Raw genomic sequence first — 70,814 nt, forward strand, 5'->3', positions numbered from 1 at the left:
TGGTTTTACTCTCTATAGGAGAAAGGAAATGGATAAGGACAGGTGGTCTTCTGTGAATCCATTCTTCGACTGATGCATTCCTTTGAAATGCTGCTCTTTGGGGATGAGAAAGGGGAATTATTTATTTGAAAAAAAAATATTATTCAAATTAATGTAGTGTGCATCAAGAGGATAACTTTTTGAACTACAATAAATGTAAGTCTGTAAGCATGTGGATGTGAGTGTTCATATTTAATCTGCATGAAATTAACTCACTAACTAGATAAGTATTGGGAATGAGCAGATAACATTAATTGAAAGAATCACATATTGCACTGAAGTTATTCCACCTCACATCCTTTAAATTCTGGTTTATAAACAAGTGACCACTCAGTTACCAAGTCTACCACAGTGCAAGATCTGACTCTATTTTGAACAACAACAACAGTTGTTGTTCAACAACAACAGTTGTTGTTCAACAACAACAACAATAACAACAACAGCTGCTAGAGAGCACTGCTTTATGCTAAATGTTCATAATTTCTTGCCCTGTTGATCACAGTGTCTGACATTATTTCCAGTACATATCAGAGTAAAAAATTAATTTTTGGATTTAAAATTTTCCAGATATTTTAGTCACACTCTCTTCTTAGATGTTTTCAGTAAAATAGAAAACTATCAAAAAACTGAAAAAAAACCCCACACAAGCTACGAAATACATACTTCAGGCAGAACTTGCCTCATCATGATTTAGCTCACAGTAAATCTTTTTGCTGGATTTGGCAAATAGTCCACTCTTTGGAGCTTGATCATTCAACTCCAGCCCCAACAGCCACCTTCTAATAAAAAGACTGTATTTGGCACCTCAAATTTGCCAATGACTGATGAAGTTTGTCTTTGAACGAGACTTGTCATATTTGAGAACTCGAGAACTCTTAAGATATAACGTCCAAATAATCTTAAAACCATTAAATTTATGTAGCCAGCAGCATTAACATTAGCTTTCTGTCACTGATTTTCCTTATTTTTATCAAAGCCTTGTTTGTGAGCTCCATGGTTTCATCCCACTTGTTTTTCTCAGGACTTGTGTATGTCACCAAGTTCTCAGTATACTGCAAGATTGACTTCAAAAACCTACGAGAAATAAATCCAAAGTAGAAAAACTCATTAAAGGATTTAGAAAGAAGAAGAAATCAAGAAAAATAACTCAATGCTTTACTTAAAGCTGCACCTGTCTCCAAATTTAAAAATCTCACTCAGGTTGATCAACACATTAAGGTTCCTTCTACTTCTGGAAAATAACCACTCATGTATTCTCACAGTAAGAAGTGATGATTTTCAGAACTGCAATTAAACACTGCAATAGAAGGATTGCAGTGATAGTATGTGTGACAGACTTTTCCCCAAGCAGCTTCCTTTTCTTTCTCAGTCAAACGTTTCACAATGCCTATGGCACACAAACAGCTGTGAATTGACACACAAGGATTACAATTACTAAGATAATAAATATAGCTTTTATGTATTAATATTTTTGAGTGTGTGATAGTTCTCTATCTATACTGAGGAGGAGTATAATAAAATTAAATATTAGAATCACTGGATGATATATTTTCAACTAAGTTATTTCAGTTCTTGAGTTAACATTGTCTGAGATACAATGATCACTGTAACAATAGAAAGAAGGACAACAATGTACTAAAAGTCATGCTGTTCCTTTGTATTTTTTTCTCTACAGGATTCATATTACAGATCAAAAAGGAATGTGTACAGTTTCCTGTTTTCATAAAGTAAATCTTATATACTCACTTTAGATACTGCTGATAATCAAAAGGATTCTTCTTAGAAACCAAATGGATGTTGACTAGTTCCAAAGTAATCAGCACTAAGATGAGACGTAACATTGGAGACAAAAGCTTAATGCTGGAAATAAGCACAGTTTAAAAAAATAAACAAAATAAACCCAAATTGAATAGAAACAAATAATTTAACAAATTCTTCAGACTTCTGGATCCATCCTAAGTAGCCGGATATCACATGGGGGCAGGGAGGGCAAAATATGAACTATGAAAACTAAATGAAGACTACAGATTATGAAACATCAAAAAGAGGGAACAAAAAGAGAAATACATACAGTTAAGATTCCAAAGGGAGCCTCACCAACGCCCATTACTCCATGAATAATGTCAGTTATCAGCTTAAGCTATGTTTCTTAAATAAGATGGCTAACATTTTTAGTAACATACCCTGGCCATGAATATATTTACAATTTTGCCAGTTTTTAAAGTAGATTCATAAATCCCCGAAACCCACTTCTGAATAGGAAAAAAATTAAGGAAATATTACACAGCCTCTCTTCTTTCTATAATGATGTTGACCCAGGTGTAACGATAAAAAGCAATAGGAATTACGTAGGTAAAGTCTTGAAATCAGTTTAACATATTGCATTCTGATAAAACTTGAATGCATTTATAGGCTTAAAAATAAAAAGCTAGCAACTAAAAGATATGATCTAACATTTAAATGATACTTTTGTGTGAAAGCTTGTAATTTACAGTGAAGCAGGCTAGCAATGTTAAAAATACCTATTGAATTATTCTCCAATTTGACTGAATATTACTACTTAACAGAAATCTCTGTTGACACTTAACAGCGAAATGGTTAATAAGATCACTGTTGACTTTAAATTTCTAAGACAAACCACCGAAAGCTAGCAACAGCAGCACACAGCCACTGACTCATAAACCTAACCACAAAGTAAAGCCATCAGCCAACCTGTTCAGCATTCGCAGATAGTTATGCCTCTGGCGAGAACGTAGAGTCTTGTTCATCCACTGTTTGTACCTCAACTCTGTGCTGGCAATAACTTGTTTAGACACTTGATGGCACTGTGTGCTTATTTTACGAAGTACCACCAGGATTTCCAGAACAGGTCGTGGAGAATAAAGTGTGCAAACATGCATAGCACAAACTTCAGCCAGCAACCTTCAAAACAAGAAGGAATTGTTAATTTCAATCTTTTGTTACCGGGTTTCAACATGAAACACATTTCATACTCGACGTGGCTTGATTCATAACGTTTTAACTCAGAAAGCCTGGAAATAGATTACTCTTGCCTCATGACTCATAGAAAAGCAAGGATTTATGTAGTAGGTGTAGCAATTGTGTTCTCTATCACTTTACTGAATATAAATGCAAAACTGCTGGGGATCAATATGTTTCCCATTTGAGATCGAAGAAATACCACTACAATAAACAGAACTGCCTGGCTGAAATGATACACTGAACACATCAAAATCACAGAAGGGTTGTGGTTGAAACCTCCCACCATAGTTCAATTCATAATGAATTAACATCCACCATAATAAAACTCATTTAACAAATGGCATTAATTAGTACTACCATCAGTGTGTGGTCTTTCTTCTGGGCATAATAAGCAGCAGACTTAACATTTCATAAAAGGCAGGTGGCGAGGCCATTGTTTAAATCAACACCATGCCAGATTACGCTTTGGTAAAGCACTCAAGTTTATCTTTCTGCTGCCATATTCTAATCTGCTAACCTAATGTGCCACATATCATTTTAAATACTCTATTCTTACAGAAGTGTTTCTTAATCTCCCTCAAGGCCAAATTTCTGAGACAGCAGAAGATCAGTGAGTAAAAGTGATCAAGGCAGAAAACTCTAAAAATGGTTTAACACTTTAGTAATTGTGCTTCTTTTTCAGAAATGAGAAAAGTGCAGATTGACAGACAAGAAACAGAAGGTACACATGCTACACAAGAAAAGCAACAGGTGAAATAATCTTTGCACTATCCTGCCCACACTTCATGGATCTGATTAGGAGAGTTTAGTTTCAACATATTCATTCAGTCCTGGGACTCTTAAGACGGCTACTAGAGTGCCAATTAAAAGTCAAATTGTTTTGATCATTATTCCAAGTCAGATATAGTTGGAACAAACATACCTCCAAGTCTGACAACAAGAATAACAAGGGATCTTCTATTTTAGACTCTCAATGCTAAAGCATGTAAGAATAGATTACGTAGCAGCTTATTACTATCTTAAATGCCACACACAGCTGTCACACCAAGCATATTACAATGAATTTCTGATGCTGTCTTAGGACACAAAACAGATTAAACCCAACTTAATCTAGCCAGTACATAAATATTTTAAGTATTTTGATTCTCCAGTCTGAAAGAAAAATGTTTATTTTTTTCATTCTAATTCACAAGTAAAATCTCTACTGTAATAATGTCCCAAATCTAAAATGTCTCATCTTCATTTTGAAGAGAATGTTCAACTGTACTCTCAAGATTTTTAGATTAAATCAGCAGGAATATTAGAAAAGTGCATGCAACATTTCAGGCATTGTTCTAAAAACAGGGAAATGAGTAAATTAAGTTTGAGAGTTACTGTGTTGGGCTGCATGTAGAAGCTCACAGCAGGAACTGATAGAACTTCAAACTCACCTCTCTGTTAGGACACTATTGACTGGGTCATCTGAACTGTAGCAATTCTGGGGCATATATTGCTGCAACTGAGATATAATTTCAGATATCATCAAAATTAAAGTACTGGCTTCAGAATTTCCTTCCAATCTTAAAGACAAAATAAAAAAATAGGATTTAAGACTATACAGCTGTGTAGTACTTATTATTTCTCAAATGGCATAGACCAAGATGGAGATTTTTTGGGTAGCAGTATATTCAATGTCAACTCTCATTCTCTGATACTACAGTTCTTTTCTCTCCAGCCTATAAACATTATTTTCTCTCTCTAACTAAGTCCAACCTCTTCTCAGTCTCAGAGGTCTTCTGAATCCCTCCTAATCCTGTTCATTCATCAAAATCAAGCAGCATATTGTGTGCCAAACGCACTTTTACCTCTCAGCTCTCTCAACAAGTACAATTTCCTCCAGTTATATTATTAATACCTTTCTTTTTCATGGTGAGCCATCTTTTTGTTTTTGTTGTGATAGATTCAAGGTCTAGTTTAACTTCCTAACAGCCTTTTCAGAAACAGAATATGGAGTCACTAACATCTTTGTATGTTTCAGATGTCTTCTCATTCCCTTCAAGTCAGCACAGTTTATAGTTTTTGTACTATCTACACTGATGTGTACAGCATGTATTAAGCTAAAAGAAAAAAGGAGTCTTCTCACAGCCCCTCTGCTGTCTATCATCTTCCTAGCAAATTATTAAAACAAACATTTTACCATCTAAAATCCCATTATTCATAATTATTTTGAGAACTATATTTTTTTATAGGATATACGTACCCTTTCATTGTCCCAATGTATTCCTCAGGCACTGCTGGCAACTCAGGCCATAAGTGAATGCTCTTCATGCATTCCAGCACCTCAAAAATGTATAATGAAAAATGGTATATGAAGTGTAGCCTTTGGCAGACAGAACAACATATTCTGCTTTTCTTGGTGGTTAGTTTAGAAAGAAACTGCAACAGGTAGCAAGTTACTTGTTCAGTATTCACAACTGCAAGCCAATATAAACTGTTAAGGATTATGGTAGTGCAAAAAGTCTTGATGTACTCTTTCATGCTAAAACATCTGAGCAAACTAATAAACTGAATAAACTATTCTATCTCCCTTTTTAAATATAAAAAATTAACTAATGTGACTTTTATAACAAACAGTTTGAATGCTGTCGAAAATGGAAAGTACTAAGGATGTCTACTGCAATCTCAAATCAACAGAGGAACATCTTCAAGCAGTTCAATAATTCATAAACTGACTAGCAGAGAAGTACCACAACATTTAAAAGCAGATTTTGCTGCAATTAAAGAATCTTCATCAGCTGGCTTTCATACAGTAAAAACCTTAGTTATAGCCCAATCCAAGATTCCTAGAGACACAATCAAAAAGTGTTCCTGACACAAGAAAGCACAAGAAGATTAAGAAAACTACAGAACAACAATCATTCCGGTAAAAATAAAGCTATTCAGTGATCTACAGCACAAACAGCACCAACTGCATCAAGAGGAGTGCGCTTAATTAAGTTGCATTTTAGCAAATGTAAATTGCCATAAATTTCAAAAGATAAAGCTAAAAAGATAATTAAAAAATATGAAAGATTTTAACTTTTAGGACAATCAAAGCATAGAGACAACTAGATCAATTTTAAGGATTCACAATTTTAAGGACAGAAATTCTTTCACAGTTACAAGTACATACCTGTTTCTTGAGCTGGGAAATTGGATGAAATCGAGAACGGTAGCAACTTGCACAGTTCATCAGTGGTTTTATAACCAGGTGTTCCTGATTTACAAAATCACAGACAATATACAACAGTTTCTTTAAACTGTTCTAATCATATGCAGACCTAGACTTATACTTAATTTTATGCAAACCACCTAGAGTACTGAAGTCAGTAAAGACTTCTAAATGTATGAGGGCTGAAAGCAGTACTCAGCACAGCTGAGAGTTTAAAGTTTTTTTTATTGACATTTTAACTATGAAACCTGATGGCAGCTGAGAGGAAAGCAACCAAGTGTTCCCTTACCGCAGCAGCATGCAATGTATCTTGAGAAACTGAAGAGAACTGCAACTAATAAACAATTTATCTCACAGGTTGCTGCATGATATTGAAATAAATAATCCCAAGTACTAACAGGAAATTGGGAGAAGTAAGTATAATAATTGATAATGTTGAGAAACATATTGCCAGACAAAAAGTGTTCACTAGTTCACAGTATAGTTCATTACACAAATCACACTTCCACCAGTGATCCACCATGATTTATAGTGCTTCAGAGAGAAAGAAAATCTCAAATTATTATATAGTTTAGTGACTAAGCTACAGTTGTTCTACATACCTTCCTGATAATTCATCAGATAAACACAGTAAGTACTGATACAAGTTGATAAATAAAATTAACTGGAATCACTGTAATATGTGGATTGAACCTGTCAATAAGGGATGGTTAAACAAATAACTCAAGGTACAGTAAAGAAGGGCAATCTTTTGGAAAACTTTCTCTACTTCTTTCACTACAAAACTAGAAAAAACATAATTTCACAATTTTTTACTTGCAGGAATACTTCCATTTCCACAAAAAGCTGCTGTTTAGAAAGATTCAGTTGTAAAACTCTCAAATCAGATTTGGCATCCAAAACAACTGAATTTTTTTTTTTTCTGAGAGTCTACTATTGATCCGTACCTTAAAAGCAAACATGTCCTCATCTGAGAACCTGCAGAGAAGAGTAATTGCAAATGCAACTATCTGATTAGCTACTTCTTTGGGAAATGCTTTTAGATCGATCTCTCCATGGCTTAAACGATCTCTTATACGTGGACCCTCCTGGTGGTTCAAGAAATCCCAAAGAAATTCCTGTGGAAATATACACCAAGTGTATAGAATTTATTCTATGTGTATTCCCATACAACAGAACATATTCAGTGCGTAGAATACCTCTGAAAGATAGGAATGTTATCACGCCTATAGGAAAGGGTCAGAAAAAACAATGCAAACCATGCTTGCAGCAAAAAAACAAAAAGGGGGAACTCCTCCATCTTTGTAGCTTTGGAGGAAATTCAAGACTAACAATGCTGCTCTGTGAGAGGTAACAACAGATTTCATTTGGCTTTGTGTTCCAAATTCTCCAGTCCCACTGCCTCTGGCAACACGACAATAAACTCAGGTCTTCCCGACAGTCTCAAAAGGCCTCTAAATTCAACACTCCTAGTCTTCATATTCACTATCTGTTTGGGTGGCAAGATGTGCTCTGGTAGGTTTGAAGCTATGTTTTTGTGCCATCTGCCCAGGTAGTGTAAGATGTGCTCCAAAGCAATCTGAAATAAGTTGTCACTTTTTCTATATGAGGCATCAGTTTCTCTTCTGCTCCATTCAGTTGGTCTTCAGAAGTCTAAAGAGAAATATCCCTGAGACGTCTGTATTTCAGAAAAAAAGATAGTCTTATATCCTAACCAAATGTATCTTGTTAGCTACTATTCTGTAACCTTCACAATGAAAAAGGTAACAAGCTTCTGCTTCTAAGCTGCTGTGGATAAGATACATGAAATAAAGGAGTATTAGGCATGATCATAAATGTATTGCTAAATTTAAAAACAAACAAAACACCAAGAAGAAAGAAAGAAAGAAAGAAAGAAAGAAAGAAAGAAAGAAAGAAAGAAAGAAAGAAAGAAAGAAAGAAAGAAAGAAAGAAAGAAAGAAAGAAAGAAAGAAAGAAAGAAAGAAAGAAAGAAAGAAAGAAAGAAAGAAAGAAAGAAAGAAAGAAAGAAAGAAAGAAAGAAAGAAAGAAAGAAAGAAAGAAAGAAAGAAAGAAAGAAAGAAAGAAAGAAAGAAAGAAAGAAAGAAAGAAAGAAAGAAAGAAAGAAAGAAAGAAAGAAAGAAAGAAAGAAAGAAAGAAAGAAAGAAAGAAAGAAAGAAACAAACAAACAAACAAACAAACAAACAAACAAACAAAACTTTCAAGCCACTTGCCATGGCAGGTTCCTCAAGAACTGCAGGAAGTTGGTTGACTTCTTCATTGTCCAAATTCCTTGCTAGCATCTAGGAAAAAAGTAATTTAAATAGAAACTTATTATTGAAAGCCAAAAAATCAAAGAAAAAACACCAATTAAAGTAATTAATTTTTCTAATTTTAAGCAATTACTTCTGCCATTCAAGAATCAAGATGCCTAATTATTACTGACAGACCATTTGAAACAATTCAAGAGAGCTGTAAAATTGAGGATTTGTGCTTGCAAGGATTATTTGCATTTATTTTGAATAACTGAACCTAGGAAAAAATACTGAATATTTGTCTCTGTGAGATGGAGCATTTCAAGATAAAAATATTTAGAAGAAATTCAAGTCTTGAAAATTGTATTAATTTTTACAATTTCTGAGAGATTCCAAATTTAAAATGTTTACTGTCCATGATCTTTTTTTTTGAAAAAAAAAATAGAAATAATGTCTTATCCAACACAAGAAAATATTTTCTGGTCTCTAGTAATGGAAAACATGCATATGCCTAAATTCTGACACTGATCTATATTAAAAAAAAAAAGGACACGTACCTCATCAAAAGTGGTGTAGAGAGCAGAAGACTAGAACAAAAGACAATATTATTTTATTTTCAAACAAAAACAATTAACTAGACATGTATACTGAACTTGTATATATATATTCATTTGCATGAGATTCCAGAGGTGCATGAATAGCAAAAAGAACCTCTTAACAATGAAAAAAGTAACTGTTGGATTTTCTGCCAAGTTTTTTAAAATAAATATAACATGATCTACCTTCCACCCTAAACTACTGTTTCTGAATACTAACTTTCAAGTACTTTTTATTGGCAGATATCTTTACAGAAAAAATAAGAGACATTCATGAAACTTACTGGAAATTTGTATATAACGTTCCACAATTAATTGAATGGTGGTTTTTTTTTAAATTATGTAAACGTTCAGACACTATGCTTCTAGAATAACTATTTCGCACATATTTTTAGCACTAAATCATAATTGACTTTAGACAGGAGTTTTACCTCGGCTGTTAGCATTCGATTTGGACATTTATTAGTTGTAGTGAAAAGCAATCTAAGTCCAACTTCCAGCTGAGGAAGTAAGAGAATCACACAGTCAGCATACCTGAAAAAGCAACAGAAATACCCAGAGGTGTGGGCGATCAGCTGTGGGCCACGGGTGGCCTTGATTTTGAAAAACTACAGCTGTGCCCTTGACAGCTAGAGACAAACATGTTTGTGGAAAAGAAGGTACAAGAGATACAGATGTGTGTTGACATTCTTGTAAGAAAACGTAAAAAACATGTAACCTATCACAAAATAAGATAGAACGCGTGAACAGATGCTGTTAACCACTGGGAAGGAAGTGTAGGGTGTGTGGGCAGGAGAAAAGGTGTAAGAATGCTATGTAACCAAAAATAAATGGCTGATACTTGTGACTATCATGGTGTGTCAGTCGTGTCTCTGCCGCACAGAGGGGATTCCCCGTTATAAATATAGTCCAAATAGAAATTAGAGCCATCTCAGAGTTACATTCTCAGACCAAACAACCCAGACCAAAATTCCTTTGCAATGCACTTTGTAAACAAAAAATAAATTACTACCTGTGCCGAAAAGAAACTGACCACTGAACTCAAACCAGGTCAGAGAGGTGCATAACTCACAAAAAGGTGGTACATGGGAAAGGAAAACAAAATTATGAGATTTTAATTTTTTTTTTTCAACTCAACCTGTTAATAACTGAAGATGTATTTCCACTTGCTTTATAAAACTCTCCTTTTTGGCTACATCTGCAACAGTTCTGTTTAGGTTTCAAAATACAGTTTATAGTCCTAGCTGGCACAATAATAAAGTAGTAAGACCACAAGCTTTCTGAGAGACTAACATAACAATGCATAACTCTATGTTGTGAAGCAATAGATTTAGCAAAAATCTTTGTAATCTACAAATACAACTATTGTTCTAGAAATATAGATTACTTTTATCTTCCATAAAAATAATAATAAAAAAAATTAAATCTGCTCTTACCTGCTTTGCTTGAAAGCTGTTAAAGCAGCCATCCAAAATGGTAGCATTGTTTTTAATACAAAACTGGACAATTTTACTAGCTCTTCAGCTACGGAAAGTGCTTCATTATTAAGATCTGCAAGTTAGAAAACCAGCATTAATAAACTACATTCAATCTACAATTTACTAATTAATTCTTAATATATCATTGAGAATAAAAGAATATTTCAGTATTTGTAAAGTGACCCAATTTATTTTAAATATGCAAGTACAATGGGAGTATTATTTAAGGTAAGAAATTGAGTGTATTAGATGGCATTTTTAATGATAATATAAAATTACAGAGTAAAACCAGATAAAACATTGTGGCTACTTTTTACTGAGACTAAAAGACTACACAGCAACTGGACCCAGCTTCTGTTGGGTTGTTCTCTACCTCACTCCTCCTCACTGTTCTTCACTTACTTCAAATACTTTAAGAAAGTGTAATACATATTAACCATTATTTATTTCAGTAAGAATCAGTACAGTAGTATGAACACTTGAACATAAGCACATTGTTCCTGCTTTATCAATTACCTGTGATCATATTTAGCATAATAAATTAACACTTCATACTTCAGTGATACCATATAATGACACTAACACATTATAAATACCTTATCCAAGATAGAGCTTAAAAGGCAAATGCAACTAGATTGCTGTAGCTGTTTTTTTTAAGGAAATCAACACCTACAGGATTGATTCTACATGATGACTGGAATGTTATCAGCTTGCTTTGGTTCCCAAAAGCCCCGTTTCTGTTCCACAAACAGATGTTCCGCTGACAAACCAATTACACAGCACAAACTGATCATTAACATCAATGATGTCAATATTTCCCATGTGCTATTGTTGCTTGAAAAAATAGTAGGAATAAACCAAATAAGGTCTGTAGCCAGGAAGATGGGACAATTTTAATCTGACACTTCAAGTCCTTCACTGAAACAAGCATCAGTGTACTGCAGATGTGCCACCATTCTTTACTCTGTTTCAGCACTACTTTCCCATCAAGATGCAGGGTATTTCTGCTGGGACACTTGCAGCTGGAACCCACTGATTCTGGAAATAATTAGATTTTGTAAAGGCAAACTAGATGACTGTTACATAAAATTAACTCGTCATCAAAAAACCTTAACGTACAGCTGAAGTTTTTTAAAAGCAGTAACATTACATGTTTCAATGTATTACAACTATTTTAGAATGCAATATTTTTATTCAGTGGTTGGTGGAACTGCCTGCATCTTAGAAAGTTGTCCTACAAGCACAATTGATTCATTTAATGACAGTGTACACAGGTATCTTAGCTAAGATTCAGCATTAGAACTGTGGAAAATGCATTGTTTTCAACACTACTTTTGGGCAATGAAACAATAACAAATATAGCATCATTTGCCAATGGGTCAATACTTGCCTGGAAATACCTCAAGCTCCTCTAAGCTACTGAAGATCACATATGGTCGATGTACTAAAATGAATTTAGTTTGCAGAAGATATATCTGTAACAACTGACCCAATCCTGCAGTTAAAAAAAGCAGCATAGCACAATATCTAGGGAGAATACCAGAGAATATATTAGAAAAGCTTACACAACTAAATCTTTCACAAGAATCAGCATTTGTGGGCTGGGGACAAAGCATTTTGTTTCTATTTCAAAGAACAAGCAAAATCTATCCTCCCCATGTCCTTTGAGCAAGCGCACTTAATAATTAATTGCATTCACAAGCATGAATAAACAATGTAGAATTAGTGAAAGACCACTGGTCCTAAAACTGACAGCTTTATAATGGCTGAAGTATTCTATGGAACTCCCTTTCCAAAAGAAGTAGCAGCAAAAGGGGAAAACTGTCAGGATACTGCTAGAGGCCCTTGGACAGTTTTTTTAAAATATTTTTTTTCAAGAAGAGCAGTAAGTTTGACTGACAGCTTTTGAAGTAGCCTTAAGTCTGACCAATAAGAAAATTAGATTCTTTTTGTTAACTTACTTTGCAGGAATTTCTTGTGGGGATGCAAACCCATGCCACAAAACATTACGAAGATTCAGACCACTGGGAGATCCAATGAATACCTTCAGTACATTCATCTAATTAATAAACAAAGTAGTTAATGTACGAAGAACTTTATTATTACTTTGTATCCTTCCCTGACAGAAAATTTCAGAAGTTCTTGAGAAACTACAATGTCTGCTGTCAAGATGACTGGCAGCAGCTTGTCACAGCAACAGCAATTCATCATTTGGAATTTTCAGAGTTCTCTGAAAGGAAACCTTTCAGCTTACTTGCACATGCTGTAGAATATAATGTGGTTCTTGTAATATAAATCCACAACAATTTAACACAAATTAACACAAAATACAAAATTTGCCATAAATGCTGTATTCCCAGATCACTATCAAACAAAAATGGAAACTTTGCTTTTATTATTTAAACATAAGAAATTAACTATTCCACATGCCATCAAAAAATCAAGAAATAATCCTTATGACACTATTAGCCTGGCTGACAATACAAGTTTCTGCAGTTCATACTCTAACAATTTATGTTTGTAGAACTGTATGAGAAAAACCACCCACTGTTTATACAAGAACATAACCGTGATCAGAAATTTTTTTAATTTTTTTTTTTTTGGACAGAGGGATGAACAAATAAGGTTCCTCTATTTTGAAAAAGTCTGGGTGGTAAACATTATAAAGCATCTTACTACGGTGGTGGTGAAGGGGAACACACTTTAACAGAAACAGCCAGTGCAGGATGTGTATCTTCAAGCAGTGCAACTCAGAAAGAGGCAGACAACTCTACAGCTTGCTCACTGCCTTGACAGATATGTGGAATTATATGTATGTAAGTTTTTCATGTAAAAAACAAGTAAGAACTTCTGATCTTGCCTCAAAAAATATTTCTGTTGACAATACTCATTATTTTTGCCATATATCCCCCAGACTGTAACATACAGAAAATGAAAGTTTTTCCAATATATTACACAGAATTTGCAAACTCTTCTTCAGGGCTAGCAAAGGCTATGCCTGGAAACCTGCCATTTGGCAAGAAGCAAACCAGCTCAGTATTTATTACTTGTTTCAAAACTATGCACTTACTACGGCTTGTCCAAAGACAAGTGCAAGCTGCTCAGAAGCAATCAAGTCTCTTAGAAGGAAAGGGCAATCTCTACCAATCAGTAAATACACCTATTAAAAAAAGAAAAACATATAAGTAATTCAGTATGCTTATTTGTATTTCAAAAATACATCCTGACTATTTCACCTAGTAACCATTTCATTTTAGTACAAACACTAGTGAAACAAAACCCATCAAATCCTTAAAAAGGCTTTAAATTCTGCAATTGCATGACAAATTAAAATTTATGGAAAAAATCAGTAATGAGTGTATATCCTACTTAAGGCTCCTATAATTAGGCTTTTCATAGTGTCTATACACATACTGCTCTTCCCTTAAAATAAAAAAAACAAAAACAACACCAAAAAAACCCCAAACAAACAAAAAAAACCAACACCAAAAAACATAAAGCACAACAATAACATGTAATCAAGGGACTAAACTCTACCCAGGACACCATACTTCTGTCATTAAAGGAAGGAGATTTGTGGTTTCTCTTCTGATTCTGGCTGTCCCTTAAACTAGATTTTATCCTAGTTGGGCAACTTCAGCATCATTAGTCTCTTAAACAGCACTTAAAACAGCTGCTGGTCCCTGCTCCCTAACCTGAATGCTCATAAATAGTGGTGGCATCTGTTTATGTGGTCATGCAGTGAAGCAGATCAAGGGCCTAATCCAGATGAAAAATAAAAAAGGAACTAGATAAAATAGTGGAATGGTAACTGGACCAGTTCATCAATCTAGCTTGCTACTAGGCCTTCAAATATTTGCACTCACATAACGTATGCGATACCAGCAAAGAAGGCAGATGGCTGTCAAGGTTACTTCATGATACAAGATTCTGAATACCAGTTAGAATTCCTACATCTAAATCATATAATGTATGCACCCCTTGCCTCAAGCTGGTCACAGAACTCTTGCACTTTTTAAAACTAACAAGAGTCCATACCTTTACTAACTACTACAGGGTAAAGGAAAAAGTGAATGTATTAACAAGATAAATGTTCAGGACTACAAGATGGATCCCAGACTTATACAGCTGATCAGTAGGTCTAGAATTTGTTAGCTGGCACAAAACTGATGATACAGCATTTAAACAGATGTATACTCTGCAAACTGAGATCTGAAGAAATAAGTTATCTAGCAGCCTATTTCTACCTGCATGCTTCTACCTCACGAAGTTTACTAAAATCTCCCATCTTCAGTGGAAGGCATGCTGCTCCCTGATTCAGTTAAATAAATCAGAGTAACAAAGACCTACTATATATACTCCAAATAAGCAAACTTTGCTCTTTTTTAATGAAATGTGTTAGTAACGCCACTCACACAAGCAACTCTTCCAGCATGGGTGAAGGAGCCGCAGAAGATGTTTCCATTAGTACAACTGGATCCCGAAAAGAAGATCTGTCTAAGTGAAAATGCAGGTGGGCTATTTGTGTACTACTACAGTGCAGAGTAATCTCAGTTCTTAAGCGTGCAATTAAATCCAAGAGCTCATTCCCAACTTCTAAAACCATATCTGCAACAGAATCCTCAAGCTGGTACTTACATCACCCAAGGCTCGCTCCAAGCATGATGTTAGTTTCATTAAGCCAAGAGCAACTTCCGTAGTCTGTGAATATCGTAGAACATCAAATATTTCAATAAATAACTGTATGGTGGGGGGGGGGGGGGAGGAAGAGGAATAATGTTGTGTTAAATATTCAGAAGAAAAAATCAAACTGTAAAAAGCACATATAAATCTAAATATTCCTCTGTGATAGCTGCTATGCAAATGTAGAATGAAAACCATACCAAGGAGATAAAACTGAAGATGCCTGGAAAGAAGCACCTCTTGTATTTTTAGTTGCAATGTATCTAGTGTCTCACATCTATAAAACTATCAACAATAACTTTACACAGTAGAACTTGATATTAAGCACAGATAATTAGAAAAGCAAAATCCTATCATCTTAGAACAGGCCCAAAGCACCTCATGTTCTCTTTGTGATAAACCCTAATTACATACTCAGGAAAGTTAGAAGCAGCTACATATCACAGGACAATTAGTTACAAATTCTAAGCATCTTGGTTCATTAATCTCCCTTGTATGTTCTTATATTAAACATCCACAAAAGGTTCACATACCAAAACACAAATGTCAACAGACATTTCCATACCTCTGTGTAGTTTGTCCAGTGGAACCATAATGCATACTGAACTACAAACTGATCCTTGGTCAGAGATTTGAAGTGCAAATTAACAGATTCACATACAGGTCCTAATGATCGTATGCTTTTGATATAGTCCACGCTTTGATCTTAAATTGAAAAACAGAAGGTGATTAGAGTGTGAAACTCCCCAAAGGCCAAATATTTTTCAACTCACAAAAAGTAAAACCTGCTATAGCTTGTGTACATATTTAACAGAGAATTTTATCCAGATTATTTTAGCACAACTAATACACTACAATTTAGTGTCCAAAAGGCCACACAAATAAGACACAGAAAAGAAAACGTGAAGTGTGAAACCAGGTAAGATCTACAAGTAAGAAACCCCACCCATCTTAATGCAATAAAATAAGGAAGTAGATTATTATGTTCTGGTTCTGCTGAAATGGGAAGAAGCTACTGGAGTTCACATAATCAACCTGGAAGACAGTGCAGCCTCAGAGGGATCAGTCAAGTTGCAGCACTTACACCCTTTAAAGAATGCAGATAGCTATGGTATCTTAGAGAGTGCTATTACTGCTCCTCTTTGGTGGGACGCTTCTACAGGAAAATAAATTCTTCTGATTTACTGAAATATATTGCTTGAGGTAGAAACATCTACATTTTTTGCCACCTTTGGAAATTAACAACACAGCTTGCATGATGTAATTTAGAAAATTAAAATGCAATTAGCTAATCATGGCTTAAATACTTTGTTTTGGTTAAAACACATTTATAAACTGTTCTACATACAGAAGGGAAGACAAACAGTACTTTTGTACAAGCTAAAGTTGGGGAAACAAAAACATTAGTAATACTGAAGGCCCCAAACTATTTCAAATGCCCTGCAAAAGGAATACAAAGAACACAGAAAAAAACGATTATGAGGTAGGAGAGAAGCAGGACAGGCACATTAAGTTAAGAACCAAGATGAATGAGGAAGGAAAGAAGCAACTACAGATTACATGAATCTTGGGAGCCAGCAATAAGCAAATGCCAAATGTGAACAAAAAAAATAAAGTTTCTTGTAGATACGAACTGTGTGTTACCTGCAGCAAAGCTGATGTTTGTCCTGGTTTGAGCCAGGATGAAGCCAATTTTCTTTTTATTGAATTTTTTTTCTTCTATGAACTTTCTTTTAAGCAGTATGCTTGTTGAAATTAGCAGCATTCCAGCCAGTGGCCTGGTATCACCCAAATATTTATAGTTACTTCTGACAGACCAAGGACACTTTGCTATGCTAGTTCCATCTGCTGCTTCAGACACAAAAGGAGCAGAAGAGTTATCTACAACCCTCCTGTAGGAGGCAAAACTGGCCAAACAGATTATTCCATCCCAGACACATCCCTGTCAGTACAAATTCAGGGATCACGGAAGTCAAGCCCTTTCTCCCCTTCTCTTCTGTCCATGACGAGCAGCCAGGGAGGACTCTGTCTATCCATCACCCACTGATTCCCAGGCCCATGCATTCCTGACCCTCACAACTCTCCCCTCAGCTCCTGTGTCTCTGCCGCTTTCTCCAATAGCACTCCTGGACATTTTGGAGCTGCTCACAGCTCAGGAGATGTCGTGGGAGTTGCTGGGGGTGGGGAAGGTGACAGGAGTTTTGCACATTCCTGAACATACTTGTATATATTTGCACATACTTACTTTTATCATTAGCAATTCATTAAAACTGTCTAGTTTAGTTTTCAATCCGGAAGCCTCTCTCCTTATTCTGTCTCTCCTTTCCCTATCTGGGTGGGAGCACGAGAGGATGGAGAGCACTGTTGTCATTGCTTTAATTGCTGATCCTGAGACAAACCTTCATTATAACGAAGCTGGAACTGCTATTAACTGTACTGACATTCTGCATCAGTCTTAAATGCGTCACTACTACAGCAGGCAAACACCAACCTGATTCAAGGTAACATACATGGTCTGTAACAGCTTGCCAACATACTTCACCATTTTCAGACAAAATATTACTAATATCATAGGTGTCTTTTTTCTCGTATCCAAGTTTGCAAATCACATAACGCACAGGTGGAGAAAGACAAGTAGTGACCGAGTCTGACAGTGCCATCTAGAATAAACAACAAGAGAGTCCTTGCATTAACAAAGTACATGAGAACAAAGAAAATTATTATTAAAGCCCACTCATAGCAAAGATATGCAGAATAATAGAGCCTCTGTAAACAAGTTGTTTAGATTTTGCAAGCAACTTTCACTTATAAATACAATGCAAGGAACACTCTGAGCAGAACTACATTGTGGAAAACTGAAGGGAAAGGGGAGGGGAAGAATTGCTCTGTTTGCATAATGCCAGGATGGTTATAGATACTAAACTGATGTCAAGACAGACTGAAGTGAAATATCACAGTTTATATACAATGTTCTGCCTAATGTCTGAGTTTGCAGGGAAACTGATGTTACTTCAAGCAAAACCAAGAGCTTCAGTGCTAATGACCTGCAAAATAATTGGTGGGGGCAGAGGGAAGGAACATGTGAATTCTGCATGAACTGGTAATAATGGTAGAATGATCAAAGCATTTATATATATACACACTTACATATATGATGTATATGTGTGTTTGTTATTTGAGCATTAGTCCAAGCAGAAAGATGAACTAATTCAGAAGCACACATTTGCAAAGATAAAACTGCTCGTGCTAAAGAGGTATATGCCTCTGATTCAGAAAAATCTAATAGTAAAACAAAACCACTTCCTAATTAAACAGAAAACAGACAAGAAATTATTTCAAAAGAAAGGATCACAACAAATACTAAAAGATTCCACTAAATAAATAAATGTTTAAAAGCCTCTTTAATTAAGTGCTGGAATTGACAGTAAAAAATTTCTGAATTCATAGCTTCAAGAAGAGACTATACATTTATTTGGGTAACGGCATAGAGAAAGTATGACAGTTTCTATAATGAACTGGCATTAACTGCCATGAGGGGTATCCTATCTTTTGTTAAAAAATAATCTAAAATGTTCATAAAACATCTAATTCAGTTCTTCACCTTATTTTGAGCCCCCCAAAATTCACCGTCAGAGGCAGGAGGCCAAACTTGAGCTATCACAGATACTCTTTACTGTCTGAAAGAGGCCAGACAAGCAGCAGGTAGCAGGCTTTCTCGGGACAGTACGCGACCAAGTCCCCGGTTCCCGCCGGTGTCGGCCCAGCGCCGCGCTGCAGAGGCAGTGCTGCACCAGCAGGGCTCCCCCCCTCCTCCCGCCGCCCTCTGCGCCAGCGTTTCCCCAGGGCCCGCAGGCGTCAGGGCAGCCACAAGCCGCGGCCTGCAGCCTCCCCCTGCCCCCCGCCACGCCGCCAAGGCGACCCGCCGCGTTACCTCCGCCACTGCCAGGCCCGCCCGCGCCTGCGTCACGGCGCGGGGCTAGCGCGCGGCCTCACGCCTGCCTCGCGCGGGAAGGGCCCTGCCCAGGCACGGGGCAGCTCCGGCGCCGCGGGGCGCGAAGGCGGCTCCTCCCCGCCGCCCCCGCCTGCCCCCGCCTGCCCCCGCCTGCCCCCGCCTGCCCCCGCCTGCCCCCGCCTGCCCCCGCCTGCCCCCGCCTGCCCCCGCCTGCCCCCGCCTGCCCCCGCCTGCCCCCGCCTGCCCCCGCCTGCCCCCTTCTCGGGGAAAGCGGCGCTGCGTCACTCAAGCCATGGAGAAGCGCCCCAAGGTGCCGAAGGCCTCCGCCCAGGAGGTAGGAGAGCAGCGCCAGGGCCTGTTGGATAAAGGCAGCGTGAGCGGCCGCGGGCGTGGGACGGTAGCCCCGGGGGGTTTGGGTGGTGGGGGCTCGGTGCCGGCGGCGCCCCCCAGCCGGGCACGTTGGCTGTGTGGGAAGGGAACGGGTGCGAAGGCGGCCGTAATGGCTACAACGGCCCAGCCCTGTCGGCCCCAAGCTCTGCCGTGGCCCTCGCCTGAGGCGGGAGTGTCAGGCCTGGGCTGCAGAGCTTCAGCTGACGAGGGACGAGGGAGGGATGGGGCTTAGATCCTTAGGAAGGAGGGTACAGCGTGTGGAAGAACGTGGCTCTCGGTGTGTAATGAAAAGGTGAGTGTGATCTTGTGAAAACTTGTGTCAGAAGTGTTTTTCTCTCTTCCTGTTGCCATCTGTTGTACCTCTGGTTTGGAATAGCTCATCCCCTTTCTGCCTGGCTGTATGTCATGCTGGCATTCACCTTGCAGCTGGGTTGCTGCCTTCAGCATTGGCAGGAAAAGTTGTAAAGCCTTGTGAAACTGAAAAGAAGGCCAGGGTGGGTGTCCGTTTGGTCACATCGTCTTTCCAACTTGGGGTTCTGCTGGAAGGTTTCTAAGATAGGTGAAGATGTGCCCTCTTTAGAGGAAATAAACAAAAACTGATTTTATTTTTTTTTTACTTTAAAACAACTATTGGTTATTAAAGTATGCTTATAACAAATAGCACTTATTTGAAACAGTGAAGGCTTTCATCTCTCAGGATGCTCACTTCCATATGTCCAAAGCTTAGCCAGTGTGGTAGAGTCCAATAACGTAAGAAAAGGCTTTTGTATCATCAGATGTGAAGTCAGTTCTTTAGTTTTTGAAAGATTATTTCACAACACATGTAAATATTACATAGAAATATAACTGCAACATTGTGCTAAATCTTGTAATCATGCTATTTTTATTGTAAAATACAGAAGTATGTTTGATTATTTGCTTTGTGTAGAGATATCAATAAAGGTTTTGGCTGCCTCATTAATTAGTAAATGGCTTCTTGTGCATAAGGAAACAGTTATGAAAACTTCTGGAGAGAATAATAGAGGTTAAACTTGTAAGTAATGGTATTGGTAGAAGTTGTGTGCTATAGACATGAATTTTCTTCCATCTGTAAGTGGTTGAGGCTGACGATGTGTCTCGCGCTTAACCATGTTAACAAAGAATTGCTGTTTGGATTGTGATCTTTTTCACAGGTTTATTTCCACTGGCATGGATTGGGATGCACATTTGAGCAGCTCAGATGGCAGACTTGAGATGGTTTTTATTCTGTTAGGGGATCTGTGATGAGCAGGTAGTGGCTATAGTCATTATAGATCTGAGTTAGAACAGATACTGAGTGTCCACAGCCTAAGTGCAAATGTTTGCTCCCTGCATTTTTAGTGTAGTGTATGTACTATTCAGAGTTCACATGGTTGGCATAGTATCAACAAACACCTGCAGCCAATTTGCACTAGGGCTGCCAGCATCACTGATTTTTAACAGAATTATCTAACGCTAGGGAACAAGAGGAGAGATGAAGGTAATGTCCACAGTGTTGACAGAGCTAATATGTAAGTGAGTTCATAAAGAAGAAACTGCATGACTTCCTTTATTCTCAGACTTTTCTGACTGGAAATTTTGTCAGTCCAAGTAGTGCATCTTTTCAGATAATTCTCCCTAGACTATTTTATTATTCGTAAGTGTATGATTCTTAGTATAAGCCATGCACTCTGGTGTTAATATCCACCTTTGTGCTCTTTTTTGATCTTCTGAGAAGGAACTGATGATTTTCTCTCACCTGAGTTCTAGCTGTAGTCAGGAAGTGGAGCAAGGGTCTGAAGAGTCAGTTAAACTTGAAATTGGTTACTTAGGAGATAGCTGGTATGGAAGACCACGATCTGTAGCACTTGTTATGATCTTATTGGTTCCATGTGCTTTTCTGTCTCTGTCTTGTTTTGTTATTATTTTACAGTTCTGCTTTAAGCCAGCCATGGAGGAGAGCAGGTGACACCTTTTGGGTGTGTCATCGGGCTTGCTGCTCGCACTCATAGAGGGCTGAACTCTGTAATGTGTGTTGAAGAGAACAAAAGTACACAAGCTGGATGGGGAGAAAACTTGGATCTTCAGAGTTGTGATGACAAATAAAAAGAAGGACTACTCTGTTTTGAAGTTCCAAGCAAAATTACAAGCTTGCAGATTGGAGCATATTTTTTTCTTTTTTTTTTATTAATAAGCAAATTAAATCATTAATACATACATAAGCTTAGTAGCTTCACAAGGAATGAGGACAAGTAAAATTACATAGTAAATTAACTGAATATTTATTTTGGGTCTTGTGTAGGGTCTTTGAATGAAAAGCTTCATGTTGTGGTTAAGGGTCTTGAACACGTTAGTATTTTTTTACTGGGAAAACTGAGTGGATTCAGAGTGCTAGTGTGGTGTGTCTGAGTTTAAGTGCAAGCTTCATTTGGATTTCCATGGAGAATGAGTTAAAATTGAGTGGAAGTGAACCACCCTTCTATTTTTTTTTATTTTTTTTTTTCAGTCAAAGCAGTAGTGTCAAAACAGCCAGAAGATACCTGTTTTCTAGCTTTTCTGCTTTTTTGTGACATGTTCCTAGACCATTTTTCCCCCTCCTCTTAACTGAACACCATAAAGTGTCAGAGACTGTTAAATGCTAAAATATTGAAATGCAATGTGGACTTTTTTTATTATTTTGCACAGACGAAAGGAAAAAAGGCACAGTCAAATTCTGAAGCTTTAGGTACAGCTCCAGTGGAAGAAGAGCGTTCTAGTGATACAACAAAAGCTAAGCCGTTGGCCCAGGAAGCTAATCGGGCAAAGATAAAATGTGTTAATACATACAGACTGGAGGCACGGAATAAATTTCAGGATTACTTAGTAAGACAAAAAGCTCAAGCAATACTAACGGTATAGTATTTTTTTTTTAATTAATTGTCTAATTTTATTGCAAAAGTAGTTTGTCTTGTACAGATTATATGAATGGAACTGTGTAACTTGCATAAACTTAAACATATGCATAAATCTTTGCAAACTTCAAGTTTTGGCACACAAATGTAATATGAATATATGCCATTTTACAGAGTGCAGAAGGCTCTCTGGAAGGTTGCCACTGAGCACGTGTTGTTGAGATGGAGCTGAAGCTTCTTAAACGCTTAGCTGTTTCTACATCAAATTGAGCTATATAGCACAGTTCAGAGTACCCTAATCTGCAAAATATCCAGTTATCTGAAGATTCTAACCTTGAATTTGTGAAATTCTACTTCGATTTGTTCTAATATTGCGTGACCTGCATAAAATATACTTGATGTTCTTGATAGTCTGACTGCCACATATAAAAATTAAGCAAAAATGAAGGACAATGATCTGTTGAGATAATATGTAGCTGTTGTAACTTTTCAAGATATTACTAACTGCCATCTGGAAGCCCTTCCTTGGGTATTTGGAACAGGTATTTGTAGCACTGTTTTCAGTGAACTGAGCTCCAGTGATGAAGAAGAATACACTCCTGCTTGTTAAATAGAAACTGGCTGGACATGTCTATCACTTTCAAAAAATAGATAAAACCTTTTAGAGTAAAATAGTGCAGTCTTTGCTGTCTGAGAGCATGATCTATATTGATGATTCTACTCATTTCTAATGTTCTTGTAATGGAAGTGATTGTACAAGTTTTTTTTGTGAGAGACTGCTAGGATAAAAACTAAGATCTTTTAAAATTGTTCTTCACAGAATAAACTTCAAGAAGCCCAATACAGTGGAGTTTCTAGTCCTTCCTTGTGTGCTTCAATCTCAGAAGAAATATTAAAGGCTGTGAAGGAACTGGACTTTGATCGTTACAAATATGTGGTATCAGTACTAATTGTCGAAAAAGCAGGTCAAGCAATGAATGTGAGCAAACATATTATTCATAATATCTTTTGCAAATTGAAAATGTTTTTTAGAACTGTATGTTATCTCCTACGTGTTCATATGCGTTCAGCAGCTTGACTAGTTTGAAGTGGTCTTGAAGCCTCTGGGTTCTTCATGGGGAATAGCAAGCCAGGTGGCAGTATAAGGTGAATCTGCTTAACCTTGTGAAGATGGTCTCTTGAGTTCAGTAATAGTGGTAAGCAGCACATGCTGCTCTTCCTAGTCAGCCAGTTACTTCTGCTGTGTGCTGTGCCAGCACAATTGCATGACTGCAGTGAAAGTTCTTTTTTTTTTTTTCCCCAGTGAACTTTGATCTCCACCTGGGTTGTCCAGTGCAAAATGCTGTGCATTCGTAGTGTGGGTTGACATTGGAAGGAATGGGGAGCAAGGAAAGGGATGGAAACTGTTTTAACTGTAGTTGCCACCAAACAGGTGTTTCTGGGACTACAAAGTAACATCAGTGATCTGAACTTGGCACGCCCAAATGAAAAATATTCTAGACTTTCCTGTCCTATATATAAATGTACATGTATTGCAAGCCCTCATTGACATTCAGAATGCTTTTTGGTTATCTTGCCCAGTGTTAGAGAGCACTTCTATTTAGGAGTGTTCATCACCAGCTGTTAAAACCTGATGAAACCATACCCGGTTTTAGTGGGAAACAATGTTTGAAGGATTGTCAGCTTAAGTAATAAAGCCAGTCTGTGAGGCACCTGCATCTTCAACTGAGGAGCCACAGGTTAAAACCGGTTGCTGACATGATCCAAGTTAACTTATTTCTCCTCAGGAATATGTTTATTCCAGCAGTCAATTCACACATTTTAGCTTTGAAAATTATTTTATCAAAGAAACCAAGAGCCCAGGAAATACTCACAAGTAGACTGGACTAAGCTGGAGGTGGAGGAGAGGAAGGCATGACTTCTTAGTTGTATTTGTTCCCAAAACTAATGTCTCTCCACATTGCTTTTGAAGGGGTGCTGGTACAGTACAATGATGTGCTAACAAGTAAGCATGAGAGAGAGATGAGGTTTTGGTGTAGAGATTTTTGGATCTGTTGGGGTGGGAGCTTTTCTGTGAAGCAAGAACACGTGTTTTAACATCAAATAGGACTTGTTTGTTTTGACTGTCATTTTCCAGTTGTTACTACTTGGTACTCTCATAATGCAATTATATCAGTATTTATGTAATGCTGTGTGCTTTTTATAAAAAATATAAAAGCTGTGCTGTATATAGATTAACAAACAGGTTTTTCTTGTATTTTTTTTTTCCTTTAGGTTGCCAGCAGATGGGTCTGGGATGCTCAAAGAGACTCTTGGGTTTCAGCTAAATGTGAAACTGAAACATTTATTGCACTGGCTCTGGTAATGGCTTGTTACTATGAGTAATACTCGAAAAGCCACACCTGATTTTGTGCGTTTCAATACCTGGTATATTTGAAAGGTGTCAGAATGTCATCATTTTAGTACTAATTTTTGTCCTAGTGCTGTGGGCACATTGAAATTGACATGTATTTGAGATAATCTTGCTATTTTTTTCTCATTACAAAACTCCCAAACCTAAAAAAAAAACATTTTGAAATGCATATGGTTGAGTACATACGGGATTCATCTGTCATAAAGCTCTGCTGTGGAAGTTGAAGCAGCTGGTGTGAGGCCAAACTTTGCAGAGTTTTGAACGTTGTTTGTGCGTTGCATGCCTCGAGTTGTTAGTGAATGTTTACAGTAAACTGCAGGTATTGGTATTTTTAAGTGTGCTCTTTGTAAGAAAAAGTAAGTGTTCCCTGTTGTTTTGTTTTTTTTTTTAGTTACCATAAAATGCTGCTTTGTGTAGAAACATCATCGAAGTGCAAACTTCCAAGCATTTGCCTTGGATGAAGTGTGAGTTAAGTCATTAGCTTCTCTGGGCCTTAAACTCACATTAAATGTGAAGTGTGTTCAGGCTGGTGGCTGAGAACTGAATTGGGTGAGTGTCATAGCTTCATTTGCGTGACTTCTGAGGGCAAAGGCAGGAGGACAAAAGGGTTGGTAACGAGACTATTGGGAGCAGTCTGTAATTGGCAAAGACAGCAATATTTCGAAAAATGAGACTGGTAGTTGTGTGAAGTGTGTAGGCCATCTGCTTATGGAACTGCCGTGTGTGGAAATCGTGCGCGGATGCCTTTTCCTTTTGTATTGTTAAGAGCTGAAAATAAACGCCTGCGAGCACAGAGGGGCGGTGGTGCTGCTTCAGAACGCCCCGTGGCCTGCACGGGCCTCGGCGCCGTGGGGAGCCGCGCCCGGGGGACGGGGAGCGGGGGGTGGGCGAGGCCCTGGGAGCAGCGGCCGGGGCCCCCGCCGGGGAGCGGCTTTACGCTTTCTCCCCCGTGTGGCAGCCGTGCACGGCCACGGTGACCGGCGGCGGCGGGACTGGGGTCTCTCCCGCCGGGGAGGACCAGCTTCGGCTCCGCCCGGCCGCACGGGCAGGAGCGCGACGCGGCCCCGCGGCGCCGCCCGGCGCGCAGCTGGCTCGGCGCTTCCGCGCAGTGGCGGGGCCGGCGTCAAGCGCCCTCCTCGCAGGGGCGAGTGCGCCCCCCGCCCCCCGTACACCCCTCCTGCGGGGGCTGATGGTTCACAAACGTAGCTCGTCCCCGGCTGACGTTCCCGGAGACGGGAGGCTAGCGGCGGAGCAGCCCAGCCGTGCCGGGTGCCAGCTCCCGCGCTGGGCAGCGGCGGCGGCGCTCGGCGCTCACCACTGCGGGGGGATGCTGCCCCTTCGCCCCGCGCTGCTGCCCAGGCGCTACCGCGGCGGCTCCGCTTCGCGCTCGAGGCCAGGCCGTGCGGCCGCCCGAGCGGCGGCGGCGGCGGGAGGAGGAGGAGGAGGGCGCGGCGGCGGCGGCGGCGCTGGCGGGGCCCCGGGCGCGGCGTGGGGCCTGCGCGGCGGGGCGGGCCGGGTGCCGGTCCGGCGGCGCGGGCCGGGGTCGCCGCGGGCTGCCCGGAGTGGGGCGGAGCAGGAGCTGCGCGAGCCGCCGCGCTCGTGCGCGGGCTGGCCGGTAGGGGCCGTTGCCACCCCCCGCAGGGGGAGGGGGGGCGGAGCCGGGCGCGGCGCGAGGCCGGGTCGCGCGGCGGCGCTGCTCCTCGCGCAACCGGCGGCGGCCCCCGCGGCGGCGGCGGCGGCGGCGATGGCGGCCGTGCTGTCCCCGCGCCTCTGCGACAGCGACCCGGCCACGCCCGGCGCCCAGTCCCTGAAGGTGAGAGCGGGCGGCGGCCGCAGGGCTGCGGGTCCAGCGCGGCGGCCTGGGGCGGCGGCGCAACAGCCGCCTGGGCGGGAGGGGTGGCCCGGCCCCTCTGCCCGGGTGCCTTGACCCCCGGGAGCCCTGGGTTCGCCGCCCGCCTCCCGGAGGAGCCGGCGGCAGCGGGCTGCCCTCCGCGCCCCGGGCCGAACTTCGGCTCGCGTCTGCGGACGGAGGGTGCCCGGGAGAGCCGTCCTCCTTCCGGAAAGTACTTGGGCGCCTTCGCGGGAGCGGGGCGGAGGCTGGTTCCGTCCCGCTGGCTGCTCCCGGCGGCGCACCCGGCAAAGTTTAGGGCCGGTGGCAGGTTCTCCCGCGTAGGCCGGCCAGCTGGTACCCGCTCGTCCGGGGCGCTGCCGGGGCTGGTGGCGCCAAGTACTTTCTGCCGTTTCCTCGCCCGCGCTCGGGTGCAGGTCGGCAGCTACTTCTTGAAAGGCGTCTTAATAACGCAGGCTTTCTGATTACATAATATAGGTTGATTACGCAGATCTTACAATTGATAAATTTACCAGGAACTCGGCTGACTGGCGTTTTGCAGAACTATGCATTTTCGAGGGAGGAAGGGGCTTTTTTTGACAATGTTTGGCTTGCATGGAAAGAAAGCCACAAGACTGTCCCTAATTATCTCTATGGTACAGTAACAGTGGTTGAGCTGCAACGTGTCTTAGATTGCAGTGCAAATGTTTTCACTCTTTTGGAAAGGCCCCTGCAACAAACGGTCTTATTTCCTAGAGCATTTTAGTCTGTGAACCTATGGAATTGATTTTGCTGAATTTTTCAGCAAATATGAAAGCAAAGGTAGAAATAGAGGACATCCATTTGTTTGCCTAATAGTTGAAAAACGGTAGGAGTGTATTAATATTCCACATGGGAAGTAGGGATGAACTGCTAATAAGACATTTGTGTCACAAAGTAGTCTATGGAGATACTGTTTTCAATGGGGACTGCTCCTTGCTGTGTCTAATTAAGTTGATACATGGTAAACTCAGCAAAATTATGAAACCTTACTAGTAGTAGTTCTAGTGGAGGTGCTACTTACCTAGCTTTTAAAGTATAGCTGTATTAAGAAAGCAGTTTCATTACATTTATTTATTTTTTTCCTATTGGATGAAAGATGTTCTTACTACTCCACAAGAAAGAAAAAAAATGTGAAGAGTTTTGAAAAACAACAAATATACGAAAAATACAGGAGACAAATTGTTTTGCCCCGTGGCCTGTCTTGATTATAGTCCTGTGAGATGTTATGTAAGAAAAGTAATGTGTTCTCAATTTGCTAGAATCTTTTAAATTGGTATTTCAAGTGATGTGATATCTAAAACATACTAGAATGAAAGATACGAGCTAAGGTAGACCTAATAATGATTTTTTGTCTTTATTTAATATGCAAGTATAATTGTGGGCTTGATCCATGCATTTCTGACAGGTTACTTCCTTTCACAGAAGTTATGAAATGTGATTCTTTCATACTACTCCACTTCAGAGTTTTGATTACTTAGAGCTCTCTTGTTCTTGCCTCTACTACTGGTGACAATAAGTGATTGACTTGAACACTTTTACCTTCTGTTTCTCAATTATCATCCATGGGTGATCACAAAATGCTTTCAGAGTTGTTCATGATGAGCACAAGGTAGGAGCTATGTAGCATTATTAAACAACAAAGCAGTGTAAAGCGCAAGACCAATGGAGTTCTTGGTTAGTTAGATTTTACTGAACTTTATTTTTAAAGGTTTTTCTTCACCCTTTATTTGCTTTATATAGTTTTAAAGAAATACAAATAGTGACACTTGTAAGTTAATTTCTAAATTTTCCCTTGTAATAGTTTTGTTCTGAAACTGAAGTTTGTCTTTTGTATCTGTTGCAATACAACTTCAGTTTTTGTATTACTTTCCCCCCTACAAAAGACAAGTCTCTGTTACTTGCTATAATCATATCTTTTTGTAAACTGTATATACTATACCTTTTATTTTAACTCTATATCCATAAAGTCCTTTGTTGCTTTTGCTAATATTTTCCTTTATTTTATAAACATCAGCTCTCAGCAAGGACTTGGTGTTTGTGCTCTGCCCTTTCTGTTGCTTTTGAGAGCTAGCCTGATTAAATCAGTCCTGTACCTGACTGTCACCGGTGAGGGAAGTTTGCTGCATCTACAGCTGTCTGGCTGTGTTGATGCTGCAGGTAGTTGACATCAAGAATTATGAACTTGGTGGTCGGAACCACAGCTCTGTCTAGTCAATGCTCTACCTGTGCAGCAGGTGAGAAACTACCTGATTCTTCTGTGCTGGTATGTGTCATGCAGCTAGTTTATAGCCGAGTAGGATTTGTTATGTAAACTGTCCTATGATTTGTTTGTAGAGAGTGTTCTTAAATACCTCAGTAGTTCAGGTATATTTAAACTGTGGATTGCCTTGTATTATTTTTCATGTTTTACATTATCTGCTAAATACTTCAATTTTTAAAAAATTCATCTTCAACGTCTTTTCAGGATGACACAGAAGAAAATTCCAATGACGGCAGCCAGCCATCCAAAAGACGGCGGATGGGCTCAGGGGACAGTTCTCGGAGCTGTGAAACTTCTAGTCAGGACCTTGGGTAATACAGTTTTTTACAATTCTCACTTTTTTTATTGGTAGTCTGAATTTTATTGTTTGATATGCTTCAGTATTAGCTCTTCTTTTTTGGTTTGTGTATGCTTCATACATCTTTCTGGATGGAGGCAGTGTCCTAGTAGCTAGCTGTCTTTTCCTCCCAGCATATTTTAAGACATTTTATTTTGGAATGACACAGAATGTGCTGCATCTAATTTACAATCAGAAGCACAGCTTACATGTTTTTTAAATGTTACATTTTTCTTGATGAATTTGACAGCATAGTACCTGCTTTTCCTAGTATCCTATCTGCTATCATGAATATCCCTTTATGTTCTGTCTCTCATAAAACTGGTGAATGCTGGTTTGGAGAAATTACATGTGAAGTGAGGTATAACAAAGTGACTTTTGAAATGGGTTAACAGCATGTAGTGTTCTAAAGTGCTTGTCCAACTTTGTACATATCGTTCATTGACATAGGAATTATTGAAATTCTAGAAATGTATGTATCCCTCCTAAAAATAGATACATAAATCTTTGATTTGTTTTAACATTGTTCTTATACGTAGATACAGCTATTTTCCTGCTGAAAACTTGATAGAATACAAGTGGCCACCAGATGAAACAGGAGAGTACTATATGCTTCAGGAGCAAGTCAGTGAATATTTGGGTGTGACTTCCTTTAAAAGAAAATATCCAGGTATTTAAAGTTTTTTAGAAGAAAATCTTTCTCGTTGTACAGTTTGTATACAATCTGTCCCTTTGACTATATCATGAGCCAGCTGATTAAAAAAAGACCCTGTCAAAAGCAGATCTGATTTATGTGTGCTGTACTTTTTGGTTTTGTTACTGGCATATTGAAAATGTATCCTGTGTTTTTTGAAGTAATTTAAGACCTTTTTGGTATTGCCACTGAAAATGTGTGAAGAAGTCCGGTTTGGGGGTTAGATCACCAAGTACCTTTTGAAAACTGACGTCAATTTTATTTTTAAGTATTTTGTTGGTGATTTATTACTATATAGCTGTATCTCTCTATTCTTTTTCCTGAACTGTAGCAACTTTTCTACACAGTGGAAAAACTTGCAAAAATTGTTTCTAGGATTTGAGCCTTCATTATTAAGGATTGTCAAATGTACTTTTTCTGTCTTGGATGTTGTTTTTAAAAGGCATATTAAAGGAAAAAGCATAGTACCTTCAGTGCTTGATAGTGTTTTCTGTGTCCGAGCTCATAGGTTAGGTTTCTTCAGTATTTCTGTAAATTGTAACTACAGGCAGAGTACTCAATGAAAGATGACCTTGTACCTACAGTGTATGCTAAATTAAAAATTAATTTATAAAATTATTGTGTAGTATAATACACGAGTCTTACTGCCAGGAAATAAATTTGTCAAAATACTTCGGTACTGTTTGTGGGGGAGTTTGAGTAATTGCACACATTTTTATTGCTGCTCCTTTTTTTTTCTTTGGAGATTTAGAAAGACGAGATCTATCTCACAAGGAGAAGCTCTACCTCAGAGAACTAAATGTCATCACAGAGACACAGTGCACACTAGGTAAGAAAAAAAAATGTTAGATTCCTTGTTACAGTATGAAAAATATGACTCACTGAAAATATTATTTGGTTTGGTAGAGAAGAATTGCTTCACTGAACTGAAAATGTGTAAATTCTGAAATGAAATCTGGTTTATTATTAAGTTGTTTAAATTGGTCACAAGGTATCATAAAAATAAAGCTGTTATAAAAAAAATTGAATCTATTCTAACTATCTAGCAAAATCTTTTCTATGTTGTAAATTAACTTTTAGCACCCTTTTATCCTTTTAGAAAAGAAAACACTAATTTTTCAAATGGAAGAGAGTACATTGGTCTTGTTTTGCTGAGTTGGTTGGAACTCTGCAAACATTAGTGTATTTTATGGCTCAGCTTAGATGTTAGAAGGGTGTGCATTTTAGAAGACTTTAATGTACTTGAAATGGAATTATGTCATTGTTTTAGTTAATGTTGAAATAGCTTTAAGTATTTTTTTCTTCCTCTGCTAATATATGTGACTTGGAGCATTTTAGAGATTAAATTATGCCTGCCACGTTTTTTTCTGTGTATCATGAATCTGTGCAAATGTGATGTAATTTTATATATTAACAGTCTTTGGTGTACCACCTTCATTTCTCACCTGCCAGCTCTCTTGATTTTTATTTTTTTTTTAACATAAGTATGTGAGATAGAACAGTACCTAATTTTTCTCAATAGAAGTAAAATTCTATATTCTGCCTCGTAGATTCAACTGAGATGTGCACTGAGTTAACTTTCCCTATTTTTTTAGTTTATATTTATAATCAGTGGTAGTAACATAAGTCAACCTCATTCTGTTGTCAATGTTTGGATATTAGTTTTGTTGAAACCTTTAAAGGAGAAGTTCTGCATTGCAGATGCAAACTAAGGCATTCTGACGGGTGAAATTCAGGTGCTTTAGTTGGGAGTCAGTTTGCTGCTATGAATTTCCCTCACTGTGATTCTTTCTTGATTTATATAGAGAGGTTATGTAAACTTTGTGATTTCAGTTAAGGTTCTGCAAGTTAATGAAACTAACACTTCGCAGATATTGGAAACTGAAATTGAGAGTTCACCAGGTCCTGCTTAGAATAAAGGTTCTGCCTCACGGGAGTTTAGTAGGTGGCTGAGTTAATTTGCCAGGGTCTGTAGCTGTAAGCAAGAAAAGAAATGAGCCTTAGTGCCTTGGGTAGAAGCAAACTCGTAATCAGCCTTGAAAGCTGAGCAGCACAGGTTCACTCCTACTTGAGAGAGAGAGAGAGAGAGAGAAGTGTTGTGCACAGCAGGTTGTTGTCTTCAGCTGCTCAAAAACTAGAGTTGATCATTGTGGGATATAAATTAGCTAAAGTTAGTTTTGCCACATGGCATCATTATTGCTTTTATCTATTTTAGGTCTAACAGCTTTGCGTAGTGATGAAGTAATTGATCTTATGATCAAAGAATACCCTGCCAAACATGCTGAGTATTCTGTTATACTGCAAGAGAAAGAACGTCAGCGAATAACAGATCATTATAAAGAGTACTCTGTAAGTAATTAACATAGTAGTTAACCAGATCTGTAACGTGGACTGTAACAAAAGGCTGTTCTCAAGATGGTAGTGAAATTTTTGTGAATTGATAAAATTATTTTTATTTCAGCAAATGCAACAGCAGAACACACAGAAAGTAGAAGCCAGTAAAGTTCCAGAATATATTAAAAAAGCTGCCAAGAAAGCTGCAGAATTCAACAGTAATTTAAACCGAGAGCGGATGGAAGAAAGAAGAGCCTATTTTGATTTACAGACACATGTAGGAAGATTTAAATTTCTTACCAATGTCAATAGGTAGTCCCTTGCTTGTTTTAGTAAAGTTGGTTTTCATACCATTGTAACTATTTTATTGTCAAGGGTTTTGATGAGTCTGGTTTCAGTCATGTAGGGACTTGTACAGTTTTACTGTTAAATGGGCAATACTGCTAAAATAATAATCTCAAATATATTTAATGTAAAAACTTTTTTTAACTTGAAAGTACGTGGAAACTTTACAAATTTCAGGGTTATTTTGATGTCATGTCTTTAATCTGTTGGTAGTAGTCAGCAGCTTAAAACAAAGAGGAATGTTTAAATAGAGAAGAAGCTTCTCTTACTATTGTATCTCTTCATATAAATGGTTAATTATTTTTTGGAACACCTCCAAAATTGTGCCTGAATAATATCTAGAGTAAAAAAAGTAAACTATTTATCCTCTAAAAGAGTGTTGTCTGACAGTGTTACGACTTTTTTTTTGTTAGGTGTTAAAATATTTTTGTATTAGATATATTTCATGTTTCTGTGCCTGATTAAAAAAAGTAAAATTGGTTGGCATTTTGAGGCATGACTGTTATGCTTGCTGGAAAACAGTAAAGCAACCGTTTTCTTCATGCAGATTATTATAAGGTAGTCTAGTATGGAAAGTTTACCTTTTTCTCGTATTGACCCATGTTAGAGACAAGATAGTAGATAAGTAGTTCTAGTTCTTTCTAAGGGAAACAGGGCTTCTGTGTAAGCCTCTTTCCACATATTTGTATCACTAATAGGTTTTTTCAATAGTACAGTCTGGTTTCAGAATTAGATGGACATGTTTTTGCTTTACCAATGTGCACCAATATGATAATTAATTCTAAAGCTGACTGTCACAAAAGTTAATTTTTGCTGTTTAAATTATTAGATTTTAATTTTTAAATTATATTATATACTGTTAGAAGTAATCTAATATTCATTCAGTTAATTAGATATTTAGTGATTGGACTTAATCCATAATACTGTTTTGTGAGTGGGATCTTTTACCTTTTTAATGAATTGGATTTCCCATGTGAGAACTTGGGTTCCAACTCAATAAAACTGGCTAATTGAAAAATATTTGTGGGGAGTAGGTGGTGAGGAAGGCTCAAAAGTTTGTATGTGAAGCACAAATGTAATTGTTTTGTATTAAATGATACAGATTATCCAGGTGCCTCAAGGAAAATACAAAATCTTGCCTACAGAAAGAACAAAAGTCAGTCCTTATCCAGTGGCTCTCATACCCGGCCAGTTTCAGGAGTACTACAAAAGGTATTTTAAAAGCATCCTAACTGCTGATTCTGATGCACTGATCTATTTTCTCTACATCTAGCAGATGGAAAACATTTCCATGCATTTACTTTAAAGTTTTTAATTAATTTTGTGCTTGGGACACTTACTAGTCTCGTAGATGCATATAGCATGACAGCTTTTGTCAGCAAAACAGTACTGGCTGCAAGTGCACTGTGTCTGCTGATGCATTGCAGTGCCTGAGATTTGGCCTACTCAGGTATTTACTAAGGTGAAAGGAGACACCTGATTAGACTCCTGCCACCCTTGTGTGTTTAGTTACGGTCTGCCTCTGCATGTGTGCTGAGAATAATGTTGCTGCACCAAAATGTTGCAATGCTTGCTTCTCATCCCGTTTTCCATGTGACAGTCTTACTGTCCTTTTTAAATTAAATTTTTAGTTAAAAAAATTGGTAGGTCTTGTGGGCTAAGTTTAACGTTGGGTTTGTAACTAAGAGAGAAAGGTATTGCTAACTGGATATTTATATTTCATTAAAAACGTGCACTTGACTGTCTACACAGATTTAAGTCTTTACCTGGTGACATGCTCCCATTTGACAAATATATACTGATTTCAAATTGTTGCCTAAGTCTTAACATCTGTACAGGAGGGATGTGCTCGTCCTGTATGTGCAGGGTTTTCTTTAGAGAAGCTATTTATCTGCATATGCCTTGCTCAGTGTGTGAGCATACAGCCCACCCCAAATTTGCATGTTACAGGATAGTCTTTAAGGACTTCCATTTAATTTAATTAATTGAAATAAATATACTAGATAATTTGTTTATTTTGCACTCAGAAGCTGCAAGTGAAACTATCCTTCTTAGTTAAACACAAGCTTTGAAAACAACCTTTCAAAATGTACATCAAAATAATATATTGTACTTAATAATAACCTTAGTATTTACATGTTAAGCTGTATCTGGCTGTAAGCAATGTGATTAGATCTTCATATTCTTCTGAAATTTTATTTTTATACACGTTTTTTGTTCTCATTCAGTATCTAGTATCTCAGACATATGACTTATTTTTTACTTATTACCTGTTTGTGTGCCCTGGGTTAGAATTGTTGTGCATGTACTTAACAAAATGTGTAGTCTGGGCATAGTAACATGGATTGATTTAAAATTTGTAGGGGTTGAGTGGCCTTTTATGTACATTTGGAACACTGCAAATACACTCTTCCTGTGTTCCACAAATATCAACTATACAAAGAAAAGAAGCACTAGATGGTATCATGTAAATGAAGAGAAATTAGTATGTTTCCTGTGTTTTCAGAACTGCAAGTTTTTATGTGCCCTCCTGAAAAAGGGGGCTTTTCTTACTCTTTCTCTTTGAAGTCCTTTTTTGCTATGTGACTTAACATTTATGCATAAAATGTACCTAAATTGTCTTTTATTTATTTATCCTCTCCAGATACTCTCCAGATGAACTTCGTTACTTGCCATTAAACACTGCCCTTTACGAACCTCCTTTGGATCCGGAGCTGCCTGCCTTAGACAGCGATGGAGATTCCGATGATGCAGAGGAAGGGCGAGGTGATGAAAAACGGAAAACCAAAGGCAATTCGGTGAGACACATTGAAAGTATTCTTAAAAAAAAATGCATTCCCTTCACTTTTGTTAGTTTCAGTAATCTCTTAGTCGAATCTTTAACATTTGCAAAATGTAGGAGAATCATAAACTATGAAGTACTCCCTTTTTTTTAGTACTTTACTTTGTAACATGGCTGTCCAGCTTTCCATTTTGATCTATTTTTAAAGTTAATCAAACAAATACTTGAAATTTCAGGCCTTTTCTTCTTTTTTTAAGAAATATTGAAGAATCTTCTCAACTCAGCTTTTTGTTATGGCCTTTTGCACAAGGAGAAATTGCTAGTGTTTTAGGGGAATGGACTCTTATTTCAGGTCACAGTATGTTTTGCTACTTAAGTCCCACAGAATCTGTCAGTAAAGAGACTGTTTTCGTGATAATATTTTCTTCTTGTCAGGTAGAGGCAAGAAGTACTCAGTACAGAAACAGTTACTTTATTACAATTTAGAGACAGCAAAAAGCACTGTTTCTTGCTTTACAGTACATCCCCTTAAAGATGTTTATGTTCTCTCTATGCAAACACAAAACTAACTGTTACTGGAAGGTAATGGAAACTTTCACGTACCTTTTCACTACCTCTAAGTGTTTTAAGTGCTCGAGCATCTGAGCTTCAGATGAGCTGTCTGAATACAAATGAACTGTTGCTGTATTGATGTAGTTAGTATGTTGGTGACAACCACTTCCCAGAAGTTTAACCCTAATTTTAAGAGTAATGGAATGTAAAATCAAAAATACATTTAAAAGTTTCCAGTTCCGCTGATGAACATGTTAGATGGTGGGTATATATAATGCTAAATTTTGCCAAATATTTATTTTGTTAGATTATTTGTAAGATACTTGTAGCTGAAGAAAAGAGAAGGTGGTCAGCTTGTAGGCTGGAAGGCATAGCTGTTTATGCAGCCTTTCTACCTAATTTTAAAATCATATCAACTTAGCATCCTAAATATCCACTCCAAACTTTGGTGTAATCATACTCTATTTTTTTTGCAGTTGGTCTTTAAACATTTCTTCCCAGTTCACTTTTCCACTGACTTCAGTTCCCCTTAGCGGTAAATGAAAGTAATTGTACCAAGCAGACTATCCTTTTATTTTCCACAGAAGGTCAGAAGTCTTTTTGGTGACAGAATGCAGAAGGGTTGTGTTGGAAGAGTGTAGGGCAAATTTGAAATGAGATTCCTATGAAGTGGATTTGGCTATGGAAGCTAGTCATTGGGGTGTATTCCTCAGGAAAAATACCTGTCAAACAGAAAGGTGGGCAATTGTCAAGCCTCTTTTCCTGAGTTTTGGGCTACCTACTGTTCATCAGATCTCCCTGGTGAGTCCTACAATATGCTTCATGCTTTTTACTTTTTCACCCTCCCCAGTGTTGGAGTCAGGTAGCAATTTTTCCTGTTCTGTAGTTTTAATGGGCCTTTCCTAAAGAACCTTTCTTCTAAAATAATGGTGAAACATACAATTACTTGTTGCTACAGTTTGCTTTGCTTTTGTGTTATACTTACTCCTCCCTTTGCCCTGTATCTGGTTTTGGGTTTGTTTTGGTTTTTTTTCAGCTGTGTTGATTTTAGGCACAGGCTGATTAGCACTGTGCTTGTATAGGCTCCCTTTTACTGGAGGGCACCATTGTTTATTGGCCTTTTGATTTTTATTGTAATAAATATGATTAATCATATTGCCTTCCTCTGGAGCTTTTTGGAGGCCTTCATTAACACTTCTCTGAGAAAAACCTTGTGCTGCTGCTCTTAATTATGCTTACATTGATCTCTCGCCCTCTTTGAACCTCTTCCCTTCTTTCTTGCCTTCCCATTCCTTAAAAAAAATAGTTTTAACTGCAGCATGAATTCTGATGTTTGGTTTTGTATTAAGTGTTGAAGTCTGTTTTGCCTTTTATGGCATTCTTCTGCTGCAATCCAAATGGAATATTCAGATTGCTCCTGGTGAAAATAGTAGATGAGGGTGGCAGGAAAAATCCTTCATATGTTTAATTCAAGGCAGTGCTCTTTGGTTGTACATTTTAAATGCATGGCAAGGGCACTTTTAACTGCTCTGCTTGCCCTGTACTTTGTAAACAACATCTTTATATATATTTATATATACTAGATTTCTTGCTGACTTTTGAAGGAAAATGGTTCAAAGAATTACACTGTTATGCTCCCCACTCTGGAATCAAAACCAACTGGAAAACATGACAGCTATTGCTTCTGCTGACCTCTTAGGATGAGAAAAAATAGATAATAAAGATTGTGAGCAAAGATGTTCTAGATTGTGATGTACCCCATGCTTTTGCAGAAGGAAAGATATATCCTTCTTTTACCTTCGTTGGCTCTAAGGCATAGGAAAGACTTGTTTGTCTATCCAAAAAATAAAAAATATAGCTATGATATTTTTATTATAGGACAATTCGTCTGGCAATGTATCTGAAGGTGATTGCGCCACAGACAACCAGGAGGATTCTTTTCAGGGAAGACAAAAAACAAGAGACAAAAGTGCTACTCCAAGAAAAGATGGTTCCAAACGTTCTGTTTTATCCAAATCAGTTCCTGGGTACAAGGTGGAAGAAAAAAGCCCCTGACTGAACTTCTTTCCTGACCAGCCTCTCCCTGAAATACTTGTTTTTTTAAAAAATATGGAACTTCTGCTTGCTGTACTTCACTAGCTGCTCTCCTGTTGTGTGCTCCATCCGTTGCTTCCTTACTTCCTTTTTGCTTTTGTTTCATATGGGGCTTTCCTTTACCCTAGCTATACAGTGGCCTCTGTTTCTGTTAGCTTCTTGGTTTCCCAGGCAGTGACACCAGAAATCACTGTGGATTTATCATTGGAACTCTGCATCTTTGTGTCTGCCTTAAAACTAGCAGTCAAAATTACTTCCCAGTTCAAAACTAGCATTCAGTATCCATTTTTCCCCCTACTGTTTAGTATGGCATCATACCAAGAGATCAGTGCTGTAAAGTGCAGCTATGTGGCTGAATATTCTGTTAATACATTAATTTTAATTAGTCTTTTATCCTGAGCTGTTACAATGTATAGGATGGAAGGCAAGTAACTTACTACAGTTGTATAGGCAACACTACGTAACCACCTTAACAGTATATGGAAAATAGCTTTTTATGTAGTTCATGCTATGTAGAAATGTTTCTGGGCAATATGCTTTCATCCAAGCTAAAACATGGGTGAGGACATTTCAGCTGTCAAGCAGTGATGGCCAAACCTAAGACACAAATCATCAGTATTACTGTATAATAATTTCAAAACTTAAGACTAAGATTTAGATTTAAAACTTTGCAGAAGAAATGGGTATTGACATGCCTTATTTATGTATTATTATTCTGCATACTGACACCATCTGAATATAGTGTAACACTTCTAGAACACGTAATTGCCTAAACATGTTCCACTGAAGGGAATGAGAATTTTCCACTGACTTAGGTGGGAGTAGGAATAGACCCATAGAGAGGGAAAACACTACATAGAGATAGGGTTTAGCATTCAGCCGTTGGAAATGCGTGTTGAGAGAGATTAAGGAAGAAGGAACATTTTTGTCAGTGACAAGATCATACATACTGAGAAACTGTCTCGGAAAAAGTGAGCTATTGATGGCTTGCATTTTATATTCATAAATATATTTACTATCTGTATTTACCAAGTTAATAGTAAATAAACTACAACTTACCTTAAGAAGCTAATTTCCAGCAAGAATTGGACAGCTTTGGTAAATTTTCTCTACATACAGTATCTGTACGAGTTCATAACAGATAGCAAGCTCCATTTGTGTTTTCTCTTTTCAGGAACTTACTAAGAAATATGCAAACTATGGAGATTTAGACTGTGGTACCATATGTATATTTTTTATATATATAAACTTTGGAAATTGTTGTAGATATAGAATGCATATTCCCATGAATATGAAATCCAAAGGTGGAGCTTGACATTTTTTTAGCTTTCTTTAACTTGACATTAGAGATTTGTGCCCCTGGTTTACAGAAGTTTGACTTGGCTGTGAGATGTCTGAGTGTTGATTAGTCCAATCTGTTTAATGGGTTTTTGAATGCATAGAAAGCAAATTGATGGGGCAGAACTCACTGCAACTGAACTTCTAATTGTAGAAGAGTAACGGTAGTGTACAGCATTGCATTTCAAAAATGGATTCCCGTGGCAATTACTTATTGGCTCAAAATTACCAATTGTGTTAGTAATAAGGTATTACTGAAAACTTAGAGTGCCACACCTTTGCAATGTCAGCATACCCTGCCTCCATCAGCCATCAGGCTGTTGGTAAGTCACAGGTGGTGATGTTGTTTTCGGAGGGTGAGAGCATTGGCTTTCTTGTTTGTGGGAACATTCAAATGCTTTCAGTAGACCAAATTACATCAGCTGTTTTTAACTGCTAAGACAGAAAGATTCTTGTTTGTTGGTCTATAAAATTACCAGATACTGATATACCATATGTGCCTAAATGTTAGGCACTTTAAGCTGAAGGCTTATCTGACTTAAAATGTCGTCCCTGTTAATTCTAAATTTTTGTAATACTTTTGTTCTGTATTGTTCTCTAATATTTAACTATTTTTGTAGAACAGTAATCTTTTGGTTATATGTACTTAAAATTGAAGGATAGTTGCTATGGCATCAACATGCAAATGTGTAGTTATAGCCACATTATAAGAGTATTACAGGAATCACACATTTCCATGGAGTTATTTTTGAGTAAAAAGAATAATGTATTTTATATGGAGCCATTTTTATTGTGAGTTATTTAAGAAAGAACTGTTAGCATGTGTTCAACATTTTGTCATGTTACAAGTAGTGAGTCTTTGTTGCTGCAGGACTGGCTACTACAATTGCACATGTAGGGTACTGTTAAAAGTACAGGAGATTTTTTGCACATAAAACTGAAATGCATTGAGAAACTGTTTTGCAACACTTCTGTTTTGGGTCACTGTATATGAAAATGGAATGCTTTGCATTCAGAATAGGACCTTATAAAAATGGTGTAGTTGGAACGCTTTCTCTGAGAGCTGCAGCATAGCACCATGGAAGTGAATACTCACAGAGCAAGCAGTCATCATTTTAACCCTGTATTCCTTTTCTCTCCCTTCCTTGTCGCAATAAGATGAGGACGTAGAAAGCAAAATTTAATCAGATGTGATATTGTGACTTCCCACTTGTATCTGATAAACTTTTTTCATAGTATTTCTAAAAGCCATTTATGGTGGTAGAACTCAAACTATTTTTAAATGTGAACAGTCTTGCCTTTTTTTTTTTTTTTTCATTTTTGCAAAAATACTTCTGTATTGTTGGAACTTTATTAATAGGCTGTGATTCTCACCCCCCAACATGCATGATTTCTAATGAACACAATTTAGTGAAGTAAGAATAGATGGAAGCATTGTTAATAAATGCATCTGTATTGGTGTTTAACTTTAGAATTATGTGTATCAGTGTTAGCACACACCCTAATGCAGGTACAGTGACTGAAAAGTAGCTCACTTTAGTTTTGCTGGAGTACAAGGGAGATTGCTGCTGTGTATTAAGGGCAGTAAAATACAAATCCATAACAAACTAGAAGTCTGATTAGAAAAGTGCATCTACTATTCTAGAAAGGCTTGGTTTGCTTAGAAATAGATAAAAACACAATTTAAAAAAAATTAGAATGTAGTCTAAACAACGGAAGGGTAAATGCTGCAAGACTGACAAGGTTTAAGCATGTGCCACTTTTGTTGGGAGGATAAGGGTATAAAGGTATACATGTAGAACACATAGTATAGTCTACAGTAAGAGTTTGTGTGGTTTTGCTTCCATTATATTTATTATTTTGTAGAGACATTTGTGAATGTTAGACTTCTTTTATTGTTTTATTATATTTATGTGTAAAACAGGTGGACTCTGCTTTTTTAAAAATAAATAAGCAAAAAAAAAAGACTGTATGAATGCCTCTGTCATCTTTTGAAGGAAGTTACCTATAAACATCTGGTATGGTGTTTTGTTTTCTTAAATTAACTCTTTTAGACCAGACAAACTAAAGCAGATTGTAGCCATGTTTTAACTTTAAAAGCAAATTGAAGACTTCAGAAAACATAAAGCAGTGCATCCTGACTAAAAAGGAGTTAAAATATTAATTATCTCACTATATTTTAGGCAAAACTGGCTAGGAAATATACACACTTAAAGATAAGATGTATTGCAGAAGATCTCGGTATTTTTTTCATATGTGTACACACACATATGTGTATATATATTTTTTTTTTCTTGTTTTCACCTTCAAAATTTAAAATTAAACTTCATTCTTCCCCCATGTGGTTGGTAGTTGACCAAAACTCTCCTTGCTCACTAACAAGCCATTTATTTCCTTAGAAACAAGATATGCTTTGGGCAACTCCCTCTACTAGCTGTGTCTTTGTAGCAACATTTTTTTAGAACTGTGGCACTAGTCAATTTAACATCAGTGAGTACTGTATTAATTTTAAACCACATTTTTCACTTATTTACTTAAGGAGAGGTCAAAGTTCAACAATGTAACTTCTGAAATTTATAATGCCTTATGGCTTTCTTGGTTCTCCTCCAGATAAAACTCTGTTGGTGTCTCTCTTTGGTTGAGACACAGAATACGTACACAAATGTCACTGTAACAGCCTGCTGTTTTTCTCTTACCTTTTAAATGGATCTCACGGACCCAAATGAACTCCAGTTTATCACTTAGAAAAACGATGAATGTAAACCTGTTGTTACATGCAAGAGTGTGTGGTTTTTTTACAGCTTTTATGACTGGATACAAGAATGGTATAATAGCTGTGTGCAGCATAGCTAACCAGGTATTTTGTAACTAAAGACACAAAAATTGTTTATTGCTTTTGAAATTTTCTGTATTTCTGTATTAATATTCTGTATTAATGCAAATGGGAAATTGTATTTAATCAAAGAGGAAATTGCACAGATTCATAAAGTATTCTATATCAGAAAAAATAGTGACATCTTTAATGCTATGTCACATTTAATTTACATCGAGGGGAATGTTGGCTGATTAATTTATAGGAAGAATTGAATACAAGCTTTTGCTCCAATTTGATTTACATAACTCACTACGTGTGCTAAATACAAAATTTTATCTAGTTAATCTGTGTTTTTTTTTCAGTGCTCCTGCTTGACAGTTACTGTCTTACGTTTTAAGGTTCACACATCATAACAGATAGTTCATTAATTTTAAGAGTTAAGGAGATATATGACATTTCCTGTTAAATCTGTCAATTCTTCCGGAATGAATTTATAGCCCTCTTCTACCCTTCCAGCCAAAGGTCATTCCAAATGCTATATGTGGAATTTGTCTGAAGGGTAAGGAGTCCAACAAGAAAGGAAAAGCTGAAGCTCTTATACATTGCTCCCAGTGTGACAACAGTGGTAAGTATCTGCATATAGTAAGCAGATTCCTAAGGGAGTTTGTTTGACAGATCTTTCTGTGGAAGTGTTTAGCATACTACAGTTGTCTACCAACAGTTCAATTGCCTTTTCTGTCCTTTGTTAAGACTCCATCTCTATTTAATGTTACATGTACTAGCACATTCAGTGCACTGTGGAATCTCACCAGGAGGTGTCTGTAAAAGCAAACAATCTAACTAAGTTTACGTTTCATTTCAGACACAAAAGTAATAATATTGGTTTTAATCTAGGCCACCCTTCTTGCCTTGATATGACCCCGGAGCTTGTTGCTATGATTAAGACTTATCCTTGGCAATGTATGGAGTGTAAAACATGCATTATATGTGGGCAGCCTCACCATGAAGAAGAAATGATGTTCTGTGATGTATGTGACCGTGGTTATCACACTTTCTGTGTGGGGCTTGACGCTATCCCTTCAGGTAATAAAGGAATAGTTAATTGTTCTCTACCCACCTCCTCTGTGTCCTGGGCTTTCTCTGTCAGAATTAATATATGCATTGCATTTGAAGTAATTCATAACCAGTGTGAAGGGTAGGAGTAAGCAACACTGTAGGAAACCATTCACACTATTAGGACCTAGTTTTTTTAATAAGCTTTATTTCTTTATATTTGGTTGTACACAGTTTTACCTGGCAATTCCTGTATAGGAAATACAATTGGCTTTTACAACAGAATCTGAACAGACTCACTCAGAACTAGGGTTGTTGTTTGTTGGGTTGTTGTTTTTTTTTCCTATATCCACAGAATACTGAGAATAATTCCTTCTTTTCATAAAAGAAACCTGTAAAGAGGCTGTATTGCTGCATATTGCTGGAGTGTAGGTTTCACATTAATAAAGTGTTTGTGCTATTATTTGAGTTTCTAAATGTAAAATTATGCTGAATTTAGTATTTGTAAACACTTTTTTAAACCCCTTCCTTCCCATTTTTTTTATTAAACGTCAAACCTGGAAGTGAAGTACCTAGATGTCAGGCAGCCCTACCTTTAAATTACCTGGTTACTCACATCACCTGGCCAACTCAAGGCAGTGTAAAGAAAGCTTCAGACATAAATAACTGGTAGTTACTGTTGCTTTTCATGTAATACTAAATCCATAGTAAGTTCACAGATAAGTATTCAGTGGATGCAAGCTCTGCAGTAACAACATTCCCTGTAATTACAGTACTTCAAAACTACTGTATATTCCTATTTTGGGAAGCACTGGAGCTAGCTGTCACTGTAGTACAGGTTCAGTGGCTGATTTCACTTTCAGGCTGACCTAAGACCAGAACCTAAACAGATTATATGCCTACAAAACTGTAAAATTATGAAAGCAGCCTTTATGATTCCAGCCGTTGTAATACAAACAGTTAAGTGCTTCTGCTCTTCGATCAACCCTTTATTGTTTCCTCAGTAAATGAGTTTTAGTACAAGGCCTGGTGATGAACCCCAGCCAGCAGTTTAATCTGTGCTGCCTGACTGCACTGAAATAAGTAACACTGGTTTGGGGAATGGGACTCCATACCTGTGGCAGAAGATTGACATTCCCCAACTGTCGCTCATTTCTGCTCTGAACAACTGCCCCATAACTTCAAACTGTGGTCATTCATGTGAAAATAAAACTCAGGCACATTTTTTCAAGTCCTTTCCTAATAACCACCTCCTTAGGCAGTGCTGGCACTGCTTGAGGTCCATAAAGATCAGTGTGGCTAGCTGTTACATGTCATGAGTCTGCACAGGAGGGTAAATTTTATATGCTGTTTTCTATACCTTTAGAAAAGATGCTTACATTTTAAGGAAAAACACTGGTTGTTTACCCTAAAGGAAGCACTGCAAAAAGATGAGCACCTATTAAAAGGGTGAAAGGTGTGTACCTAGATGAGTGAGTAGCAAAGGTAGTTTCCCAATAATTGATAACTTTCTTTTCTTAGGTCGCTGGATTTGTGATTGTTGTCAGAAAGACTCTCCTGTACCCAGAAGAGGAGGAAGAAGGGGGAAAAGCAGCAAGGAGGGCTAAAAACCCCATAAGTCTTGCTGTACAAAACTTAACTGCACAATTATTAAAGCGATACTTTGGTGCTATTTAATCAACCACTCTAAGAGGAACAATACCACTTTTTTTTTCTCTTTTTACCAAATAAACATTTAATTTTGGCTACATCATTATTTTTTGTGATACTAGTCACTAAGCATGTCCTGTCAGATGTCAAGATAGGCAAGCCAAATTCCCATTTTAAAAAAGGCTTTCAGTAATTAAATTCAAATTCTATGTGCATTGTTCGTATAAAATTATACTTGTTTATCTCAGTGCACTCCTCACTAAGATCTGTGAAAAGTACAGAGCAATTTAAATATACACTATTTGCATAGCAACTGGTTATTTGGAAAGACTCAACCAAAGCAAAAAATACTCCTGAAAAAAAATAACTTTCAAGGAAGAGTTAGCATGACCTGACTTTCTTAAAATGCACTGCATATTCCTTTCAGCAGAATTTTTCTTTTCAAGCTAATGACTTATGCATAAAGATGTACTAAAAACATCCATCACAAAAAGCTATAAAGGGAGGTGTAAGAAAACACCTCTGAAGTTCAAGATCCTATATGCTGCGTTGCTTTTAATGAAGAATTAAAGTGTTGTATTGATAAGTAACAACAGCTGAAGGCCTGTTCTCCCTGCAGTAACAGTAACGTAACATGCACTTGGATCCAGGTCATGGGTTTGCAGAGGTGATGAGTGACTAGACAGGCCAATGCTTGACAGATGGCTGAGTCAATGCAGAGCACAAGCAGTCAAAATATAGATCATCTATCCCCTCAGGTGACTGGTTTTCCTTCCTTTACCCTAGGCACCTCAACTCTCAAAAGACATGGGTAATGAGTTTTACAGGAGATACTTGCTCAGAAAATAAGCAGATCTTATTTTAAAATATGCTCTGAATTGAGAGGGGGCACTGAAGTGCAGCAGATTATTTCACTTTTCTTTATAAAAAACAATAGAAAATACTGAAATTAGAGTTGATTTTCCTAAGCACCCATTTAAAGTGAATTAAATAAGATCCCAATTAATTTTCAAGCTCTGATGTCTAAAGAACACTGGAAAGAAATACTGTGCTGCTCATTTTACATGTAGGAGAGGATTTACAATATAAAATTAAATATGGCTTTTTCCTCCCCTTCCTTTCTGGAATACCCAAATACCTCTTCAGAAAACATAACAAAGAGTATTAAAGATTATAGCAAATAATTCATGTTCAATTTTAACAGGCTTAAGTGTGACTTAGTCCAGTGTGTTTTGTTTTAGAAAAGAATTTCAAGTATTAATTTCAATATTCCAATAAGTATAGTCCAGAAAACAGACTCCTCATCCTGAGATTCATCTTCTGTAGACTGTGAATATTTCTGGTTTGCCTCCATCTCGTCAGGGTTGTAAGAAGCCTCACCAAACGGATACTGCACAACTGTCCGATCGTAGTATACTTTCATTTCAAATTCACTCTCCAGGTGGGAGGGATGACCGTAAATCCCTATTCCCACTGGGCGGCGGAAGTGCGCAGGTACGCGGACAACATCCTGGCCACAAGTTACAGACTGTAACTCATATTCATCAAAGCTGGGGTGAAGAGTCATATCAGAGACGTACAAGTCTGCATCACCTTTTAAACTCTGCATCTGAAGTACTATCTTTCCCTCGTGGTTTAGTCTCAAATAGCTGTAGTTTCCTGCTCCAATCTGACCCTGAACAACATGAAGAAGAATCCATTCTTCAGGGACATCCTCTTTCTCAAAGGCATTTATCACAAGTAGTACTTGAGCTGCCAAAAACGTTATCAGGATTCTTCTCCATCTTAGATCCATGGTGTTAAGTTATATTCCTGTGTCCCATGTACTACCCTGTGAACACAAAAAATAATTCAGATTTTAGCATATTCCTGGAAGGAACTGATTTATTTATTCCTTTTAAATTTGGTAATTTTTAGAAATCTCTAGTCCACCCACATTTAAGCAACTTCAGTTAAGGATATTCATTAACTTCTTTTTTAATAGTAACAAAACCCATTGCGAAGATTCAGAGCTCTGTAGGATTATAATGGCTTGAATTTCTTAACTTCAACAGAAATTTATCGAGCAGGTTTTCTTTCATCCAGAACTGACAAAGACTCTACCAAATTTGACAGATACCCATGAAACCTTAAATCCAATAATGATTTTAACCTCAGTTAAAAAAAAAAAAGAGTTAAAAAAGGAAGATCTGCACGCTTGAAGCTTAACTTTGTATCAGGTATTTATGGCATTCTGTTTGTTCTCCCATCCTCTCATATTCAGAAGACAGTAAAGGTGCCAATCTGGATGTATGCATGCTGACTTGCACTGGGAATGGAGCTGGAAATAAAAACATTATCCAGTGAGATAATATATGAATTTATGTTTCTGCTGTGTGGATAGTTTCTAGGACTAGACTTGGCATATTTTCTCTGAAAAAAATGCATTTACTTCCCTAAAGATTTTCTTGCCATACAAAAGCTCAGCTCTTTACAGCACTTGCTTACAAAACAGAAGGCTGAAGCTACTGGGGCAAAGGGAGGATGGAAAGGACTGCTGCAAGACTTAAGGATCTCGTGCCCTTTCCCTCCTTGTTGCACGCTCCCAGTTAGGCAGCCTGAGCGTGCCAGCAGCACTCCAGTCCTTCCAACAGTTGCACTAAGTGTGTGCATACAAAGACACAAGCTCTCAATCTTGTTGCAGGTTTCCAAGACACACAGATGACTGAATTTGACAAGCACATTGCAGTCTCTAGAGGAACCATGAGTACAAGCACTTTCATGTTTCAGATTAAGATTCCCATCCTCTCATTCCTTCCGTAAGGACACTACAGCTGTCTTACACATGAAAGCTACCAGTATGTTGTTAACATACCTTGTTAGCATCTAAACAAACTGCATTCCTTCCACTAAGATGTCACTTAAACCTTAAAGGTTTCACAGTTAAAGAGTTATAGGGAAAAAACGTACAAATACTTCTGTAGATCCAAGTTTTCTGTCCCAAAGGTCTCTATAATACACACAAGGCCACGTTTATGCAAAGACAGCATAAAAGAAAGCAGCACGCCATTCCAGACTGACAAACCACCCCCAACAGCGACAGAAAAAAACCGAACAGCTTTCTGCCTCTCGTCTCCCTGTATCAGGGAACTGACCCTCCGCCACTTCTAAATCGAAGCGGTGGTGAAACATCCGAGCGGAGAACCGAGAAGAGCTCCCCATCTGAGTGGAAAACACTTTAGTTACCTAGGGACAAACGAAAGCGTCTCGGCGCCGGAGCAGCACTTGGCAGGAGAGGCGACCTCGGGAGACCTTGGACAGAGCCACGAGCGCCTCTGCCCACCCCGTGGGATCCCCGCGTCCCCGAGGGTGGGGCGGACAGCTGCGGGGGGCAACGGGACACGAAGCGACTGTGCCACCGCCCCGCCGGCCCCGGGCCCCGCCAGCGTCACACAAGGCGGCGCGGCGGCCGGCCCGGCGGGCACGGCAGCGCTTCCGACGTCAGCCCGCCGACCCCGGGCTGAGGCACCGCTCGCGTCCGACCTGCCACGGGGCTCCGGCAACAGCGAGGCCGCGGCCAAGGCGAGGCGGACCAGCAAGCTTGGCGGACGTGCGGCAGCGCAGGGGGCAAGCCCCGCCCCAGGGCGGGCCGAGGCGGACCAGGGCAGCGCGGCGGCTGCCCCTGAGGAGCCGGCCGGCAGGCAGGGCAGGGCAGGGCAAAGCGCCGCGCCGCTCCGCTCCGCTCCTCCCGCACGCCGCGGCAGCCGCCCCGCCGAGCCCAGCGCAGGGGTGAGGAGGCCTCCGCGCCGCCCCCGCAGCCGCGCACAGGCGCGCACCCCTCCCCGCGCAACCCCGCCCCGCCCCTGCTCTCGCGAGACGGGCGGCGGGGCGGGGCTGTCGCCGTGGCAACCCGGCACACCCGCACGCAGCCCGGCCCGCAGCGTCCCCGCTCGGCTGCGTGGCCGGCGAGTCCCGGGTGCAGGGGGCCTAGGAGCGGCCCTGCCCTGCCCTGGTGCTCCTGTCCTGTCAGGGCAGTGGTCATCCTGGCCTGCAGGAGCCACCTCAGTTGCAGCCGGGAGGGGCGGGAGTTTGCTGTGTTGTCAGAGGGTATGCGCTTGGTGTTGCGGGTGGTGCACGGTGTCAGAGCCCTTGTAAGTCCAGTAAAGTAAGACTTGTGTCGTTGTAAATTCTGAGTCAAGGAAGGATGACACTTTTGAGGAGGATGGTGAGATATTGAGCGACTGAATATGTAGATTTTTCTTCAACATGCTAAGCATTTTCACAATGAAGCCCTAAAGTTAGTGAAACCGTTTTTTTAACTGCACTGAAGTTGGATGAAAAACACTGGAAGACAGGTTGCCCTTCAACAGTTAGCAAGTTTACATGGCTATCAACATAAGCCTCACCGAAGAGAACAGAACAGAACAACATGGTGTGAAGAGAAAATAAAAATTCCTTTTGAGTACTCACTTATTTCAACAGTTACCTTGACTGAGCTCTTTAAAATTGTAAGGAAGACTCAAGGATTGAAGCTGAAAAAAAAAAATCTGCATGGAATGCATTTTGTACTGAGAGATTCAAGACAATCTGTGTCTGTGCCCCAAGGGTCCTTGTTAAAGAAGAGCCAGGGAAGATCCTCTGGCCGAGTCTTGAGGCTCGGAGTGGACTTCCTTGCTCCACTTCTCAAAGAGGAGTCTGTATGCAGCTGGATCCAGTCTTAGCTCCCAACTGTAAAAGAGAGTTCAGACCTTAAGTTCTGCCCAGAGTCAGTTTATTACAGCTCAAGTAGAGTGGCTCTGAAGAGGGACCTTGTGTGTATTTCACCTGTGCCTTTTAAGGCCTCACAATCAATACATGCAACATGCAAGCAATTCATTAGCCAATCAGTCCATTTAAGGTGCATCCTCTCTCAATGTGATTGGTCTCTTGTCTCTTCCGCTTAACCCTGTGACTTAATCTTTTCACAGAATCACAGAATGTTAGGGCTGGAAAGGACCTTGAAAGATCATCTAGTCCAACCCCCCTGCCAGAGCAGGATCCCCTGGAGCACCTCACACAGGAACATGCCAGAGTGGCTTTTGAATGTCTCCAGAGGAGGAGACTCCACAACTTCTCTGGGCAGCCTGTTCCAGAGTTCTGTTACTCTCACAGTGAAAAAAGTTTTTCCTTATGTTTACATGGAACCTCCTGTTCTCCAGCTTGTACCCATTGCCCCTTGTCCTGTCGTTGGACATCACTGAGAAGAACCTGGCTCTGTCTTCCTGACATTCTCCCTTTACATATTTGTAAACATTAATGAAGTCTCCCTCTCCAAGCGAAAGAGACCCAGCTCCCTCAGCCTTTCCTCATAAGGGAGATGTTCCACTCCCTTAATCGTCTTTGAGGCTCTGCACTGGACTCTTTCCATCAGTTCCCTGTCCTTCTTGAACTGAGGGGCCTGGAGCTGGACACAATATTCCAGATTTTGCCTCACCAGGGCAGAGTACAGGGGAACGAGTACTCCTCTTGACCTACGAAACACACCCCTTGTAATACACCCCAGGATGCCATTGGCTTTCTTGGCCACAAGGGCTCATTGCTGGCTCACGGTCATCCTTCTACCAGGACCCCCAGGTCCCTTTCCTCTACACTGCTCTCCAACAGGTCAGTCCCCAATCTATACTGGTACATGGGGTTGTTCTTTCCCAGATGCAAGACTCTACACTTGCTCTCATTGTATTTTATTAAATTTCTCCCTGCCCAACTCTCCAGGCTGTCCAGGTCATGCTGGATGGCAGCACAGCCTTCTAGTGTGTCAGCCACACCTCCCAGTTGTGAGTCATCAGCAGACTTGCTGAGGGCACACTCTGTTCCTTCATCCAGGTTGTTGATTAGTATATTGAATAGTACTGGTCCCAGAACTGACCCCTGAGGTACTCCACTAGATAAAGGCCCCCAACTAGACTCTGTCCCATTGACCACAAATCTCTGACTTACTTCCTTCAACCAGTTCACAATCCACCTCACTACCCAATCATCCAAACCACACTTCCTCAGTTTATCTACGAGGATGCTGCGGGAAACAGTGTCAAATGCTTTACTGAAATCAAGAGAAACCATATCCACTGCACTTCCATCATCTATCCACCTGGTTATGTTCTCATAAAAGGGTATCAGGTTGATCAAGCATGACTTCCTCTTTGTAAAACCATGGTGACTGCTCCTCATGACCCTCTTATCCTTGATATGCCTAGAGACAATGCCAAGGATACATTGTTTCATCACTTTTCAAGGGATGGAGGTGAGGCTGACTTGTCTATAGTTACCTGGATCCTCTTTCTTGCCCTTTTTGGAGACTGGAGTGACATTTGCTTTCCTCCAGTCTTCAGGCACCTCTCCTGTTCCCCATGACTTACCAAAGATGATGGAGAGTGGCCTAGAAATTACTTCTGCCAGCTCCCTCAGCACCCATGGGTACATCCCATCAAGATCCATAGGTTTATGGATGTCCAGATTGCTTAACTGATCCCTAACCCAGTCCTCATCAACCAAGGTGAACTCCTCCTTTATTCTGACCTCCTCTGGGGCCTGAGGGGTCTGGGGCTCCTGAGGACAGTCTCAAGCAGCACAGACATTCAGTAAGTTCACTTTCTTTGTATCCTCTGTCACCAGGCCACCACCTCATTCAGCAACGGGCCTTTATTGCCTCTAGTGTTAGTTTTGTCTGCAATGTGCTTGAAGAAGCCTTCTGTTGTCCTTGGCCTCTCATGCAAGATTTAATTCCAAGGAGGCCTTGGCTTTCCTAGTTGCCTCCCTATATCCTCTGACAATAGTCTAATATTCCTCCCAAGTGGCCAGCCCCTCCTTCCATGATCTGTAAACTTTCTTCTTCCACTTGAGTTTGCTCAGCAGTTCCCTCTTTAACCATGCGGGTCTCCTGGCTCCCTTTCTTGATTCCCTACCCATTGGGATGTTGTGATCTTGACCTTGGAAGAAGTGGTGCTTGAATGTTAACCAACTATCTTGGGCCGCTCTACCTTCTAGTACCCTGTCCCAGGGGATTTCCCCCAGCAATTGCTTGAAAGAGCCAGAGTTGGCCCTGCTGAAGTCAAGGGTCATGTTCCTGCTTGGTGTTCTGTTCCTACCACATACAACCCTGAACTCCAACATCTCATGGTCACTGCAGCCAAGCCTGCCCTCAACCTTCACTGCTTCAACCAGACCCTCCTTGTTAGTGAGTATAAGATCTAGCAGTGCTCCTCTCTTAGTTGACTCATCCACTATTTGCATCAAGAAGTTATAATCAATGCACTGGAGGAACCTATTGGACTGTGAATGGCTGACTGAATAGGCCTTCCAGCAATATCTGGGTAGTTAAAATCCCCCATGAGAACCAGGGCCTGTAATTGTGAGGCTGCTTTTATCTGCTTTATCTGCCTGTAAAAAGCCTCATCACACTTCCTCATCCTGATCAGGTGGCCTGTAATAGACACCCACAACAGTATCACCCATGCCAGCCTGTCCCTTAATTCACACCTGCAAACTCTCAACTCACTCCTCATCCACCCCCAGACAGAACTCAGTACATTCTAGTTGCTTTCTCATGTAAAGAGCAACTCCACCACTTTGCCTTATTGACCTGTCTTCTTAAAAAGGACATAGCCATCCATGACCACATTCCACTCACGTGAGCTGTCCCACCATGTCTCTGTAATTGCCACCAGATCATAACCCATTGTCCACACACATATTTCTAACTCCTGCTGTTTTTTCCCCGTGCTGCGTGCATTGGTGTACAGGCATTTCAGGGAGTGAGCTGAGCACACTGATTCCACTCTGGGGGGGTGGAAGGCCTTCTAGTCTTCATTAATACTAGAACTAGAATTCTGCCTCACTGATGCAACCCCAGCTACAACCCTGTCCCCCTTCAAATCTAGTTTAAAGCTTTATGAATGAGCCCTCTAATTCTTGTCCTAGAACCCTTTTCCCCTTGCAAGATAAGCCTTTCCTACTTACTACTGTCAGGCCTGGTGTCTTATAAAACCAGCCATGATCAAAGAACCCAAAGTCTTGCCTGTAACACCAGTCTCAGAGCCAAGTATTTACAGACCAGATCCTTTTACTCCATCCCATGTCATCTCCTGCAACTGGATGTGGATTCTTTTAAATTTGAGCTTTATTAACATTAATCTCAGTCATATAAAACAGGCTTACCAACTGCTTAAAGTGCAGTTGGTGAGGTGAAGCTGGCCCCCTGTGGTGCTTCTCTGAGGGGCCTGTTTCAGCTGTAGGATGGCAAGTGACGGGGAGCCTTGTTCTTTCTGGGGAAGCTGCAATCCTGACATTATCTGCAAAAGACACTTGTTTAAATCCAAAGTGTCAGCGTCCCTTGTTCAGCTGGCATGTAATCGTCAGCACTGTGCTTTCCCTTTCAATCAAAATGATTTATGCATCTGGAATACAGCAACTGCTTAGGTAAAAACAGAATATGTCTGTTATTTGAGAAAGAGACTGAAAAGGAAGATATAAACAAAATACTTGGGGTAACATAGGAGAATCAGGTTTCACTTTAGAGCTGGGAAGATACTAGCATTTGTACATGCCAACCCCCAGCACCTTCTTCATCCAATACCCTAGTTGTATTGCTGAGCACACCATATGGTAGGGAATATCCCTTTGCCACTTCAGGTCAACTGTCCTGACTCTCTCCCCCTCCCAGCCTCTTGTGCACCCTCAGCCTATACACTGGGAGGGGGAGTGTGGAACAGTGCAGTAAGAAGATAAAACCTTGACACTATGTAAACACTGTTTGGCAACAGCCAAAACATTGGTGTGTTATCAACAGGGTTTTTGTCCCAAAATCCAAAGCACTGCACCATGCAAATTTCTCTGAAGAAAGTTAACCAGAGAGACCCAGCACAGACATATTGTAGTTGGTTGAGTGATTTTGGAACACTAAAGAAAAAATATTGTTTTGTTAATTGCATGTTCATTATCCATCTGTAACTTTATCTTGTTCATAGACTTAGTTTGAAGTGACTCATTTAACTGTTCTTTATCTGCATTTGTAAGCCATTGCACTGGTCAGGACATCATCACTCAATTTCTCTGGTGTCATTTGGAAGTGAACCAAATCCACTTATTTTCTGCTCTGCTTGTTGTGATCATGTGATAGTGTGGAATCTTGATGAATGCACAAAGAAGGCGGAGGAATGTATAATATTATTTATATAATACATACATGTTATATACATATAAAAGAAGTGATCCAAAGGCAATCACCACCTCCCACAGGCAGACCAGTGCCCAGCCAGTCTCTAAGCAGCAGCCACTTTAGAAGGCAACTCCCCAACATCTCCTTCTCCCCTGCTACTATTTGTACAAAAAGATGGTTATTTCTAAGTAGCATGCATCAGCTGCTCAGACTCAGCCACCCTAACCATGATGACCAGTGTTTTATTTCTCTATTGCTCTTCTTCAGCAACGCCAGGCTGAATCAGGCCCGAAGTCCAGCCAGTCTGGTCATCATATCTGCCTCTTGCTCTGGCTGGTACACTGTAGTCATATGTGTGGGGAAGCAATTTGAATATCTGATTTGGGAGGAGAATGCATGAGTGAAAGAGGGTTGTGATGACCTAACAAAAAGAAAGCTGAAGTTCTAGTGTCCTGACCAGCATCTTGGTTTGGAGCTTCAGCCAATGGAGTTAGATTCCAGGGAGCAGTGGTAACTCCTATTCAAGTTGTAAAGGAGAGGAATAATTAAGGACAAAAAAGGGAGGAAGACCACTTTTCCCATAATGACTTGTTACGGGCATGATAATAGAGAGATATGACAGTCTCACTTTGGTGTCTATATTTAGAGTAGAATGTCATTGTCCAATGCTATTACAAGTTGTACTTCTTGTTGCCTGTAGTTAGAGATTTGCCAATGATTTAATGTGTAGGAGTTGTCTCTTGTACTCTGCTCCACATTGAATTTGCAAATTTACATATTATGAAAATTAATTTAAAGAAAATTGAACATTTGAAGTGCTTTTATAAAACAATGGCATTATTACATTTTAAGCTATGTAAGAGTAACATAGTGAATTGTTAAATTCTTAATAGTAAATATTATGACTTGAAATTCTTATAGCAGGACTGATTCCCTCCGAAAATTCATAATGGAAGATGACTATAATTTACTAGCAGGCCTTAAAAAGTATACAATTAGGCTATTTAAAGTTATTTTAGAAAGTGATTTCTAAGTAAAAAACTTACAACTGATTTCTGAAAACGGGTTTTTTTGAGTAATTTTAATTGTATTTTGTGTTGTATTTTGTGGAAGCAACTGGCGTTGTGACAACTAGTGAAGGTATCATTACTAGTATTTCCTCTTTGTGGGAGTAAATTGATGAAAATACACCTTGTGGGCAGGGTAGTATGGTCTTTCTTTTCCAAAATAGTGAGTTCATGAACTTTAAAAATGTTTTTTTCCATGCATCAGTGACTAATTTGGTCAAATTCAAAGTGTAAGTCACATAAAATGCAAGCAGGGATAGTGTTTTGATGGTTTATTGACATACTTTTGTTTTTTAGGTAGCACTGGAACAAAGGCAGTGATTTTGTCCAAAGGGACCCCTTGGATCTGGAATATATTTAACATTGATTTAGGAAGAGATCAAAATTCTGTGTTCCCTTCCCTTACTTGTTACAAGCATCTATAAAAATGATACAGTACTTCTACAGTATTTGGTACACAGCACCTTAATAAATGTGTACTTTTTCTTAAGATTATTAGCACATCTTTCTTAAGTAATCTGAAGAAGAAAAGATGTAAATTATTTCAGAGAACTTTAAATTATTTTTTTTTTTTAATTTTTTTTTTAGCAGGGCTACTCTGCACATGAGTAGAACATAAATGTTGCAAAAAAATTCCATGAGGCTATAAATCATCATTGTACAGTATGTGTTATGTAGCTGTTCCTTGCAGTTAGTCTCTTGCATCAAATATCCAGATTCTCTTTATGTGAATCTCTATCAAGAAGTTAGGCTGGTTTTACTTGAACGTATACAGAGATCATGTGCTGCAGAAAGTGACATTTCAATCCTCTGAAATAGGTTTGTTTGTTTTCCACTGGAGTTTGTTTCTATGCAGGTTTCATTGATTTTGGACTCATGTTAGCTGGGTTTTATCTTTGGAAGAACTAATTGCATTGACTTTGTTGCACCTAAACCTCCATATACTTGCTGCATACTAAAAAATATCTAATGAGTCATTCAACACTGGCAATGACAGAAAACATAGACTTTAATAAGAAGAAATAATAATCTAAGTAGGCATATTTGAAAGTGGTAAAATAAAAAGTTTGAATTCAGAGGTTTCTAAATTTGAAAGAAAACCTTAGTTCATGTTACTCTGTAAATCACAAAGGAAAATACTTAGGTTTTGACATATTGTTAACAAAATACTTTGTCTTTCAATCAAGTAAATTGAAATATTATGGTTTTATAAGCTGTGTTTTAAGATGCATTGCTTAGCATGTGGAGTCCAGATTCCTATGCCAATTCAACATTCAGAGCTCTCTACAGTGTTGCAGGTCTCTGCAAATGCAGGGCAATTTACTGTGATAAGAAGAGCAAAGTGACCTGCACCAAACTTCATGCTACTACAGGGAAGATTTTCTGGTGCCAGTAGTTAAGGTGCTAGTTCTCTGTCTTGCTTTTAGAAAATGTTGATTTATTACTAAATAATTCTGACAATGTGCTTAGTTGTATTAGTTTTCTTAGGTTTTGCACTACTAATTTAATTCATACCTTTCATTCTTTACGTGTTTATTTTTAAGACATGCAGAATGAAAAGAAGTGTAAACCACATTCAACCTCAGGGTCTTTAGGTACCATAAGAATGCAACCTATGCATGTAGTTCTTTTTAAAAGCAACATAAGCATGAAACTGTCAGATACTGTACTACAGAGGAGTAGGAATTGCAAACCATAAGTTATGTGCTTATTTCATTCATGCAGTTCTTCTGTATGGTTCAGATTATCATTGAATCACTTATTTTCTACTTTAGATGGTTTTGACTTTGGTTTTGAAGTGTCATAATTAATGTATTTTCTTTTCATTATAAACCATGATGCTTATTCAGAGCTGCCATCAATGGTAATGTAAAACTTCCCTTTTTTGAGGAGTGACAATGATATCTATTCCGTTAAAAAAAATTTCCATTTCGAGGCAAGATTAACATCAGCACATAGTGGATCATCAAATATATTTTTATAGTACACCATCAGAGATCAGTGCCTTAAAAGCAGCAGTTTTGTTATTAGCCTAATTTATTCAGTTTTTTTCCCTGAAGTGCTCAGTTACAGTTTTAAGTAGTTCTGCTTTCCTCATCAGTGTTGGCTCTTCATGTGTTTGTGTCCTATAGTGAAGTGTAGGTAACGTTCTCCAGCTTTAAGTGTGTTTCGGCCCCCATGGCCTTTTTGAAGAAGTCTTTTTACAAAACCAGCTGCTGCCTTCTCAGTGCTTCAGGACTGGAGAACCCTGCATAATGCCTGTTTTGAAACCCTACTGGCCTCTGGAAGCCAGCTGGCATCTCCTTCACTGTGCTTTTGGGATTGGGGGACCTGGAGTGCAGAGATTCTTAAACTTTTTGCTGGGCTCTTCCAATTTTCCAAACCTCAGATTTCATAAAGTTTCTCATGTTCCTTACCACCTTGGAACACTGTTTTGTATATCCTAGTAAGTTGGGGTTTTTTTCTTAATTTGTTTCTTAGTTTTGTTTTGTGTTTGATTTTTTGGAGGTTTGTGGGGTTTTTTTTTGTTTTGTTGGGGTTTTGTTTGTTTGTTTGGCTTTTTGTTTGTTTGGTTTTCCCTTTAATGCAGATAATTCAAGGCTTCCAAATAGCTTTACAAAATAAATATTACATAGGTACTTATCCCTGAAACTGTGCAGTTTTCTGGTGAAAATTGAAAATTCTACAGAACTTTCATAACAGGGAATTAAAATATCTTGTTTGTAACCTTTTAATAGATATATGTTAACATAGAAGATCTTAATTGCTGACATAAATTCATTAGTCTTCCTGTAATTTAAAGCTGTCTTTATACATACATACATACATACGTATGTATGTATGTATGTATATATATATATAAAAATAAATAAAACTTGACTAAAGAGAAAGTGTGCACAAGAGGGCAGCATAAGAACTTTGAATGTTTTAAGCATAGATGAAACACATCAGACTTCATCAAGACAGATTAGAATAGTAAGGACCAAACTTTTGTAGTTTTTTTTTTAACATTATTTTTTGTTTTAATCTTTTTGATCAGCATTGATATAATTTTAGATCAAATGAGTAATTTCAGCTTCTGGCTTTTGAAGTTCTTACTTTGTAAATTTCTAATCTAGTTTTTGACTACGTGACACCAAACTGGAAAAGTCTGTTTCTTGTAGAAACTTTTTGCTATTAACTGGGGATTACAATACTTTATTATTTTTAAACAGGCAGTTACATTTTTTTAATCTAATGGGACACTCCTGCACAAGCTCTTGTAGTGGCATGTTAATTGTGGTTTTACATAAATAGCTACCTCAGTAATATAAGCCTAATGAATAAAATAAAGTATTGCAAATATTTGCAGGGGGTTTCCAGATCATGTTTAATATGGAATTCTGTCACAATATAATACTCAGATTCTCTTCTAGACTCATACTGCATCTTTGCTTAAACTGAATTTCAAGGATGTTTCTTGAAAATGCTTTTGCAATAACTTAAAAAAAGATATAGTCAGAATTACCATTCTCTATAGATCAATTAGATTGATGATTCTTGTGTAACTGCTTATATTTGGTGTTTTAAAACAACAAACTTTGACAAACTCTAAGTTAAGTGCTCTGTTGCTGAGACTTCTACAGTAAGCATTTATTTGCCATAGATGTGGTGAGTTCCTTCTTTATGCAACAAAATCCTTCTGGGTCTCGGTAACTTTGCCTTCCTTTTAAAGCATCACCCCATGAAATACATTGTCTTCTTCTGCAATGTGTAGCACTTTGCAGCTCTATAATATCAGTTTCTAAGCAATTGAAGTTAAATGTTTGTCAAGGTTTGGACAGCTTTTCTATCACCTGACCCCAACTGAGAAGGGGAACAGGGAAAAGGAAAGAAAACCGTGGGTTGAAATCAAAACAGATTTCATATAATATTAATAATGAACTAATATTAACTCCAATGCTAATACAAGATTCAGAGTTATAGTCAGCTCCAGATAGCAGTCTTGAGCTGTGTGCTTCCAGCACTAAAGGCTGGATGCCCACATTGCCAGCACGGCAGCCTCAGAAAGAATGTGATGGTCACAGCAAGTGGAGGGGTAGGGCTTAGGGGTGGGATGACTGATGAGACAGGCAGGACCCTGTCAGGAGGGTAGAAGCCTGGTTTTCAAAGCTAATGAGTGGTGATTCCAACTGATACTATGATCTAGGTGGTGTCCATTGATTTAAATTAGACTTTTATCATGACAGTTTATGAAAATACAAAGCTTGGTAGGCAAAGTAGTGAGCGTGTCTGGAAGTTTTGATTTTATTGTCTGCTCTGCATATTCTATCTTCATTAGCTCAGCTTTGCTTGACCTTATAGTCTAATCTCCAGTTCTAATAAAAATTTACAGTATGAGATTAGGTTGTATTAGTTTCAATTGACTACAAATATTATTAACTTTACTGCCAACTAATTGAAGTAGAACTTGTAACTTTATTTTGAAATTAATAGATGTCACAAATAGGAAGTGCCATTACACTGTACGTTAACTTCCTGACATATGATCAGAATAAGAGACTATGCCTTAACTCCAGGAATCTCAGACAGAACATATTATCCTAGAACCAATTCTTAATAATTTACTTTGCATCTCAGGGCAAAGAAAAGTTCCATAAGACTGCATGGTTTGCACAGTTTTAATATACAGATGCATTTATATTGCTGTGTTGTGAACCTGAATTCCATCTATTAAGTTTGCAAGTTCACACAACCAAGGATGACCTCAGATGGTGAGTACAATTTCTCATTAATGGACCAAGGAAAGTACATGCACAGTTTGATCTAGGATTTTTTGGGTGGTGAGGTGAGCTGGGGAGCAAGAATATTACAGAAGAAAAAAATAGGAACAAATAGTAAAAGCTAATTATAAAAATACATTTGACATAACAGGAAAAAAAAAAAAAGTCAATTTTTATAGTGCATACTTTAAATGCTGCAAGTAGTGTTTTGCTGTTACCATTTTGGACTTTCTGAGCTTCACCTTCTGCCTTTTTACATCTTGGTGTGCATTAACAACTTAAGTTATGTTTGAGTAGCTGTTGCAAATGTTTCCTTTGTGGGAGTATTTCTATACACTTTTCATTCAGAGATTCCAACATGCTGCAACTGTTTTCTTCCTTCTCTGTCAAATGGAAGCAGATAACTTGCATAATTTTCACTGACTTTCCAACTGTTATACTGTATCTAATTACTCTTTTTATTATCCTATTTTGTCCCTGTGATTCATGATTGTTGGGCATCCTTTGTGAACTTTTTACTAATACTATTCTGTTTATCATTATGTGACTCCTTCAATTATTTTATTAAATGTCTGATATACCTTGTCTGTTATTTTCATCTATAATTGGAGTTAAAACTGTCCTTTTACTCAGTTTCTCTACTCTTCATTTGCTCTTGCTCCTTTTCAGCTGTGTTTGTGTATATGAGACTTTACTACATTCATAAAGAAATGTTTAGACAAAATAGAATTTAAAAATCCTTGAAGAGATATTTTTCTTTCTCTGATACTATGACTTTAGATTTGGAGTGGAAGGGCATACAAAACAAAGGTTGCAACACTGAAGTCTGTTAGTTGATATTGTGAATGATGTCCTGTCCATGATATTAATTAAATAGTGTTGAGATGCATCCTCGGGTTGGAAAAACTCACCTATTTCTTTGGTAGCTTTTCCAACGCATAGAAAAACATGCTAAGCACAGGCTTAAATATATTTTGAATAGGAGAGCTTTCCTGGATTGAGACATGAACCTGGTAGGTGGAACTTCACTGAAACTTTAAATAGTCATATAGGAAACAAAAGGAGAAAAAGCCAAATTATATAATTTATTTAAAAATACTTCTTTTTTTTTTTTAAAAAAAAGAAGTGCTTATTTTAAAAAGCAGCTAATGGATTATGATCTATGTTCTGTTTAAAAATTCTTCAAAATTGTTAATTAATTGTGGTTTTCAGTCACCTGCTTGGTTTTACACCTAATCCACAGTCACTTGTGATCTTTTACCTTCTATTTCTGATCAAAATCCACAATGAAGGGTGGTGTTGTGGCTCTTATTGACATTATTTTAGTCATACATTCTATTTTGAATGGGAATATAATAAATAGGCTGGAAAACTAAATAAAAACTAACACAGAATTTCCTGCGTGGATTTTGTAGCATATACATTACATTAGGAGGATAAAATTAATAAAATGAAAAGATAGGAAATACAGACACAACTTCTTTTGAAAGGAATTCCCCGCCCCGCCCCGCCCTTGACTTTTTTTTTTGTAACTGGTTCTACAGAGATCTCATGTTCTGAAGTGCTTACCCTGTGGCAAAGTGTAATAGTACAGGAGGAACCCCTGGAAGGTAGGAAAAGTGTTTCTTGTTCCAAATTTTGCGTGAAATCTATTCACAGTATAAAAAAGCAATATTTGGAAACTGAGGCAGACAACTGCTTCTCTCATACCATTTTTAACTCTTATTTTTTTTACAAGCAATTGTGGAAGAACTTAAAAGAAGAAAATTGAAAACAATATTCTGATCTTTCAGATCCTTCCCTCTTCCAATTGTTTTTCAGTTTTAAGATTTAGTTTAAAATATTTTTCTTTCTCTTTGTGGGGGTTCAGTCTTTAATAAGGAACTTTTATTTCAGTGTGTAATGTGCTGGCTATAGCTATCTCTTTTCTGTTTTGTTTTGTTTTGTTTGTTTGTAATTTTAGTAAGTACTCATGCTTCCCAGAGGAAAGTGTTCAGTAACTTGAAGAAAATCCATACTGCAATTACTGCTGTTGAATACTTGTCTGAACAACCTCTCTACCTCTAAGTTAGTTCAGAAACTAAAAGTAGTAAGGAACTTGATGTAATTGTAGAACCCACCCAACAGTTTTGCAAGGACTTGGTCACTGAACTTCTACTGTGTCCTGTGTTGCTCCGATTGCTTTGTTAGAAGCATATAATATCCTGGTTTAAAGCTGTTAAAATATGTACAGTTGTGCTTAGCAGAGTTTTGTTATTGTCATGCTCTTAGTATTTCTTGATGCATTAACACTAACTCAAAAATATGCAATAAGACTCTCTGGGATATAGTGTAATGCCAAAAGATCAAACACATACTTGCAGACATTACAACAAATCCACAAACCAGTCTGAAGCCTGGTTATGTATATCTATAAAAAAAGTACTAATTTACTTTGACATTTTCTTGTGGATTCCCTCCAGCTCGTTTCCCAGCATTTCTTTCTTTTGTGGAAACTGCATCATTCTCTTTGTTTTTCACAAATCTTTCCTTCTGCCTTATGAGTCAAGTTTGGAAGAACAACTGAATGGAGATGTTTCAAGAAGATGCTACATCTAACCCCAAAGCATGCTTCATTCCCTGAGTTAGAAGGACATAGCAATGCAGTCTGGCTAACCAAGAGATTGCTACTGTATTTCAGAGTTGAAGACAGTCCACCAAAAAATCAAATTATAGTTTCTCTGCACAGTGTTTTCAAAGAACTGTCCACAAATATAAATTAAGCATCACAACAACTTAATTAAATGGTTAATATTGGTTCAGTTTTAAAGGTGAAACTGAGAAATGGAAATAAGAAAAAAAGAAAATGTTATTCCTTAATTGCTTTATTTAAATATATCCCTATTTACAAATATCATAGAGGAGCTTTATTGAAGTTCTGAGAATTGGATACAGATCCCCTGACTTCTCCTTCTATGATTAATCTCAACATTATTCACATCCTAAGAAATATTCTTTATGTTCTCTGAAATAGTTAACTATTGAATTTCCACTCTCATCAGTAGTTGTGCATGCTGAGCAGAACAAGACATCTATGGGTTATTATCTCATTTTTATAACTTAGTGTTGTTTTAAAGATAAGCATGAACAATTTCAAAGGAGTTTGGAAAGGAGGAAATTGTGTTCCAGTAACAGAAGCAGTGTCTTTTAAAGCCATTTTATTTAGCAACTTGTTGTAATAATCATACATACAGTAAAGGAAGTATTGATAAAATATTTACTTTTATGAAAATGGAAACTATACCAGAACATATTATAGAAGGACAGAGCAAAAGCCATGCTAAATGGGTTCAAAATTTGGCGTGTTGATGACACACGAGAGTGTTCTTGTCAGAATCTTCTGTGTGGCCAGCAGCAGAATATTGCAATACTGCAATAGAATAGATAATCTAAACCCCCTCATCCTTGCTCTTTTTTTCACTTGAAGATTGATTTGAATGTTTGGAGGTCTTATGTCCCCCCACACTGGAATGCCTACTGTGTTAGGTTTGGTTGAATATGTTTCTTCATTCACAGCTGGAAATTCATTGCTTCTGTGGTTCATTATTGTTACTTTTGTATGACTTCTTGTAGGTTTTCCTCAGAGTTGTGATCTGGTTAAACACTTAAAATTGTGCTAACTATTTTAGTACTATTTGTAACACATACAGGCTTGAAGTTCTGGCTTTTCTTTTTGCTTGGTCAGCTTAGTGGCTTCAAGTTATTTAATCTAGAAAAACTTTAAAGCTGTGAGCAAGCATTCATGGGGAAAAACCTAGGTGTATGTGGTATAGCCAAGAAAATTGACCATTTTTTTGGGAAAATCATAAGTCAAAGTTCTCTATTTTTCAGTTATATTAAATTAATACTTTAGATAAGGCAATGGGAAAATTACACATCAACTATTTTGTTGCAGCTGTATAGCTTAAAGTTTTTAGAATAAATATAATTTGGCATATTTGCATTAAGGTGATAAGTTAAAATATTTTGTAGGCATGAAAATATACAGAATGCTATGTGTAAATGACATTATTTTTAAAGTCTGAAACATATTGGAATCTATGGTTAGCTAGTGAGGAGGGGAGATGCGATAGAAGCAAATCTGTGGAGTGAAAGAATTGATGCTAAAGATCCAGTGCCTACACAACAAAATTTATGGAGGTTTTCTTTGGACTAGCCCATGTTTTATCTTGTGGAATGAATACTTGTTAGTGATTGCAGTATATGTATTCCTGAAGTGCATTTTCTGCTTTAGATACATGCAAATTTGTTCCCATGTTCCAAGACTGCTTTGTGATGCTACCTGGACAGTAGTAAGTGGGGGCTATCAGGAGATGTGTTATTTAAATAAACACAAAAGAAAATCTACTTAGAAGGTCTTGTGAAACACTAAGCAAGATAAGTTTCAATTGAGGGTGGGAGAAACCTGTTAGCAAGGTATTAAATACATAGTGTATTCTAGAAACACAGGTGAACAGCATGACATTCTATTATTTCTGATTTTGGACAGCATCAGCTGTAAGCAAGTAGTTAGAGTTTGCAATGTAATTACTTCAGTTTAAAATTCTTTTGGTCCATTCTAGAGATTGATTGCAAGAATTGGCAACATGTGAAATACTGTAGGCTAGCCCTGATTATATTTTCCTTTCTCGCCTCCTTGGACTGGATGATCTCTAGAGGTTCCTTGCAACTTTGATGATTCTGTGATTCTGTGATTCTCCTTGAACCCCAGTGTCTTGCAAGGATCCAGAGGAGACAGATGCAAGAACTGGAGGAAGTGAGGTTTGTAAAGGGAAGTAAAGAGAGCAGCATCAGTAAAGTTCATTCTCAGGAGTCTGGGACTTCTACTTAAATATAAAGAATAATTCTAAACATCTTTAAAGTAAACACAATAGTGCAATTAGAAAGTCTCTTTTTTTTTTTTTTTTTTTTTTTTTTTTAAATCAGCTTTTAATGCAAAGGATTACTTCAGAAATGAAAAATTCAGTAGTATAATTGGACTCTGGTTCCTATGGTAGTCAGCTCCTCCAAATGCTTCACTTCCCAAGACACACACACATACTTGTCTCCCAGGCCACTTCACCTACTTGCTGATTAGTCCAGCTGGAAGTTTGCTTGAGGTTGCACACTGGCTTATGCACCCTCACTTGCCCTAGTTGTTTGGACCAAAGACACTTGGTCCAACTTTAGTTGCTGGCATTTAATTTCACTCACTCCAGTCTCTCCAGCTCTTGGCACTTAGACCAACAGGCTGGCTGATCTATGGCCTCAGTCCAGCTGGTGGCACCCAGAACCTGACTCATTGCAGGACACACAGGCCTCTCATGGTCCCCTATCCAGTTGCTGGCTCATAGACCTCCATATACTTGTATATTGATAGAAGTTCCTTCAGCCAGGAAAATAGTTAGAAATGGACTTTGATAAGAAAACAAGAAAGGCTGTGCTAATCAAGTGTAGGTCATAGCCAAATGCACTGACCAGCAGTCTCTTTACACACAACCAGTCCTTTTTATTCGCTTTTCTTTTATTTTCTATTTTTCCACACTTTTTCCTCCCCAAACCACTTTGATCCATCTATTTCCCTGCCCTTATTTCCTCCTTTAAGCATTCTATAATGTCTTGTGTAGTCACAAAATTATCTTCCCCTGCCTCCCATAATGGATTCCGTGTCCTGATAGAAGGTCTGTGTGATGACCCAAAGAGCCTCTCCCGTTGACTCATCATGGTGGGTGTCATTCCTGCACTAAAGGGCCCATGACCGTCCATGGATAACACTGAGAAGAGCTGAGGCAGTGCTCTACTTCTCTGACTGGGTTCTGGGGTTTCTTCCACATGCCAACTTTCCTCCACGCTCCTTTGTGGGTGTGCAGACAAGGTTTTATCACCTAACCTAACAAACATTTGTTGTTAATTTTTAAAATAGACTAAATTCTTCAATGAGAGCATGGTTGGTCACTGGAACAGACTTCTGAGAGAAGTGGTCACGACATCAAGTCTGTCATAGTTCTGGGAGCATCTGAACAATGGCCTTAGTCATATGGTTTAGTTTTAGGTAGCCTTGTGAGGAGCAGGGTGTTGGATTTGATGATCCTTAAGGGTCCCTTCCAACTTGAGGTATTCTATGATTCTGTAATTATTTAGCCCCATGAGAACAGTCACCTGAAGCTGATTTCATATTTTACAGGATTCCTTATTTAGCACCTGAAGCTTAGAATCTTTTCATGACCACAGCTGCAGTTGATGGTATCAAACTGTGGGATTTAAGAACACTGAGGTAAGGATGAACTAGGTGTCTCAGAATAAAAAAAGCCATGTTTTATTCAGAATTGTCATACTTGCTGTGGTTTACCAGCAGAAATTTGGATGTAAAACCAGACCTACACTCAGGCCTTTAAATTAGAAAATTAAAGGCTAATTGGAATTTACTAATTTTAATAGCCCAAACAAAATGCTGGTTCCTCAGTTGTAGTTAGTTATGTAGAAGCCATTAAATGGCCAAGATTTATCACCTCTGTCTTACCTACCTTTGTAGATTTTATTGTATCTATAAAATAGAATATTGAACTGAATGCTAATGGTATTTCCAAAACAGCATATCATTACTACTGAAGGAGGTAAATTTTATGATACAGCTTTTAAAATGCAGATGTAACTGTACCAACATAATTAAAAAATATAATTATGTAGTATTATAAATTTGCATAATATGTTATCCTTAACTCAGAATGAAATGCTATGCTTTTTCTAAAAAACTTTCAGTGTTGTAATTGGGAAAGCTGTGGGCCAAAGAGAGAGAGACTAGCAGGGAACATTGCTCAGGAGCGGAAATACTTGGGGCTAAAGAATTATGTTTAAAAGCAAAAGTGTTTGGACAGGGAGAATGTTTAAGTTTTAAATAATAATTTAAACACATAATTATTGAAAGATGTAATTTTCCTAGTGCTGAATTTTCTACTCAGGTAATGTTTAATGATCCTTTAATTTATTTCCATATTTCTGTGGCAAGAATACACTAAACCTATAGGGGGCATAAATGTTCTTGCCAAAAGCATTGCTGTACTACCTGCTCTGCATGTCAGAAAGTAATGAAACCAGAGACTGCTAAGGTTGGAATTTGCTACCTTCTTATGTTTTTCTAATAAACTGCTCAAACTGTGATGCTGAAGAGTAATGAAAAAGTAGAAAGCTTTTTGCAGATCACTTATCTCTCTCTTTGTTTCTAAGTACTAATACAAGTAGAGCAGGTGAATGGTAAAATAGTTAAGTGTAAAATCTGGGCAATCAATTAAATGAGTATGTTCTGGGGAAAAGGGAATAATTTATGTATGTTCTTGCTCTATATTTAATTTGGCAAATTCAGTATTTTCTAGTGTCCACTGAGTTCTATTAGCCAAACTTCAAAAAAGTAATCAAGTCTTTATGCCATGTATTTTAAGGGTGCTTGCTATGTGTTTTGTATATGTGTGCACTTGTTAAACATTGCAAGTGATCAATGGTAGTAACTGTTGCGGAGAAGAAATAGAGAAAATAAAATATTTTCACTTGCTAATAACTTTCAGGGAAAAAAACTTCCAATTTTAAAAATGAAATTTTTTCTTGTTCAGACCAGAGACTGAGTCTACTGTAGTTTAAAATCTATTCTTGAGTTCTCATAAGGAAGAAAACTGTTCACTTTTTCCTAATGTGTTCACCAGGTGTTTTTCACATAAATAGGTTTGAAATGGCTGAGTTTGGAAAGCCCTGCCTGAACTTGGAACAAATCTCCATTGAAGTGTTAGGTCTACATTTTTTTTGGTTCATAGGTCTTGTCCAATCAAATCCAGTCCATCGCTTGCACTGTTGGGTGCTTATAGGAGAGATTAGTTCCTAAATAATCTTATGGTGGGCCAGTACCTTTAATCTCTTGAAGCTGTTAATTTGTAAAGTTGGTTCATCAGCCATTACTGTGTTTTGAATGGTCCCTCTGGAATGACCTCTTTTTATTTCTGCTTTGTGTTTGCCAGAATAGTGTTTGTTTAGTGAAATCTTTGTCCAGTGTTCTTGAAATATAGCAAAGGTAAGTCCACCTTCTCATTTATACTGTTTGCAGTGTTGTGGGTAGTAACACTAACTGCAAGATCTCGACTTTGTGGATTGTTGATTTTGTTCTAAATATCTGCCCTAGCCATCCACAGTGAAAACTGTTTTACTTTTGTTTAATCTGCTTCCTGCTCTTAATGAGTTCTGTTCATTGTTACTTTATTTAAAAAATACTGTGAAGTATGAAAAAACCCTCCAGTATGATGCTCTTGAAAGATGCAGCTGAAAACATGGGAATAAATATTCAGAGTAACCGTATAATTTCTCTGGCATTCTTAGTTATTTCTTTTATTTAATTTCTATGATGAGGGTTCCTTTTTGTATTCTTCTGGCATGTCATAATTGTCTGAGGAATTTGCCATAATTGAGGAACCAGCAAACCACTCAGGTTCTTTTTTGATCTGTGCTTAGAGTAAATCTTCAGATGTGTTATCCTGGCCCACAGCTTTATAGGTTTTGGATATATTGATTTTTTTTGCTCTGAGTTCCACTATAATTTTTTTCCATTCAGTCTGTATTATCACAGTACATTTTTTCCCAGTGAAAATTCATTTTACTTATCTTTTCTTTTGTTCTTGAAGTTGGTGAGAGTATTTTGCAACTTCCATTTTCATTATTCTTACTGGATAAAGCTGTGAATCTGCCTCTCTCACTATTGAGACCTGGAGGTTGTCCAAGATTGCTTCAGAGAGTGCCAGAAAGTCTTACAGGTTTCTCTGAAGGTGGTACAAGGAAAGGCATTTTAGCTTTCTGATGTTGTCAGCCAGCCTCACAGCCAGGTCATATTGCCAATAAAGGAGGGAACTCTGGACACTGCTAATGGCTTTTGGATTTACTCTGACTCCTGCTTCATTTACTTTGAAATGCATGGATTTGTAAAGTTTCTTCTGAAGATTCTGATATTTTTTTTTATATACTTCTCCTGCATTCTCCTTATTTATAGCTGGAGCTAAGAAAAGCTCTAGACAATCTAAAACGCAGACTTAGGAGTAAAGAAACAAGGATAATAGATCTTTTTGGAAGAAGAACCAATTCTAGCTACTTTTCTTCCAGGTTAGGGTAATGAACTATGGCTCTATGAATACTTGAATTAGGATAATGACCTTTGACCAATTTCCAAGACATTGCAAAGAGTAATTTAAGTCTAGATTGTCTAAAAGAATGACTACTTGGAGAGCAAATAAAAAAACCAGACACCTGTCTCTGGTGTCCAAGGTGGAAGCAATGAAAAAGGGGTTAGCCTGATGTGCAATATGAATCTCAGACGAACATTAAAGTTACCAGCTTCAGGATTATTAAGAAAGAGTCAGACAAACATTTAACAACCAGGAGGTACAAAATGCTGGTGTATGTTTACATTTTTTGAAGGAGTTTCAGTATTCTTTAGGATAAAACATTCTAGGGTCTTAATTGTCCATAAGATACAAGAAACTTAATCATTCTTTACCTGGGATCTTTACCTGTTGTATCCACCACTTAATTTTAATCTTTCTGGAAAATTCTATATTGGAATGTCACAAGTTGGTGAGTCCTGTAGATTGCCCAGGCTAGATATATCAGAAAAGGCCAATGCACTAAGCCTCCTTATCTGCCAGTCTTGCTGTTTTTTAGTGACTCTGTTAATTAACATAGGGGTCAGATAGTTACATTTCAGCATCCCAGTGCTGTAAAACCAAGGCACAGAAAGAGTGTAGAAACTTGGGATTTAAGGAAAATTCCATTCCCTTACACAGCAAGTCAGAATGGCAGACTAGACTAAATAGCAGCTGCTTTAATATGTTCATATGTCACTTTAATTTCACATGACAGCTTTTAATTGTTTTACCAGTCTTGATCCCTTCAAGTACTCCTTTCCTTCCACTCGTAGATAAGATAATCCTGTGCATTAAGACCTACAGAAGAAAGGAGGCTTCATTCATTATGTTAGGAGGAAGCTATCAATTTAAACTGTTGCTCTCTTGGCTTTGTTAAATGCATTTAGAATATTGACTAAACAGTTATAGCACCAGTTCACATTCACTGGCAAAGTTACATGAATACCCTTGTCTTCATGACTGGCTAATATTGAGAAAAATCAGCTGTCCAGATTTCTGCAGAGGTTTGCTGTTGCCCTTGCAGGATTAATTCCAAGCAGTCACTTTCCTAAGAGAGGTCCTAGAATATGAAGTAGTGTAAGCTTTCCTTCCCCAAGGTGGATTTCAGATCCTCTGCAAAAATTTTAATCACTGACACGGACATTTCTTGCTCATCAGAAAAATGTGGCTAAAGTCATGGTGCAGTAAAGCTTCATCCTTCTTTGTGACACAAGTTGTGTTGCCTGGCTTGGTCTCATGTTTTCAGATATGTATTACTCAAGTTACAGACTTTCCTGTGGGGGCTCTCAGTGCACTACTAGGTCTTAATTGCCCTGATCAGCTTTGGACTGCAACCCATGCTGGTGACACAAAACTGGGACGAGTATTTGATACACTGGAAGGTATCACCTGGTGGTCCTGGTGGCCATCAAGTTGAACATGAGCCAGAAATGTGCCCTTATGGTAGAGAAGGCTAGTGATATCCTGGATTGCATCAAGAGGAGAGCTGCCATGAGGTTGAGGGAGGTGTGGATTCCGGTTTCTTTAGCATTGATGTAGCCATACTGGCTCTATGTGAGTTGTGAGGTTGGATAAGATTAAATCCAGAGCTGCCTTCCAGCCTCAACTATGATGTGACTGTCATTCTATGAATT

General features: G+C 38.4%; 4 protein-coding genes across 10 annotated transcripts; 2 read left to right on the plus strand and 2 right to left on the minus strand.

Moving 5' to 3' along the window:
- Nucleotides 1–436: 436 nt before the first annotated feature.
- Nucleotides 437–19,250, minus strand: ERMARD (ER membrane associated RNA degradation). Of its 4 annotated transcripts, none has more exons than XM_051613277.1 (18): nt 19,152–19,250; nt 17,712–17,880; nt 15,786–15,925; nt 15,176–15,238; nt 13,608–13,697; nt 12,499–12,596; nt 11,928–12,064; nt 10,496–10,610; nt 9,491–9,593; nt 9,021–9,050; nt 8,443–8,511; nt 7,159–7,329; nt 6,173–6,256; nt 5,261–5,340; nt 4,452–4,580; nt 2,752–2,961; nt 1,786–1,899; nt 437–1,113 (listed from the first exon to the last, which is right to left on the minus strand). In XM_051613277.1, exons 2-18 carry the CDS (start codon nt 17,878–17,880, stop codon nt 954–956), a joined length of 1,962 nt encoding a protein of 653 aa, XP_051469237.1. In that variant the 5' UTR covers nt 19,152–19,250; the 3' UTR covers nt 437–953. The 4 variants fall into 4 exon arrangements, with proteins under 4 accessions (XP_051469237.1, XP_051469236.1, XP_051469238.1 ...); XM_051613276.1 differs by having other exon boundaries at nt 15,176–15,277; XM_051613278.1 differs by lacking the exon at nt 4,452–4,580 and having other exon boundaries at nt 15,176–15,277.
- A 132-nt stretch (nt 19,251–19,382) lies between these two features.
- Nucleotides 19,383–25,658, plus strand: DYNLT2 (dynein light chain Tctex-type 2). Its single transcript, XM_051613286.1, has 4 exons — nt 19,383–19,506; nt 22,245–22,451; nt 23,271–23,429; nt 24,725–25,658. Exons 1-4 carry the CDS (start codon nt 19,465–19,467, stop codon nt 24,833–24,835), a joined length of 519 nt encoding a protein of 172 aa, XP_051469246.1. The 5' UTR covers nt 19,383–19,464; the 3' UTR covers nt 24,836–25,658.
- Nucleotides 25,659–26,518: 860 nt separating this feature from the next.
- Nucleotides 26,519–45,090, plus strand: PHF10 (PHD finger protein 10). 3 transcript variants are annotated; one of them, XM_051613283.1, is made up of 12 exons: nt 26,519–26,676; nt 29,198–29,304; nt 29,870–30,000; nt 30,770–30,853; nt 32,240–32,373; nt 32,486–32,635; nt 33,806–33,915; nt 35,348–35,501; nt 37,916–38,071; nt 42,801–42,909; nt 43,179–43,367; nt 44,859–45,090. In XM_051613283.1, the coding sequence occupies exons 1-12, from the start codon at nt 26,608–26,610 to the stop codon at nt 44,942–44,944; spliced, it is 1,479 nt and encodes a 492-aa protein (XP_051469243.1). In that variant the 5' UTR covers nt 26,519–26,607; the 3' UTR covers nt 44,945–45,090. The 3 variants fall into 3 exon arrangements, with proteins under 3 accessions (XP_051469243.1, XP_051469240.1, XP_051469241.1); XM_051613280.1 differs by lacking the exon at nt 37,916–38,071; XM_051613281.1 differs by lacking the exons at nt 26,519–26,676; nt 37,916–38,071 and adding an exon at nt 27,128–28,967.
- A 93-nt stretch (nt 45,091–45,183) lies between these two features.
- Nucleotides 45,184–48,796, minus strand: C3H6orf120 (chromosome 3 C6orf120 homolog). 2 transcript variants are annotated; one of them, XM_051613284.1, is made up of 2 exons: nt 48,213–48,796; nt 45,184–46,818 (listed from the first exon to the last, which is right to left on the minus strand). In XM_051613284.1, the coding sequence occupies exon 2, from the start codon at nt 46,780–46,782 to the stop codon at nt 46,225–46,227; it is 558 nt and encodes a 185-aa protein (XP_051469244.1). In that variant the 5' UTR covers nt 46,783–46,818; nt 48,213–48,796; the 3' UTR covers nt 45,184–46,224. The 2 variants fall into 2 exon arrangements, with proteins under 2 accessions (XP_051469244.1, XP_051469245.1); XM_051613285.1 differs by lacking the exon at nt 48,213–48,796 and adding an exon at nt 47,197–47,217.
- Between the last annotated feature and the right edge of the window lie 22,018 nt (nt 48,797–70,814).

Source organism: Apus apus, chromosome 3 (assembly GCF_020740795.1).
Source record: "Apus apus isolate bApuApu2 chromosome 3, bApuApu2.pri.cur, whole genome shotgun sequence".
Classification (NCBI taxonomy): Eukaryota; Metazoa; Chordata; class Aves; order Apodiformes; family Apodidae; genus Apus; species Apus apus.

Coding starts and splice junctions, on each gene's coding strand:
- DYNLT2 (XM_051613286.1), top strand. CDS start 19,465: ATGGAGAAGCGCCCCAAGGTGCCGAAGGCCTCCGCCCAGGAG. Junction 19,507..22,244: donor CGAAGGCCTCCGCCCAGGAG/GTAGGAGAGCAG, acceptor TATTTTGCACAG/ACGAAAGGAAAAAAGGCACA. Junction 22,452..23,270: donor AAGCTCAAGCAATACTAACG/GTATAGTATTTT, acceptor TGTTCTTCACAG/AATAAACTTCAAGAAGCCCA.
- PHF10 (XM_051613283.1), top strand. CDS start 26,608: ATGGCGGCCGTGCTGTCCCCGCGCCTCTGCGACAGCGACCCGGCCACG. Junction 32,636..33,805: donor ATTTTGATTTACAGACACAT/GTAGGAAGATTT, acceptor TAAATGATACAG/ATTATCCAGGTGCCTCAAGG. Junction 42,910..43,178: donor CTCCCAGTGTGACAACAGTG/GTAAGTATCTGC, acceptor GTTTTAATCTAG/GCCACCCTTCTTGCCTTGAT.
- ERMARD (XM_051613276.1), bottom strand. CDS start 17,880: ATGGCACTGTCAGACTCGGTCACTACTTGTCTTTCTCCACCTGTGCGT. Junction 15,926..17,711: donor TGTATGTTACCTTGAATCAG/GTTGGTGTTTGC, acceptor TTTCAATTTAAG/ATCAAAGCGTGGACTATATC. Junction 10,611..11,927: donor GGAGCTTGAGGTATTTCCAG/GCAAGTATTGAC, acceptor TCTAACTTGCAG/ATCTTAATAATGAAGCACTT.
- C3H6orf120 (XM_051613284.1), bottom strand. CDS start 46,782: ATGGATCTAAGATGGAGAAGAATCCTGATAACGTTTTTGGCAGCTCAA.